At 42.7% G+C, this 60,948-nt stretch overlaps 4 protein-coding genes across 4 annotated transcripts in view; 2 read left to right on the plus strand and 2 right to left on the minus strand.

Moving 5' to 3' along the window:
- Window positions 1-616, minus strand: part of aldh5a1 (aldehyde dehydrogenase 5 family, member A1 (succinate-semialdehyde dehydrogenase)) — a 14,240-nt gene extending 13,624 nt beyond the window's left edge. Inside the window, exon 1 of the mRNA XM_038281172.1 lies at window positions 211-616. Coding sequence (XP_038137100.1) covers window positions 211-498 — 288 coding nt within the window. The 5' untranslated portion in view covers window positions 499-616. The remainder of the gene's footprint in view (window positions 1-210) is intronic.
- Window positions 617-9,097: 8,481 nt separating this feature from the next.
- aste1a (asteroid homolog 1a) lies at window positions 9,098-19,962 on the plus strand. Its single transcript, XM_038281171.1, has 6 exons — window positions 9,098-9,323; window positions 13,181-13,998; window positions 14,267-14,572; window positions 14,688-14,892; window positions 17,202-17,340; window positions 19,152-19,962. Exons 1-6 carry the CDS (start codon window positions 9,197-9,199, stop codon window positions 19,594-19,596), a joined length of 2,040 nt encoding a protein of 679 aa, XP_038137099.1. The 5' UTR covers window positions 9,098-9,196; the 3' UTR covers window positions 19,597-19,962.
- Window positions 19,963-29,958: 9,996 nt separating this feature from the next.
- LOC119780943 (protein asteroid homolog 1-like) lies at window positions 29,959-50,047 on the plus strand. The gene is made up of 8 exons (XM_038281198.1): window positions 29,959-30,085; window positions 33,632-34,428; window positions 34,650-34,745; window positions 41,908-41,991; window positions 44,506-44,703; window positions 44,813-45,017; window positions 47,556-47,691; window positions 49,459-50,047. Exons 1-8 carry the CDS (start codon window positions 29,959-29,961, stop codon window positions 49,847-49,849), a joined length of 2,034 nt encoding a protein of 677 aa, XP_038137126.1. The 3' UTR covers window positions 49,850-50,047.
- Window positions 50,048-50,256: 209 nt separating this feature from the next.
- Window positions 50,257-60,117, minus strand: selenbp1 (selenium binding protein 1). Its single transcript, XM_038281173.1, has 12 exons — window positions 59,977-60,117; window positions 54,798-54,851; window positions 54,332-54,444; window positions 53,916-54,101; window positions 52,775-52,895; window positions 52,506-52,688; window positions 52,108-52,289; window positions 51,882-51,960; window positions 51,688-51,809; window positions 51,510-51,602; window positions 50,574-50,692; window positions 50,257-50,476 (listed from the first exon to the last, which is right to left on the minus strand). The coding sequence occupies exons 1-12, from the start codon at window positions 59,978-59,980 to the stop codon at window positions 50,314-50,316; spliced, it is 1,419 nt and encodes a 472-aa protein (XP_038137101.1). The 5' UTR covers window positions 59,981-60,117; the 3' UTR covers window positions 50,257-50,313.
- Between the last annotated feature and the right edge of the window lie 831 nt (window positions 60,118-60,948).

Here is a 60,948-nt window from a genome sequence, read left to right on the forward strand (position 1 = left end):
TTTGGGGAGAAACTGCTGATCAAAGCTAAATTTTAAATCAAAAAGACGTTTGTGGTCAAATATGTGGAAGCCGAATTAAAGAGTGTTTAATAATAAACCAGAGGCCAGATGCACAGGTGGTTCTGTGCCTTTATTTGCTAAATATCCTGAATTATTTTAAAAACTGTATATTTTAAAAGGAATTCTGCAGAGCAGCCAGGAGCCTCCTACCTTGGCGGTGGTCTGCTTCCAGGACTGAAACGCCTCATAGGCGGCATCCACCGCCTGTTTGGCCTCTGCTGGGCCGCAGTCAGAAACCTGGGCCAGCTCCTTTCCGGTGGCTGGGTCCAGGACCGGGAACACCGAGGCTGCAGAGACCCAGCGGCCGCCAAAGTAGCCCTGAGTCCGGAGCAGCGCAGCGGGGACGTCCAAGCTGTAGTGTCTACGCAGGGAGGCCGGGAGGCCGGAGGGAAGCTGCCGGAGGAGCCGGCGGCTCCTCAGGACTCTGACAGCGGACATTCTGGAGAGCAGGAGGCGCAGAAGGAGCTCCGAGGTGGACGGCAGAGGAGGTTATCCTGCGGAGCTGCAGCTGGAGATCAGAGCGTGCTGCGCTTCTTCTTCTTGAGAGTTTTTATCGCGGTTGGCAAACTAGTGAGAAGTGCATTACCGCCACCAACTGGTAAGGAGTAAAGCATGGAAACAGGAAACGAAACAGAAGAAAAAAAACTGTAACTTAACCCAACCTAATAAATACTTAATAAAATTTGCCCTCATAATTTTAATTTATCTTTAAGTCATTGTCACTCTGCCAGTTTCTGGTGGTCCTATTTGTTTTCCCATCATATTTTCCACCAATTCCCAGTTGAAATCTTTAAAGCTACAGTGTGTAATTTTCAGCGACATCTAGCGGTCAGACTGCAGACTGCAGCAACATGAACGTCTCCCCCCCACCGCTTCTCCCCCCCAACAGTACGGCGAGCGTTACGGGACAAAATGTCTTCCACGACGTCCGCATCACCTACCTTCTCAAGTGATGAGGTTTGTTTACATAGATAATTTTACAGATAGTATTTCATTAGTCTGTGTAGGGTATAGATTTCATGTAGACTTAAGATAATAAATATACCCGTTATTTTTTCTACGTCGTTGTGACGTTTTGGTGAGCTGCTTTGCATGGTGATATAAACAGACGAAGTAATTGTAGTCATTAGTTTAACAGCGAGATTGTGTTCGCTGGAAGAATATATATTCCCCGTTTACAGAGTCCAAGTCTTGTTTGTGGCACGGGGGTTACAAGGCAAGGAAGAGGGAAAGGAAGAGGGCAGAGAGGCCGGGGTGAGCGTGCAGCTGGGGCCAGGCGAGAGAGGGGAGCCAGCGGGGTGAGAGCAGAGGAGGAAAGGCTTGAAGATCTCCAAAGGAGCCGGAGAGAAGTAACCGAGGTATATATCCAGAAAATTATTTTACAGAAAATTACTGAATCATTACCTGTGAAATGTCAGGGACGTTGCTGAATAAGTGTACTGGAGAGTAACAGCATCATCACGCAGCATGTTATTGTTTTAGACAGGTCTGAGCATCCTGTACTCCAAAAACTGCAGTGATATTAGACAATTGTGTGTGTAGGATTAATTACCTGTCCATGAGAAAACTGGCAACTTGAGCGTCACTTTGAAAACCTTTTTCCTCCATCAGTGACTTCCATCGTGTAAATGCCGTGCCAATGTTGATCCGTGTTTTTTGTCGTTTCTTGTCACTCTTGCGTTTATTCTCGTCGTGTTTCCGCTTCTTAGATGACGGGGGTTCGGTGTCCGCCGCTTTTCGTTGTGATACAGAGTAGGCATGATCCTCCATTCGTCTGATGTTTGGCCACACAGTGCCAAACAGTTTGCAAAGTCACTCACGCCTGCCGCCTTGTTCACCTTTCTTGTTACTGAAGCGCCGTATACCTGCTTCTTCTTCTTCTTTGGTTTCAGGCAGACTAAACGCTTCTCAGGCATAATACTGCCATCTACTGTTCAGTACCGTCTCAGTTCATCTCTCTCAACTTGCCGTAGTTATTTTCGAGCGTCATGGGAGATCTCGCAATCGCTAGTTTGTTGCCTCTGCGCTGCCGTAGCGCAAAGATGTCAGCCTCCATGGCTGCGAGACCCGCTCCTATGTAATTATAAATAACGAATTCTAAGGCAACGCAAATATTATGGTTAAAAGGCTGAGCTCATAGGTGATGATAAATAACATAGTTATGTATAATATATTAAATTTCTGAATTTATATGCCTGTAATTATTACACACTGTAGCTTTAACTTCCAGATATTTTTCTGCAGCTTTCACTATTATTTAGATTTTTTCGGTTTTTCTTGTCGTCTGTGCACTACAGTTGATCACTTCCACCATGAAAAGAACAAAATCTTTCTTTTTAACAATTAGTGAGTCTTCTTCAATGATGAGACATTTCTCCAGAGGTTTGAGTTTGCCATGTGCTGAACTGTTGGTTTGTTTTTTTCTAACTGAGATGGGAACCTTTTTGCAGCTTCAGCAGAAGTTATTTTTTTATTTCTTTAGACCTTTTGCTAACTACACAGCCGCAATAAGCAGCAGTATGTTCTCCACCACAATTACAGCATTTGATTTGAGCTTCTTTTCCACATTTTCCGTACTCATGCTCTCCTGCGCACCTTCCACATCTCTGTTTTCCTTTACTAACTGCTGCTATGTCTCAGAATTTTTGGCATTTAAAGCATCTCAAAGGTGGAGGATTGTAGATTTTAACATTATAGCTCATGTAACCAATGAAAACTTTAATGGGTTAATGCCCTTCTTCAAATTTAATTAATACAGATAAACTGTCAGATCTTTCTCCGATTCCAGTTTGCGGGGTTAGTTTTCCTTTACAGTTCCACCGTTTGTCCACCAGAGGGTGCCATCTAGTTACTTTGTCTTGGAGGGCTTGCTGACACGTTTCAACTCCTGCAAAGAATCATCATTGCCTCAGAGGAGCATATGAGCAGCTGACTGTCATCATCTCTTCGCCAGATTTTTGCCTGTTTTGGGAAACCTTCAGACCCTCTGGGATTTTTTGAGTCATCCCAGCCCTGGAAGAAATCCTCTCGAGATGCAGAGAGTTCCACAACTCCTCTCCTCTGAGCACCGGCCTCATCAAAGTCTCCAGTTGACAGTCTGCTCCGCTGCTCCTCTGTGCTACCATAAACTTACCTGTCCGCCTTCCAGCGTCTCGTCCACCTTCAACCAGCCAACCCCCCCACAAACTGGAACCACGTACCACCCTCCAATTCTGGCAGCTATTCAAGTAAGAACAGAGCATCATTCTTCTGCATTTCCCCACCAACTGTCATCTCACCTTTTCCCTCTGTATGTGAAGTCGCACCTGGATTCCTGGCCGCAGGTCCCACCAAGCTGTGTTGGCCTGGTTTCTGTTTTTACTTAACTGTAAATAAACATTCTAACTTTTAAAATCTCTCTGAGTGTCTGCAGGTGGGCAAAAAATATTAGGCCCATCATGACATAAGCGTTCTGGTGGCATTTTAATGAAAGGGTTTTAATCAAAAACATAAATAATGTGCACAAATAAGTAATAGCTGTAATAATAACCATGAATGTAAAAGGAGATTTAAGGCCTTATAGGCAACTGCCTAGTTTTGCCTAATGGTTCTGTTCTCATCTGGTTCTGTTCTCATCTGGTTCTGTTCTCACCTGGTTCTGTTCTCACCTGGTTCTGATCTCACCTGGTTCTGATCTCATCTGGTTCTGTTCTCACCTGGTTCTGTTCTCATCTGGTTCTGATCTCACCTGGTTCTGTTCTCATCTGGTTCTGTTCTCACCTGGTTCTGTTCTCACCTGGTTCTGTTCTTACCTGGTTCTGTTCTCACCTGGTTCTGTTCTCACCTGGTTCTGTTCTTACCTGGTTCTGTTCTCATCTGGTTCTGTTCTTACCTGGTTCTGTTTTCATCTGGTTCTGTTCTCACCAGGTTCTGTTCTCATCTGGTTCTGTTCTTACCTGGTTCTGTTCTCATCTGGTTCTGTTCTTACCTGATTCTGTTCTCACCTGGTTCTGTTCTCACCTGGTTCTGTTCTCACCTGGTTCTGTTCTCACCAGGTTCTGTTCTCATCTGGTTCTGTTCTTACCTGGTTCTGTTTTCATCTGGTTCTGTTCTCACCAGGTTCTGTTCTCATCTGGTTCTGTTCTTACCTGGTTCTGTTCTCATCTGGTTCTGATCTCACCTGGTTCTGTTCTTACCTGATTCTGTTCTCACCTGGTTCTGTTCTCACCTGGTTCTGTTCTTACCTGATTCTGTTCTCACCTGGTTCTGTTCTCACCTGGTTCTGTTTTCATCTGGTTCTGTTCTCACCAGGTTCTGTTCTCATCTGGTTCTGTTCTCATCTGGTTCTGATCTCACCTGGTTCTGTTCTCATCTGGGTCTGATCTCACCTGGTTCTGTTTTCATCTGGTTCTGTTCTCACCAGGTTCTGTTCTCATCTGGTTCTGTTCTCACCTGGTTCTGTTCTTACCTGATTCTGTTCTCACCTGGTTCTGTTCTCACCTGGTTCTGTTCTTACCTGATTCTGTTCTCACCTGGTTCTGTTCTCACCTGGTTCTGTTTTCATCTGGTTCTGTTCTCACCAGGTTCTGTTCTCATCTGGTTCTGATCTCACCTGGTTCTGTTCTCATCTGGGTCTGATCTCACCTGGTTCTGTTTTCATCTGGTTCTGTTCTCACCAGGTTCTGTTCTCATCTGGTTCTGTTCTCATCTGGTTCTGATCTCACCTGGTTCTGTTCTCATCTGGTTCTGTTCTTACCTGGTTCTGTTCTCATCTGGTTCTGATCTCACCTGGTTCTGTTCTCATCTGGGTCTGATCTCACCTGGTTCTGTTCTCACCTGGTTCTGTTCTCACCTGGTTCTGTGCTATCTGGTTCTGTTCTCACCTGGTTCTGTTCTCATCTGGTTCTGTTCTCACCTGGTTCTGTTCTCATCTGGTTCTGATCTCACCTGGTTCTGTTCTCACCTGGTTCTGTGCTATCTGGTTCTGTTCTCACCTGGTTCTGTTCTCATCTGGTTCTGTTCTCATCTGGTTCTGTTCTCACCTGGTTCTGTGCTATCTGGTTCTGTTCTCACCTGGTTCTGTTCTCATCTGGTTCTGTTCTCATCTGGTTCTGATCTCACCTGGTTCTGTTCTCACCTGGTTCTGATCTCACCTGGTTCTGTTCTCATCTGGTTCTGTTCTCATCTGGTTCTGATCTCACCTGGTTCTGATCTCACCTGGTTCTGTTCTCATCTGGTTCTGTTCTCACCTGGTTCTGTTCTCACCTGGTTCTGTTCTCATCTGGTTCTGTTCTCACCTGGTTCTGTTCTCATCTGGTTCTGTTCTCACCTGGTTCTGTGCTATCTGGTTCTGTTCTCACCTGGTTCTGTTCTCACCTGGTTCTGTTCTCATCTGGTTCTGTTCTCATCTGGTTCTGATCTCACCTGGTTCTGTTCTCACCTGGTTCTGATCTCACCTGGTTCTGTTCTCACCTGGTTCTGTTCTCACCTGGTTCTGTTCTCACCTGGTTCTGTGCTATCTGGTTCTGTTCTCACCTGGTTCTGTTCTTACCTGATTCTGTTCTCACCTGGTTCTGTTCTCACCTGGTTCTGTTTTCATCTGGTTCTGTTCTCATCTGGTTCTGTTCTCACCTGGTTCTGTTCTCATCTGGTTCTGTTCTCACCTGGTTCTGTGCTATCTGGTTCTGTTCTCACCTGGTTCTGTTCTCATCTGGTTCTGTTCTCACCTGGTTCTGTTCTCACCTGGTTCTGTTCTCATCTGGTTCTGTTCTCACCTGGTTCTGTTCTCACCTGGTTCTGTTCTCATCTGGTTCTGTTCTCACCTGGTTCTGTTCTCACCTGGTTCTGTTCTCATCTGGTTCTGTTCTCACCTGGTTCTGTTCTCATCTGGTTCTGTTCTCACCTGGTTCTGTTCTCATCTGGTTCTGTTCTCACCTGGTTCTGTTCTCACCTGGTTCTGTTCTCATCTGGTTCTGTTCTCATCTGGTTCTGATCTCACCTGGTTCTGTTCTCACCTGGTTCTGATCTCACCTGGTTCTGTTCTCACCTGGTTCTGTTCTCACCTGGTTCTGTTCTTACCTGATTCTGTTCTCACCTGGTTCTGTTCTCATCTGGTTCTGTTCTCATCTGGTTCTGTTCTCACCTGGTTCTGTTCTCATCTGGTTCTGATCTCATCTGGTTCTGTTCTCACCTGGTTCTGTTCTCATCTGGTTCTGTTCTCACCTGGTTCTGTTCTCATCTGGTTCTGTTCTCACCTGGTTCTGTTCTCATCTGGTTCTGTTCTCATCTGGTTCTGATCTCACCTGGTTCTGTTCTCACCTGGTTCTGATCTCACCTGGTTCTGTTCTCATCTGGTTCTGTTCTCACCTGGTTCTGTTCTCATCTGGTTCTGATCTCACCTGGTTCTGTTCTCATCTGGTTCTGTTCTCACCTGGTTCTGTTCTCATCTGGTTCTGTTCTCACCTGGTTCTGTTCTCACCTGGTTCTGTTCTCATCTGGTTCTGATCTCACCTGGTTCTGTTCTCACCTGGTTCTGTTCTCACCTGGTTCTGTTCTCACCTGGTTCTGTGCTATCTGGTTCTGTTCTCACCTGGTTCTGTTCTTACCTGATTCTGTTCTCACCTGGTTCTGTTCTCACCTGGTTCTGTTTTCATCTGGTTCTGTTCTCATCTGGTTCTGTTCTCACCTGGTTCTGTTCTCATCTGGTTCTGTTCTCACCTGGTTCTGTGCTATCTGGTTCTGTTCTCACCTGGTTCTGTTCTCACCTGGTTCTGTTCTCATCTGGTTCTGTTCTCATCTGGTTCTGATCTCACCTGGTTCTGTTCTCACCTGGTTCTGATCTCACCTGGTTCTGTTCTCACCTGGTTCTGTTCTCACCTGGTTCTGTTCTCACCTGATTCTGTTCTCACCTGGTTCTGTTCTCACCTGGTTCTGTTCTCATCTGGTTCTGTTCTCATCTGGTTCTGTTCTCACCTGGTTCTGTGCTATCTGGTTCTGTTCTCACCTGGTTCTGTTCTCACCTGGTTCTGTTCTCATCTGGTTCTGTTCTCATCTGGTTCTGATCTCACCTGGTTCTGTTCTCACCTGGTTCTGATCTCACCTGGTTCTGTTCTCACCTGGTTCTGTTCTCACCTGGTTCTGTTCTCACCTGGTTCTGTGCTATCTGGTTCTGTTCTCACCTGGTTCTGTTCTTACCTGGTTCTGTTCTCACCTGGTTCTGTTTTCATCTGGTTCTGTTCTCACCAGGTTCTGTTCTCATCTGGTTCTGTTCTTACCTGGTTCTGTTCTCATCTGGTTCTGTTCTCACCTGGTTCTGTTCTCATCTGGTTCTGATCTCACCTGGTTCTGTTCTCACCTGGTTCTGTTCTCACCAGGTTCTCTTCTCACCTGGTTCTGTGCTATCTGGTTCTGTTCTCACCTGGTTCTGTTCTCATCTGGTTCTGATCTCACCTGGTTCTGTTCTCATCTGGTTCTGATCTCACCTGGTTCTGTTCTCATCTGGTTCTGTTCTCATCTGGTTCTGTTCTCACCTGGTTCTGTTCTCATCTGGTTCTGTTCTCACCTGGTTCTGTTCTCATCTGGTTCTGTTCTCATCTGGTTCTGTTTTCTGCTTTCTTTCCAGCTCATTGTTTCCTTAAGTTTCACTTTCCATTTCCAGACCAACCAGATTTTCTCTTTCTCTTGTTCCAGCCTCACTGGGAAGGATTTACGGAACCGAAACCTGAACTGGATAAAAACATGGCATGAAACGCAATACAGCCCCACCCCCATCCTTACATTCTGATGCCTCTAAATCTGAATCCAACTGCTGCTGCTTCTGGCCTCAGAGGCTATTAGCAGGAGGAGAACGGTCAGAACCACAAAGACTAAGGAACCCAGTAAAGAAAGTTCTGGTTCAATTTAAAGGAGGATCAGGTTATTTGAAAATCTGCAATCTGAGTTTACAAGTTAGATTTACAGACTGGGAGGAAATTAATCCTAGAAGCAGCCAAGAGGAACCCTAAAAAAAATAAAAAATACAAAAGTAACAAGTAAGTCCATTTATCTTAAAATAAGTGGATTTCCCCTTAACTTGAGCAGGTGAGTAAGACAATTTGCCTTTGGAAAAAGATGATCAATGTTTACAGTAAACACAAAAAACCCTTATTATTATAAGTGCACAATATGTAACTTGTTCAAATTAAGGAAAAATACACTTATTTTAGGAAAATAACTTATTTTTAGATCAATTGTTTACATTGAACTTCTCGACTTTATGCTGCTAATGACAACAGAAAATACTGACGTAAAATATCTTTTGTTAAAACAAAAATTTGCCCTGTAAAATTAAAATAATTCAATTCTATTCAGTTTATTTCTATAGCTCCAATTCACATCATGTCATCTCAGGTCACTTTCCAGTTCACCAGATCATCCAGTCAGATTGATTCAAAGTTTTCTATCTAAGGAAAACCAGCTGATTGCATCGACTCATTGACTCTTCAGCAATCCCTCACACTAAGCATGCTTGTAGCGACAGTGGAGAGGAAAAACTCCCTTTGAACAGGAAGAAACCTCCAGCAGAACCAGGCTCAGTGTGAGCGGCCATCTGCTGAGGCCCACTGGGGTTCAAGGAGACAGAAGTAGACATAGAAAAAGAAGCATAGATACAAAAGGCAACTGTCAACCAGCTCCACAGGCGGCCCCGTCCAGGAAACACACAGCCAGGCAGACGAGCTCCGAGCCAGCTCCCATGTCAGAGAATGAAGAGAGCACATCCAGTTAGTCACAGTCAGAGAAACAGGACTACACTGAAAAACAGGCTGATCTCCAACATCTATAAACAAAGGTGTTGATGGCAGCAGCACAGCTGATATTTCTCTCCAGGATGGAGTCACAGCCAAACAATACATGCAACTATGTAAGGAAACGACAAATATTAGATCTCAACCAGACATTCAGGTCCACAGAGAAATGATCCTGCCTTTATTGACCTTTTTTGTTGTGATCATAAACAAATAGGCGGTTTATAGGCGGTCACAGTCCAGCTGATGTTATTTTTAACCCAGCAGCAGTCAGTGTGTGACTCTGTTATGATGTTGGGAAAATGAAACCTAATGAAACAGAGGCGGAGTTGCTATATAAAGGCTGACTGAGACATCAGCAGCACAGAGTGAAGATGGGCGTCCAGGGCTTGGCTTCTTTCGTGGAAAAACACCCGAAGGTTTACCGTGAGGTCCAGTTCAACAGGAGCCGGCTGGTGATTGACGGCTGCAACCTGAACTACCTGCTGTACTTTGGCTCAGGTGAGACTCGCCTCTCTGAGCTGCAGATGAGTCTTTTTATTTTAATTTTTAAAGATGTTTAAATCTTGAGATTTTTAGTGAGTTTACACATCCGGACAAAACTTGAAGTTATTAATTTATCCATCTCATAACTCACTGTGTTTTGATGTTTATTCCAACCAGGATCAGACTGGTGATCTGTGATAGGTCCGGTCTTACTTTAAGCGTGCGAGGGTCGGCTCTCCTTAAATCGTAGCGGCCCAAACACGTCCTCTCCACCCGAGGCTCCTGCCTGTGACAGTAAATAACTCAAGGAGCTCAAGAAGTAATCCAATGTTAACTACCTTAGTGATACATGCAGTATATAAAGCCCTTCCTTGTTATGCTCATCTTTGTGACGGTTGGCATTTGGTGTAATTTTCTATTTCTTCAAACTGTAAAATCCTATTTCTTGCAACAAACTAAATTATAATGAAACTAAAATGCTTTTTTTAAACCAAGCTACGATTTTCCTCTTATATTTGGCGAATTTATGTTCAAATATTTTGCTTAAATATGTTTGTCGGGTTCATAAAATGTAGGTTTTTTGCTTAAGAAGAACTGAAATACACAATTTCTGGATAAAATTTCTGCAGGAAGGAGAGACAGTTGAACCCCAACAGAACATGACGCATGGTTACAAACAGAGTATTGTTCTGACAGAACAATTGATCAGTTCCTAAAGACAGGATGCTCCATCAGAATGACAAGGCAGGTTGGTCTCCTGACTGAATCATGAGACAGGAGTGGAGCATCCCCTTGCACAAATGTTTTATAAGCACACATTAATTTTATAATCATCATTGAATAAACCTAACAATGTTGCAGTGCATGATGGGGTTGTGCATCTAAAGGCTAACGTTTCCCGTCTTACGTGCATTGTTGCCAGGTTGGGATGTTTCCCGATCTGGCAGTTTAGGATGGCCGTCTATGGGTAGAAAATGTTTTTCTTTAGATTTATGGCCTAAGAGATCAATAGCCTTCGGTTCAAATTGGGCCTTATTTGTATATCCATATTCGTATGAAAATTTTTTTGGGCTGGAAAACGTGAGTCAGTGACATCTGGCAACCCTGCTGATGTGGTGAGTATGTGTGAGTGGCTGTCTGGCTGTCTGGCAGCAGCACTCACTGTCTCGTTTTCGGGGGGTGGGGGGTTGTCCATGTGTGGTAGATGGAAAAATGCCAGGGCTGAAAATCGTTCCCAGTCTGAGTCTGATTCTAACTCTTTATGCGGCTGGTTCTTCTTATTCGTTCAAGACTGAAAAACTAGAGGCGGTCATAGTATAAATATCTAATCAAAGAGTAATAATCAGGTATAGACTTTGACTAAGTCCCTCTAAAAACCATAAAGAGGTGCTCTAACTGCTTGCCTTTTGATCCAGGGGAGCTAGAAGGCCAACAGGCTCTAATTTACTCTAAAATCCAGCATCATATGAGGGATATTGAGAGGAAATAATAATAATAATTGAACTTTATTGATCTCAAATTGGAGAAATGTACCTCTGCATTTAACCCATTCCCTTGGAGAGCAGTTCGGGGTTAAAGGTCTTGCTCAGGGACCCAGAGTGGCAGTCCGTGGGAGCGGGGCTTAAACTCAGAACCTCAAGATTCCAAACTCTATGCCCTAACTACGAGTCGGCCACTCCCCACAACTGTCCCAAATGACTAGTTGAATCGGTTGAATCCTATCAAAGCATAGAGAATATAAAACATGGTTAATGATTACTGCGAGCATTGAGTTTAGAAAAAGTAAATGATTCCCCAACAATGAGGCCAACATCATTAAAATCATTATTCTGAAGCCTAGTAATAAAAACACAAATTGTTTTGAGATTATTTATATACATCTATCTTCAGTGGCTTCTCAGCCAGAGTTTAGGGCGGTAGGGGCCAATGTCCAGCAGTGAATTATGAATTTATTTCTAAGTGTAATTGGAGGTTAAAGTTAAGTGATTCAGTCAATCACAATCAAGGGGTAAGCAATAACGTGAATGTTGGTGAATGGATTATGTAGGATCCATAATAATAGGTGTGTTTGCATCACATGGGGTGTAGTTGCTGTGGTGACAGACATGGTGACAGCCGAGTGCTTTAAATAGGCCTGTTTACCTTTTGTTTTCTGTCTTACTTTGCTGATTAATCCAGGTGTGCCTGACCTCGGTAACCATGGCTGGGCACACCTGGATTGATCAGTTCATCCAGTTCATCCAGTAAGTTCAGGAAGTAGTGGAGTTGTGCATCAAGCCCATTGGCCGAAACTCGATACCATACTCAATACATTTAATATACTGTCAGAACTGTCAGAACTACAGGTGAGCGGGTTTCCTGCTATGCTACGTTCAGATTGAATGCTAGCCTAGTAACTAGCCCCACCCGCCGGCGGCCAAAATCATTCTTGCCTGCGAGTGGTCTAGCCTAGAACTGGCGGGCCAATCACAGCGCAGAGATGTGTTTTGAATTTTTGGATGCAAGGCGGGCGGGGTTTTGAGGGCGGGACAACAAAGCCATGCCACGCTGGAGAAAGTACAACGAGGAAGATGGTAACAACTATTGAAGAGTTCTTGTCTGACTCAGCTTTGGAATCAGTTTTGGAAGGATTAGACATTGGGTTTTCATTGAAATGTCAGCAGGAAGAGGATCTACGCTCATTCATTTTTAAGGACGTATTCGCCGTTTTACCGACGGGCTGTGTGTTTACACTCCCCCACCAGCTTTCTGTTGTGCTGACTATGTCACAGTCAGTTGCGCTCATTGGTCAGAGCGTTGGCCAATAGGCACAGACATGGTTTGAAAGACAACGGGTTGTTCTCATCAACAATCTTCCGACGTCTCATTCCTCGGGGCCAGACTAAACTACACATTTATCTCACATTCAGTCTTGGTTATCAGGATAACCGCAAGCAGCAGGAGCAGCAAAAACGCGCATGCTTCTTTTTTGATGCTTTTACAAGTTTAATTCTGACGCGCGGCTGAAGCATCTTTGGTGCTCTGGCTGCACCGTCGAAAAGTGGGTTTGATGCAAATTGGGCGGAGCTATCCTCTCCTTTCTTTGCCTTTAACAATGGCAGCTATATTTGCTGTGATCAGTGGGTAAAAAGTAGGTTTGATATATTTTTAAATGAGAAAGTCCAGTTCATCCAGATTACCATCCTGCCTTCAAATACCATTTCTCTGTGGGAGCCGCTCAGACCCTCAAATACAGGTGTAGGTACCAGATCTGCTTGGGGCCCTGCCCCTTCTTATGAGGTCAACAAATGACACTTTGACAAAAGGTATTGCACCCATATCTTAAGATCAAATCTTAGACTTAGACAGACTTTATTGTCATTTTGTACACACAGAGTGTATAGAAAAAGAAATTTCGTTCAGTTCAGCTCTCAAGGCATTTTGCTTTTTTTAAAGTGCAGCAGTGATAAATGTAAACATATGACTGTATATGTTTCGCTTCCCATCCAGGAAGCTTTTTTCAATTCAAAATCCCAGGAATAGCGTTGAGTTCCAGGCTTTATATATTAGCAAGCATTCAAGTCAAAAAAAGAAACGAAAACACGTACTGTTAGTAGCAGTAAAAGTGGAACTGATCACTCTATTTTGGAGACAGACAGAATTAACCAATGAGAGACAAGACCAGGCGGATCATCCATAGGAGATGATGAAATGTCCAGCAGCAGTCCTTCTAATTCCCCCCAACCCCAGAATGGACCTGCATGGCCATAGCCCTGGACTCCTGGTTCTGATGATCAGTTTGTCACCAGAGTACTGGTTCTATTTATTGAGAAAGCCAGGCTCTGGTCCTGGTCAGCAGCCTAATCTCTCTGTTCTTGGGTTATTCCATCCAGGTCTGGACCAGAATCATGGTGGAGAGTATGCCGCCTATGAGAACCTGATTGAGAGATTCATCACAGCTCTCAGAACCTGTGAAATCTCTCCATATGTGGTTCTAGATGGAGGTTCTGATGTAACTGATAAAAAGGTGGAGACAGTGGCGAAGAGGACTGAGGACCGGGTGATAAGGGGACACATAGCAGCAGTCAGTGGCAGACAGATGAGCGTCCTCCCTCGAATGGCGGACCTGGTCTTCAGACAAACATTGGCCCGACTACAGGTTCCGGTGGCCCAGTGTTTTGAAGAGGCTGACCGGGAGATAGCTGCCCTGGCAGCAGAATGGCGGTGCCCGGTTCTGTCCAATGACAGCGACTTCTACATCTTTGACTTACCAGGTGGACTTTTGCCTTATACTCATTTCCATTGGAAGAAGGTGAAACAGAGCGGTTCTCTGAGCTTCATCTCCTGTAGGAGGTACTACTCCTCCAGCTTCTGCATCTTCTTTGGACTCCAGCCTCAGCTCCTGCCTACCTTTGCTGCCTTGGCTGGTAACGACTATGTGAAGCTGAAAGTGGTCAAATGGGATGACTTTGCCCCACCTGGCACAGAGACCCCCAGCCGTCTGGAGGGGCTGCTCTGCTGGTTGAAGAACTTTGAGGAGACCCAGGAAGCCTTTGAGGCAGCTCTGGTCCTGATGGGAGTACTGAACGAGAACAAAAGGGAGGTCCTCCAAAGACTACATCTAGGGATGGAGGACTATCAGCTGCGACCGAGCTCTCTGAACAGGTTCTTCCTTCATGGAGTGCCGCCTGAGTTTCCAGCACTGGATGAGGTGATGAAATACTTATTTCTAAGCCCTGTTTACATCAGAACACCTGTACCTAGAACCTGAATGACCCAAAAACACAGAGCTTGTTAGGACTGATTTAGATCTATACCTAAATGCCAGTTGTACACTCTAAGTAAAGACCTAATGTTAGAATATTCGACAAGTAAGATCATTCTAGAAGTTCTAGATCTGAGTAGAAGTCAGAAGTAATTATGCTAACATTGACCAGAAACCAATTTTTAGATTGATTTTCAAGCGTTCTGTTCTCTAGGAAGCTGACCTTGTCCCAAATTGGATGCTGCTGCCTCTGACTCAAGCCCGGCTATCTCCGCATATCCTGGATGTGCTGCGGCTCCATAAGATGGGTCTTGGTTTTTCCATTGAGGATGAAACGCTGCCTAGCGCCAACCTGATCTCCAGGCCAGTCCGACAGGTGCTGTATGGGCTGCTGCTGGGCAGGAGGAAGCCCAACCTAGTGGACGAAATCGACAGAGATGGTCTGGAGGTGACATCCATAGAAGTCAAACCAATATTGACCAGAACCAGCAAGAAGCTTGTACTAAGCTCACTGCACAAGGTGATTTCATTCAACTGAAGGCATCAAGTCTGCCATTTGTTTTCAGATATTTCCCTCACTAGAGATTCCATTGAGTAACCATACGAATGGTCTTTCTCCTTTACCATATCCGTAGGCAGAGCTCTCAGACCGTCTGCAGGTCTTACTGGAAGCTCTGGAAGTGACTGAGGAGTCTCTGAGCCTTCTGCCACCTGAGCTGAAACTCCCAGCAGCCGTGACCTGCTACTGGCTGCAGAAAGCTCAGCCTACTCCAGACCGTACAATGCTAAAGGCGCTGCTGCTGGGAATGTGCAACAGGAGCACATTAAAGTTCACAGCAGGTAACTGTGACCAGGTTATTGATTGATTGATTGATTGATTGATTGATCAGCCTGTGGAGAAATGTACTCATTCCATCAGCTCAAATAGTCAAAGAAGAAGAATGTGCATGGGGTTATATAACAGCATGTTTTAAGAGAAAAATAAGGGTTTATTTTGTTCGAAGTCATTTTTTCATTTATAAACATCTTTGTTATATTAATATTTAGTTTGGAGCTAAATATTTAGCTCCAAACTAAATATTTAGTTTTTCAAATTTACGACAGAGTATTAGGCCAGACTAGAGATTTTTTTTCTATTTCGAGAATAAAATCATAACATTACGTGAATAAAGTTGTAAAATTACAAGAAATAATGTCATAATTTACAAGAAAAAAAGTCACAAGATTAAAGTCATAAAATTAAGAGAATAAAGTTATAACATTACGTGAATAAAGTTGTAAAATTACAAGAAATAAAGTCGTAATTTACAAGAAAAAAGTCACGAGATTAAAATCATAAAATTAAGAGAATAAAATCATAACATTACGTGAATAAAGTTGTAAAATTACAAGAAATAATGTCATAATTTACAAGAAAAAAAGTCACAACAAGATTAAAGTCATAAAATTAAGAGAATAAAGTTATAACATTACGTGAATAAAGTTGTAAAATTACAAGAAATAAAGTCGTAATTTACAAGAAAAAAGTCACGAGATTAAAATCATAAAATTAAGAGAATAAAGTCATAACATTACGTGAATAAAGTTGTAAAATTACAAGAAATAAAGTCGTAATTTACAAGAAAAAAGTCACGAGATTAAAATCATAAAATTAAGAGAATAAAGTCATAACATTACGAGAATAAAGTTGTAAAATTACAAGAAATAAACTTGTAATTTTCAAGAAAAAAGTCACAACGAGATTAAAGTCATAAAACTAAGAGAATAAAGTCATAAAATTAAGAGAATAAAGTTGTAATATTACAAGAAATAAAGTAATTTACAAGAAGAAAGTCACAACGAGAATAAAGTTGTATTTTGACAACTCCAACAGGAAGCACTTTCTTCCCTAAAATAAGGAATGTCAAGCATTATGTGACGTTATGCTTTGACATCGGTTTGACAAATAAGGAAATCCTCCACTGAGTCCAGAGTGCAGCCCAGGACAGAAGGGTTCAGCCTCTTTCTGTTCCGCTCCTTCCTCAGGTAGGGGTCCCTGGAGCATCCAAAACAGGTGTTAGAGCCACCTCAGCTAACTCTTCTTCCTTTTAAGGAAAAGCAGCAACTTTACCCTGAGCCTCCCCCTAAAGGCTAAGGTCTCCATCCATCCATCCATCCATCCATCCATCCATCCATGGACCCCAGTCTGCTTGAACCCCAGTCGGCCTCAGCAGATGGCCGCTCACACTGAGCCTGGTTCTGCTGGAGGTTTCTTCCTGTTCAAAGGGAGTTTTTCCTCTCCACTGTCGCTACAAGCATGCTTAGTGTGAGGGATTGCTGAAGAGTCAATGAGTCGATGCAATCAGCTGGTTTTCCTTAGATAGAAACCTTTGAATCAATCTGACTGGATGATCTGGTGAACTGGAAAGTGACCTGAGATGACATGATGTGAATTGGAGCTATAGAAATAAACTGAATAGAATTGAATTATATAACAAGCTAAAGTAAATGTAGTCCAGTGACATGCATGTTGGGTCTCCTGTTCAACAACAGTCATTTTATGTAGTTGTTGATTCTGAACTTAGAAGTGTTTTTTTTTTAAGTTCTTATTTTTCATGTGAACAGGTTCGCATAGGGCTAGTTACCATTTTTGATCACTTGCATCCACCTTACAAATGGAGTCCCACCCCCGTCCCTCAGTGAGATCTAGAAGCACAACATCTATATCCAGCCATTCAGCAAAGATACTGCTACATGACTGTACGTCTTCTTTTGGCATTTGACCAATTAAACGAGCCTTTGAATGATATATAAATCAAGAAAAGTAAAAAGCTAATTGAAAAGTTAAAAAGTAAAGTTCCGAGGTTAATAAGCCTTCTTAACAATTATATTCAGCTTATGTTTGACCAAAATTAAAAATGTGCTTCTATCAATCTCAGAGTGTTTTTCACGTGTTTATTTTTCTTAATATATTTCAGGAAAGTTGGTGTTTCTTATTATTACATTGACATTAATGTTAGCCATCAAAATATCCATATTTTTTGAATGTTACAAAGGTAATAAGGTATTGTCCTGGAACCCAGTGACACTATTGGCTTCAAATTTAGATTTTCAAAGTATTTTACTGATTGCCCTATAAAGGGTTAACCGTTTGTATGTCTTTGTTGCAGCTTTGCATAAAAACAGCAGCAAACAGAGGATGGACATAAGTGCAGCTTACGTCTTCAACCAGTGGCAGGTGTCTCTGAAGCACAGCATCCATCTCAACCAGCTGCTGGGCTTCCCTCTGCCAGACCCACGTGTTGCAGAGTGAGTTTCCCAAATTCTTCCTGAATCATCTGGAGGTTATTTTGGTAGAAATACTGATGGAGTTTTTTTTTTGTTTTTTATTGTGCTTCCTTGATGCTTGCCATGTTCGGATTAAGGTGTCTAACCCACATGCAGAAGAAAAGTTCAAAGATTTATTTACAATAAATGTACAAAGTTTGATCTGATCCAGGAGGGGACTTGACTGGTCACGAGTGGGTTCACTGCTGAGGAGGACAGAGAGATCAGTGGAGGTCCGGGTGTTTTGCAGGTTGAGAGTGTTCAGGTCTGTACCTGTTCAGGAGTGGAGCAGAGCTGCAGAGGGGGGGAACCTTGAGGGTCCAGAGGTTGTTGGCAGGCTGAGGGCAGAGGCGGAGGCAGAGCTTACAGAGTGCAGGCAGATCACACATTAAGTTTCCTTCCAGTAATCTGCTGAGAGTGGGCAGGCAGATACTTGACAGAGGCTGCTCTCCAGAGTTCTACTGAGAACGAGCAGACAGATCACCGGCAGAGAAACTCTCCAGAGTTTCAGGTATTCAGGCAGGATCAACCTGGGAAGCAGAGAGGAGAAAAACGGGATCAGGTTTGGTTCACAAAAGTCAGAGATCACAGACAGGCAGGTTGGCTCAGGCTTGCTAACCGTTACTGGCAAACACTGGCACTGGAGTGAAGCCCTCCGCCTCCTTAAGCACAGATCTCCTGATGAGCAGATGGGAGACAGGTGGTGTGGTCGGCTCAGGCTCCAGGAGATCTCGTACGCCCTCTGGTGGAGAAAGTGGACAGACCTCCAGATCCCAACAATGCTTTCATTTCTTTTTTTTTCTTTTTTTTGGGTGGGTTTTTTTTTTACGTACTTTCTCTCGTTTTCACTGTTGTACGGCTCTTTGGCCAACCCCTTGTTTTTAATCAGTATGCAGATAAATGTGGTGTTCTGCTCTGATGTTTTTACGAAACAAACTGCATCCTCTGTTAGAGCCATTTCTTATGTTTTGCAGAATTTGAGTTAATTCAAGAAAGTGAGAACTAAATTATTCATATTTAGTAATAAAGAAATGTATTTAAGTATATATAGATGTTTATTTAGATACTGCGGTGCATTTTGATGGGCTGCTGGTTTGGAGTGGGACTGTCAGGATACACAAACACCATCACAACAGGAGCTGGGAGCCTTAGGAGCATCCAGGGGGGGGTTTACCATTAGGCAATACTAGGCATTTGCCTGGGGCCCCAAGTTCCTGGGGGCCCCATAAAACTCTGTTTACATGTATGGTTAATAAAACTATTCCTTATTTGTGCACATTAATTATGTTTTTGATAAAAATCCTTTGGCTAAAATGCCATCAGAACGCTGATAATAGAAAGGAAAAAGGGACAAGAAGAGAGGGACAAAACCTAGAACAGATAATGGATGTCTATTCTATTAACATTTCTGTAGAATGGGTCTGTTTTATGTGTTTTCTTCCCCTGCCTGTCTTTGCCTAGGGCCCCAAATTTCCTAAACCCGCCCCTGGGAGCATCACAGCCTTTTGACCGTCACATAGGAATTTTATTTAGATAAGAAGTTAAGAATTAATCCTTTGATTTTACATTTCTTAATTTCACTAAAGAAATAGATCAAACTCAAGTTGCAGAATCAAGACTTTTTATTTCTATTATGTTTCGCATCTGAAAGAACTCTGAGGTTCAAAGCTAGTGAGTCGCCTACCGTCACATCCTCCATGTGTTACTGCAGTCAGCTCTGAACTTAATGCTTCTTTAACTGATTAGAATGAAGGTTCTGAAGGTTTGTGATCTAAGTCCATGTTTTGCATCAGGTTGTACCAGGGGACGTTGGTCCACAAGCTGCTCCACAAGATGAGGTCCGGTGAAAAACTGAAGCCCTTCCTGAAGAGTGACAAGTCCAGTGAGAAGATGTACCGCTCCCTGCTCTCTGTGGTCCTCCAGCACCAGGCTCAGAACTTGGTGTTGGCCTCAGACGACCATCAGAGAGTGACAGCCAGTCAGCAGCAGAGATCGACGCAGCAGCAAAAGCATTTTCTGAAGGACCTGAGCATCGACATGCAGCAGCTGTTCCTGCAGCACCAGGACGAGGAGACAGAAAAAGAAATCAAGGCAGCCATGGAGGTGCAGCAGGAGCTGCGACTGGAGGAGGAGCAGCTTCTGGTGAGAACCCGGTACAGAACCAAGGAGAGGAGCAACAGGTGTAGGAATCCAGAACTGGCCCGTAAAGAGGACTGTCGGGGCTGGGACCTCCTCTGATGGACACTACTTCCCTCTGAACGTTACTGAGATCTTTTCCAGAACCTTTCACTCTGCTGAAGGTTGTACTAGGGGATCGGATGGGTTCTGATGGATTTATTCCCCATCAAGTGTGACTGAATCGGACACCCGGGCTTGTATTTGTAGTCTGAGTGGATCTCTCAAGTAGCAACAAAGGGTTCCATGCAGAAAGTTTGGGAATTGAACCTTCTTGCTGCAAGGCAAGGATTCAAGGATTTACCTAACCTCACACTGAACCTGGTTCTGCTGGAGGTTTCTTCCTGTTCAAAGGGAGTTTTTCCTCTCCACTGTCGCTACAAGCATGCTTAGTGTGAGGGATTGCTGAAGAGTCAATGAGTCGATGCAATCAGCTGGTTTTCCTTAGATAGAAAACTTTGAATCAATCTGACTGGATGATCTGGTGAACTGGAAAGTGACCTGAGATGACATGATGTGAATTGGAGCTATAGAAATAAACTGAATAGAATTGAATTAATCTGCAATAATCCTATGAACTGAGAAAAACATTTCTTCTGGTTTTGGTTTCTAAAGTATGAAGCAGCTGATGAGCTGAAGGGAGAAGTTATATTTTTAGCATATTTATAGATGATTGTGAATGATAACGCACATAAAGGCATGGGGCTTTTAATAATAGATAAATAATCAGAGTTTTAATGTATATTTTATGTTTTTTGAACCAGTTTTTAATCTCGTTTATTTCCCACCTTGTTAAACACTTGAATTTATTTTTTCTGCTGTTAATTAAAGTGTGCATATTTAAAAGCTAAACTGAACATGTATGTCGTGGTTTTGGTTCTGTTTAAATTTTCTCTTTGAGTTTTCATTGGTTTTATTTCCATTTTGTTATCTAGTTATTTTTTGGTTGTATTTGAGTTCTTATGTATTTCTTGTTTACCCTCTGTTGCCCTCTTGTGTCAGTCTCTACCAACTAGCTCCCTCCTAGATTCTTCTTTCCACACCTGCTACTCATCTGCCAATTAGTCCTCCCATTGTTTCTGTCTCCCATATGTACTCCTCCTGGTCAGTCTGGTTCCTTGTCATTTCTTTGCCCTTCATGTGAGTTTTTCCTGAACTTCATGATTTTATTTGTAGACTTCAGAGTTGGACTGGGAGAGTTTTTCAAGCCAGGAGTCAATCATGTGACCAGGCCGCCCTGGTCTTTGAGAAGGAAAGCATACATTTATAAAAATGAAATGCTCAAATTAAAAGATGACGTTAAATAGTCTTTATTTCATTTACTGTACGTTCCACTTTTGGATATCAATACCTTTCCAGAATCCTCTGTTCACACCTGCTCCCAGTCAGCTCATTAGTCCCGTCTTTGTTCAGTCAGCCATATATACTCTCCCAGTTAGGGATGGGAATCGAAAAGTGGTTCCTGTTCAGAACCGGTTCCATGTGTTCCAATTCCATGGCACCGTTTGGCAGCTCGCTTCATGATTCTCTTAACGATTCCAGCAGCACCAGAGCCTAGCGCTGGGCAGGACGACTTACGTCATGTTTTTTACGCAAGTTACGCACACGGCATTCAGTAAGCAAGTACGATGTGACCAGGCGTAAGTCTCGAAAAGCAAAAAGTTTAGCTTCATTTTAAGGAAGAGAAAGCAACAAGGCGATTTGCAATCATTGCAAAGTGGCGATAACATCTGCGGGAGGAAATACGTCCAACATGCAGAAACACCTGTGCACACAACATGGCATACATTTTAATGAATGCCGTGTTTTTGATGCTTCTGGACAGAAGCTAAAGTCACGACCAGCATGGAAGGCAACTCTGGTGGTTAGTAGCTAGTTTAGGTCACTGGCTGTGCTTAATGTGGTTCCTAGTAAATCCGATGCCATTTCTGGAAATAAACCCATTTTCTTCCTCTCTTTGGGTTATTAAACATGCTACGAAGTTGCTCCGCAGTTCAGGGAGCGAGAAAAAGGTGACGCTCGTTTATTTCAATCAGGGGGAGATGAGTTTATTGCCCGAAATTGTACAGTAATTCTTTTTTAATAAACTGATTCCTTCTCCATTAGATCTAGATGACTATAAGGAGATGGGTAGCCTGGCTGGACCAGAGGCTGAAGCTCCCGCTCACTGCCTTGTTTTCACCGAGGCAGGCAGAGATAGAACGTCCCAGAAGAAGGTAGACGAATGTCACCGTGCAGTTACCAAGTTCATTGTTAACAGAATCGATTAGAGAATCGATAAGAATCGAATCATAAAAATCTTATCAATACCCAACCCAACTCCCTGTGCAGTTCGTCAGTGCTGGTTCTTTGTCTTTTCCTGGCTCCTCATGTTTGTTTTATCTAAAGTCTCCAAGGTTCTGGTTTTTCTGTATTTTTGTTATGTTGGATTTTTGGATTCCTGCCTCAGTTTCCTGTGAGTGCTCAATTAAATCTTCAAGAACTGACCTCTCCATTTGGGTCCTCAAAACCTCAACCAAACCCTGACAATAACTTTACTGCAAAAATAAATCTGTTTGGCTGCATGCTCCTTCTCCAGCGCCTTCTTTTTTTGTCTCTCTGCTCTCTGCATCACCTTTCCTCTTCCTTTAACCACGTTTGTAGACAGAGTCCATTGCTTCTTAAGGCCTGGTTATCCTCCCACAGCAGTTTGTGGCAGTGAGCGTGTCGCAGATATTTTGATTTATGCCCAATATTGAAGCATGGTCTGTGCTATGTTATTCCACACCACAACGCAAGAGGGCCAATCAGGAATTAGCTGTGGGTCTAGATACGGCCGAGGCGGTGAGGAAGTGGAAAAACACAAGGAAAAGCAGAGTACTTTTCAATGAAGATAACTTTAAACTAGTCTTAACTTTAAAGAAATACACTCTATACATTGCTAATGTGGTAAATGACTATTCTAGCTGCAAATGTCTGGTTTTAGGTGCAATATCTACATAGGTGTATAGAGGCCCATTTCCAGCAACTATCACTCCAGTGTTCTAATGGTACAATGTGTTGCTCATTGGCTCAGAAGGCTAATTGATGATTAGGAAACCCTTGTGCAATCATGTTTACACATCTGAAAACAGTTTAGCTCGTTACAGAAGCTACAAAACTGACCTTCCTTTGAGCAGATTGAGTTTCTGGAGCATCACATTTGTGGGGTCAATTAAAAGCTCAAAATGGCCAGAAAAAGAGAACTTTCATCTGAAACTCAACAGTCTATTCTTGTTCTTAGAAATGAAGCCTATTCCATGCGAGAAATTGCTAAGAAATTGAAGATTTCCTACAACGGTGTGTACTACTCCCTTCAGAGGACAGCACAAACAGGCTCTAACCAGAGTAGAAATAGAAGTGGGAGGCCGCGTTGCACAACTGAGCAAGATGATAGGAACATTAGAGTCCCCCACCCCTGCAGTTATTCTACGGGGGGGTGCTTCAATCGTTACACAAGAAGTTTTAAATTGTTTCTCAATCGTTTTCCACATACATTGTTTGTTCCCAAGTAAAGATATTTGTTCAGAAAATAAGGCTCTGAGCTTTTCTACAGTGGCATGAAAGGTAAATTCTAACAATATTACATTGACATTTTTGTTCCTATGTTATTGTCGCTTCAGCGTATTCTAGGTCAATAGATTCCTATAAAACCATCGAAGCAGAAAGCAACAGAAAATAGTCACAGGATGATTCAGTTCAGGGTGTCATTAGTGAACAAGTTAGTTTGGCCAAGCCTGAAATTACAAAGGTAGAGAGTTGGAAATGTGAATAATATGCAGTAGCTAACCTCTCTTTTTGAAATAATTTTACTTATTGAAGTACATTTATGGTATGTCTTTGTACTGCGTGTTAACTTTAGTGAAATTGCCTATTATCTTGTTTTTAAAACTTAAAATTTAAAAGTACATTTTTATCAAGCAATTAAAATATCAGCTATCAAAGTGAAGTGGAAGGCTGCTGCTGGGCTGCTGAGTGGACTGGTCCTCCATCCCCCAGGGCCTCTGAATAAAAAAGGGTGGCATTTTGATAACTTTAAACTAGTGCTGTCAATCGATTAAATTTTTTTAATCGCGATTAATCGCATCAATGCCTAAGTTAACTCGCGATTAATCGCATTTTAATCGCACATTTTTTTTCTGATTGAAAATCCTTTAAATAGTCTTGATGACATACAAAAAATACATACAGGCTTGGTTTGTGCCAATGTTCTTTTTTTAAATGAAAACAGGTCACAGACACTGATTTATGCCATAGAAACATGGCGAGAAGATGGGAAGCATGTAGCGAAAAATAAGAAATATGTAGCCAAAAAAAAAGGCCCTGAAAACAGGCTGATGTAAAAGACAGTCTTTACGGTCAATACAGTCTTTTGAACAAAGACAAGCATTTTACCCTACTGCTATAAAATGTAGTAGAGTTAACATTAGATGTTAATTAACCAAGATAATAATGAACAATTTTCAATCAATACATCAAAATCAATAGACCGACATCACTAGATGGAGGTAGTCTATGCTCTAGAAAGTTACTTTTCAGCCTCTTAACAAAAATGAGAACACACACACACACACACACACACACACACACACACACACTCACACGATACTGACCTTTGCGTACACAGACAGCAAGAGTGCCGTAGCAGATTCCATTTCACCTCAGTAATCTGTTTTCTCAGCATATTTCAGGTTGCTACTAGGCACCAGACACTCAACTTGTTTGTTGGTGGTGGGGCTTAAAGAAAAGGCACTAGCGCCACCCAGTGTATGAGCGTCTTTTTCCCTTGAGGAGCTCCGCTCTCGAAGCCTATGGAAAATGCATAGACTGGGGGGAAATGGCCCCGCCTTCCCGCAGGCTGCAGCGGGCTGTACTTGGAAAATTGTACCATAAAACCACATAGCGTTAATCTCACGTTAAAAAAAATTATGAGCGGGTTCCCAGATGTATGTGAGTGGAGCTGGGCGGAGCGAGACATGCATCTGGCTGTTGTCAGGTTACTATTACGCCCCCTAGTGTCGGAAAAATTGTTCGGTTGGATGAGCCGCGATTGAAAACCACGGTGATCCAGACACTATATACCATCTAAAGCACTTTCAATTCTGCCAATGTGAGCACACGTTTATTCACAGGACAGAGGCGGGTCCCTTGGGGTTATTTTAAAGTTTTAAGCCTATAAATTTACCTCCCCCCCCCCCCCCCACCCCATTATAATCCTTCCTAATTAATGCCTGAAGTAAATAAGATTAAAAAAAGATTCGCCGAAATCTAAACATTTTGGAGCTATTGATAATGAAAGGACAACCTTTCAGTAATTTCTAATAAGCACAAAAAAATCTAGTTCCATTTTTTCTAATGGCAAAGGGGAACAGGCATCAAAGACCAACGACAAGGACCAACGGCTGAGAGCAAAGGCATTAACCGATGCAGCGTCTACATATGCAACATAGACATATGCAACATAGACATATGCAACATAGACATATGCAACATAGACATATGCAGCACCTATGCAGCATCTACAGATGCAACATAGACATATGCAACATAGAAATATGCAACACCTATGCAGCATCTACAGATGCAACATAGACATATGCAACATAGACATATGCAACATAGACATATGCAACATAGACATATGCAACATAGACATATGCAACATAGACATATGCAACATAGACATATGCAACATAGACATATGCATTGTAGACATATGCAGCATCTATGCAGCATCTACAGATGCAACATAGACATATGCAACATAGACATATGCAACATAGACATATGCAACATAGACATATGCAACATAGACATATGCAACATAGACATATGCAGCACCTATGCAGCATCTACAGATGCAACATAGACATATGCAACATAGAAATATGCAGCACCTATGCAGCATCTACAGATGCAACATAGACATATGCAACATAGACATATGCAACATAGACATATGCAACATAGACATATGCAACATAGACATATGCAACATAGACATATGCAACATAGACATATGCAACATAGACATATGCAACATAGACATATGCAACATAGACATATGCATTGTAGACATATGCAGCATCTATGCAGCATCTACAGATGCAACATAGACATATGCAACATAGACATATGCATTGTAGACATATGCAGCATCTATGCAGCATCTACAGATGCAACATAGACATATGCAACATAGACATATGCAGCATCTATGCAGCATCTACAGATGCAACATAGACATATGCAACATAGACATATGCATTGTAGACATACAATGCATATGTCAGCATCTACATATGCAGCATAGACATATGCATTATAGACATATGCATTATAGACATATGCAGCATAGACATATGCAGCATAGACATATGCAGCATAGACATATGCAGCATCTACAGATGCAACATAGACATATGCAACATAGACATATGCAGCACCTATGCAGCATCTACAGATGCAACATAGACATATGCAACATAGACATATGCAACATAGACATATGCAACATAGACATATGCAACATAGACATATGCAACATAGACATATGCAACATAGACATATGCAACATAGACATATGCAACATAGACATATGCAACATAGACATATGCAACATAGACATATGCAGCACCTATGCAGCATCTACAGATGCAACATAGACATATGCAACATAGACATATGCAACATAGACATATGCAGCACCTATGCAGCATCTACAGATGCAACATAGACATATGCAGCATCTACATATGCATTATAGACATATGCAGCATCTACATATGCAGCATCTACATATGCAACATAGACATATGCATTATAGACATATGCAGCATCTACATATGCAACATAGACATATGCATTATAGACATATGCAGCATCTACATATGCAACATAGACATATGCATTATAGACATATGCAGCATCTACATATGCAACATAGACATATGCATTATAGACATATGCAGCATAGACATATGCATTATAGACATATGCAGCATCTACATATGCAACATAGACATATGCATTATAGACATATGCAACATCTACATATGCAACATAGACATATGCATTGTAGACATATGCAGCATCTATGCAGCATCTACAGATGCAACATAGACATATGCAACATAGACATATGCAACATAGACATATGCATTGTAGACATATGCAGCATCTATGCAGCATCTACATATGCAGCATCTACATATGCAGCATAGACATATGCATTATAGACATATGCAGCATCTACATATGCAACATAGACATATGCATTATAGACATATGCAGCATAGACATATGCATTATAGACATATGCAGCATCTACATATGCAACATAGACATATGCATTATAGACATATGCAGCATCTACATATGCAACATAGACATATGCATTATAGACATATGCAGCATCTACATATGCAACATAGACATATGCAGCATCTACATATGCATTATAGACATATGCAGCATCTACATATGCAGCATCTACATATGCAACATAGACATATGCATTATAGACATATGCAGCATCTACATATGCAACATAGACATATGCATTATAGACATATGCAGCATCTACATATGCAACATAGACATATGCATTATAGACATATGCAGCATCTACATATGCAACATAGACATATGCATTATAGACATATGCAGCATAGACATATGCATTATAGACATATGCAGCATCTACATATGCAACATAGACATATGCATTATAGACATATGCAGCATCTACATATGCAACATAGACATATGCATTGTAGACATATGCAGCATCTATGCAGCATCTACAGATGCAACATAGACATATGCAACATAGACATATGCAACATAGACATATGCAACATAGACATATGCATTGTAGACATACAATGCATATGTCAGCATCTACATATGCAGCATAGACATATGCATTATAGACATATACAGCATAGACATATGCATTATAGACATATGCAGCATCTACATATGCAACATAGACATACAGTATGCATTATAGACATATGCAGCATCTACATAAGCAGTACATATGCAACATAGACATATGCATTGTAGACATATGCAGCATCTATGCAGCATCTACATATGCAGCATCTACATATGCAGCATAGACATATGCATTATAGACATATGCAGCATCTACATATGCAACATAGACATATGCATTATAGACATATGCAGCATAGACATATGCATTATAGACATATGCAGCATCTACATATGCAACATAGACATATGCATTATAGACATATGCAGCATCTACATATGCAACATAGACATATGCATTATAGACATATGCAGCATCTACATATGCAACATAGACATATGCAGCATCTACATATGCATTATAGACATATGCAGCATCTACATATGCAGCATCTACATATGCAACATAGACATATGCATTATAGACATATGCAGCATCTACATATGCAACATAGACATATGCATTATAGACATATGCAGCATCTACATATGCAACATAGACATATGCATTATAGACATATGCAGCATCTACATATGCAACATAGACATATGCATTATAGACATATGCAGCATAGACATATGCATTATAGACATATGCAGCATCTACATATGCAACATAGACATATGCATTATAGACATATGCAGCATCTACATATGCAACATAGACATATGCATTATAGACATATGCAGCATCTACATATGCAACATAGACATATGCAGCATCTACATATGCATTATAGACATATGCAGCATCTACATATGCAGCATCTACATATGCAACATAGACATATGCATTATAGACATATGCATTATAGACATATGCATTATAGACATATGCAGCATCTACATATGCAACATAGACATATGCAGCATCTACATATGCAACATAGACATATGCAGCATCTACATATGCAACATAGACATATGCAGCATCTACATATGCAACATAGACATATGCAGCATCTACATATGCAACATAGACATATGCAGCATCTACATATGCAACATAGACATATGCAGCATCTACATATGCAACATAGACATATGCAGCATCTACATATGCAACATAGACATATGCATTATAGACATATGCAGCATCTACATATGCATTATAGACATATGCAGCATCTACATATGCATTATAGACATATGCAGCATCTACATATGCAGCATCTACATATGCAACATAGACATATGCAGCATCTACATATGCAACATAGACATATGCAGCATCTACATATGCAACATAGACATATGCAGCATCTACATATGCAACATAGACATATGCATTATAGACATATGCAACATAGACATATGCATTATAGACATATGCAACATAGACATATGCATTATAGACATATGCAACATAGACATATGCATTATAGACATATGCAGCATCTACATATGCAACATAGACATATGCATTATAGACATATGCAGCATCTACATATGCAACATAGACATATGCATTATAGACATATGCAGCATCTACATATGCAACATAGACATATGCAGCATAGACATATGCATTATAGACATATGCAGCATCTACATATGCAACATAGACATATGCATTATAGACATATGCAGCATCTACATATGCAACATAGACATATGCATTATAGACATATGCATTATAGACATATGCATTATAGACATATGCAGCATCTACATATGCATTATAGACATATGCAGCATCTACATATGCAACATAGACATATGCAGCATCTACATATGCAACATAGACATATGCAGCATCTACATATGCAACATAGACATATGCAGCATCTACATATGCAACATAGACATATGCAGCATCTACATATGCAACATAGACATATGCAGCATCTACATATGCAACATAGACATATGCATTATAGACATATGCAGCATCTACATATGCATTATAGACATATGCAGCATCTACATATGCATTATAGACATATGCAGCATCTACATATGCAGCATCTACATATGCAACATAGACATATGCAGCATCTACATATGCAACATAGACATATGCAGCATCTACATATGCAACATAGACATATGCATTATAGACATATGCAACATAGACATATGCATTATAGACATATGCAACATAGACATATGCATTATAGACATATGCAACATAGACATATGCATTAAAGACATATGCAACATAGACATATGCATTATAGACATATGCAGCATCTACATATGCAACATAGACATATGCAGCATCTATATATGCAACAACAGCACAACATCTAGACATTTTACATCTGCTTATTTTTGACACAAATGGAACAACCCCATAACAGTCAGCAGTCTAATGGGTGTAAAAAAAAAAAAAAAAAATGATGTCAGGAAAGTGAAACTAGAGCAGCTTGTTGTGCTGCTTGATGTTTCAAACACAAACTGAAGATGGGGGTTAGAGGCTTGGACTCCTTCTTAAAAAGTCAGGATGGGATTTATGAAAATCTCCAGTTTAGAAGCAGCCGACTGGTGATCGATGGCTGCAGCCTGACCTACCAGCTGTACTTCAGCTCAGGTGAGACAAAAGAAAATAACTTCACGTTGGTTATCATAGCTCAGGATTTATAGTTGCATTGCACTTACAATACCATCTCTCATCATATGACTCTACAGTGCTGCAAGGCAAGTTTATTTGTATATCACAATTCCCTGCCAAGAGAATTCAAAGTAGTAGTAAACAAAGTTTCTGTTTCTGTGGAATCAGAAATGTTTCGATTCTAATGCAAAATGCAATGAGAAAGTTTTTCATTTCATTAAGTATGAACAGGTCTGGGCACCAACCAATTATCAAGAAATAATAACCAAGCAGGTTTCACCTTCTCTTGTTTTTCTAATGGCTTGTTGAGTCGTGCCATCATAGAGCAATAGATGACTGGATTTATCTACCAGTATTCCCAAACAGCAACCTGCACAGAACAAACACAAAGGACTTGCAAAATACAATAACTTATAAACAATATACTTCTACTTTCTGTTAAAATGCATCAGTCAAGCTTTTTAACTAAGCTCATCAAAGTCCAATTAAAGGCTTAATAAGAAAACGAGTAATCTACATGTAACATACCTATACACAGTGTCTAGAAATAAGTAAAAATGTCTTAAATTGTGTATAATTACCATTAACTTGAGTCAGTAAATTAGATAGTTTGCCAATGGAGTGAGTATTTTTACTCTTAGAATAAGATGAGATAATATGCACTTGAAATAAGACAATGCAATCATGTTTTCTTATTTTAAGTGTAAATTGTCTTATTCCATTGGCAAAATGTATCTTTTACCTCCTCATCCAAGAACAAATGCACTTATTTTAAGAAAAAATTACTTATCTAGTTTTCGTTTTTTCCAGTGCAGATAGGGGCTCCAGAGTTATTTTTAACCCAATAGGTAATAATCCAATGTAAATACTCTGAGAATCATATATTAACTTAATTACTAACTGCTGAAGGATCCTATAACATGTCATTATTCACTACTCTAGCATTAAAGGTATTGATACAATAAAATGGAGAAATAAACACTCTAAAATGAATTGAACAACTTAGGATTTACTGGGCTAGAAAATTCTCCTTTAAATAAATCCACATAAAGCTTGCCATTCATTTTCAATATCAACAATGCATTCGTCAGACCTTAAGTAAGTGGGCCCACTCACCCCCAGTCACGCCCTTAAGTCCCCTTACTTTAACTTAAAAGTCACTGTTGCAGGCCTGAGTGTTGCTTTGGAGCAGAAAGACCACAAACTTATCGGTCGCTTCACACAAAGAGCAACAAAAATCAATTTAAGATGGTACCTTTTTTCTTAGTTTAGAGATGGAGAAAGAGAGCATAACGTTAGAGATTGAACTAACAAACACTGCAGAATGTGAGAACAGAGATAGAATGAAGCAGAACGTCCCTATTTCCTCCAGCAGCCTAAGCCTATAGCAGCATAACAAGTAATGAGAGCAATACTTGATTCTTGCTACCAAAAATGTTTTTACTCACTTTCCCATTAATTAAAATAGGATGATAATTTTATAGATAATGTAATAATAAAAGCTATTTATTAAATTCAATACAGATAATATTGTTGATAGCTAGTTTTTAGTTTTAGTTTTAAACCTGTAGCCTTAATGTAGACAAAATCTGTGGCCAATTCAGGGGCTATAAATGGCTTAACCTCCGCATATCCATCTGGAAACCTTCCGTTGAAGTAATTTTGGGAAGGGGCAAAAATACTGGTTAGCTGATTGGCCTATGTTGGTGATAGACGGGCCAAATAAACCAATCAGATCAACGTAGGATATGACGTTGCCTACTAACAGAGCGACGATGAAGAGGAGCCAATTGATAGATCAAACTCTTGCTGAAACCAGTCGGGAGAAGAGCAAAAACATCTTTTCCTCTGAGAAAAGCCTCCAGAGCAGTGTTTTGCTCTTCTTTCAGTGAAGTAATACTCTGTAATTCCCATAAAACTTGCTCGATAGCCACGCTAACGCTAGTTTCATCGGCTGAAGCCGCCATGTTCTTTAGACCGAACTGTCACGCTTCTCGTTGCGTCACACCTCAACCCGCCTCAAAGCCAACGCTGATTGGACATTCGTTTGGTGAACGGCTCCAAATTTTCTTTAACGGAGAGTCTCCAGACTGATCTGCGGGTGAAACCTTGAAAGCTCGCGAGATCAGGATGGTCTCACGAGGCTAATAAATGTCACCAGCCACGTTAATAGGCTAGTGAGGTCACACTGAGTTGACCAAATTCAGAAGGTCAAATACAACCAATAAATGCTCCCAGTCTTCCCCAGATTTTCAGGATGGCTCCACACTGGGCTTTATGAGCTATCCTATCCTTAATTACCTGTCAAATAGAAGAATAATGGGGGATAAGAGCGGCAAATACCGTGATAAATGCTTAATAGATTTAACTTTCTGATAAAATATTAACTTTTAAGATGTTAAATCTCCAGTGTGTAATAATTCCAGGCATTTAGGGATGGAAATGTAATATATCATCCATAAATATGCTATTTTCGTCTACGAACTGAAAGTCTAAATCTTCATGTTTGTGTTGCTTTAGAAATTGTAATTTATGAATAACACAGGGGCGGATCTTGCATTTATGGAGCCAGACATCTTTGAGCTACGGCAGCTCAGAGCTGCCAAACTACTGACTGTAGAGATCATCATTACGCTCCTATGTGACTGTGGCAAGTTAGACCAATATAAAATCTATATCCTACACAGACGTATAAGATCATTTTTAGAAAAATATCTATGTAAAAAGACTTTGTCATCACTTGACAAGATATGTCATACGGATGTTGTACCATGAGGGCCTTGGTATTGTTGGAGGGGGAGAACTGGTGACTGTTGCAGCAGTCAGCGTTCTGACCCTTAGATGTCATTGAAACGTACAAACTATAGCTTTAAATACAAAAATATAACCATGTCTGACTCTAGTTATTGTTGGACAGGTGTACCTAATAAAGTGGCCGGTGAGTGTATACCTAAAACTAATACGTTTGCAGTGACTTAATGGATTTAGCGTTAATCAGTAGTGTGGGAGTGGCCATTTTCCCCCAAATATGGTAGCCCCTCCCTCCTGCCATCTTCCGGCAGTGACGTCACGGTGCGGTAACCCGTAATATGTAGCCAACATTTGGAAGAAGAATGTTTTCAAGATGACTTGGATAATAGCGCGTTGTGACAAACACCAGATACAGCACTGGGACTTGATCAACAGCCGATACCGCACCGTGACGTCACAAACCAGTAGGTGGCAGTAGTGTTCTTTGACTAACATGCCTCCAGTAAAGCACATTCACATGAAAATATTCTCAATTAAAAACACTGATCATTTATTAAATAAAATGTAAAAATTTCATATTTAAAGTACTTTCAGAAGTTTGAATTCTCTTAGCATTAGCAGGTGTCATGGAGGCACAATATAGCATATTTATAAAGACTATGTGAAAACATTTAATGCTTGTTAAGCTAAAGAAGCCTGTTGGGACAACAGACAGAGTTCTGGTCCTGGTGAGTCAGCAGTCTAATCTTTTTGTTCTTGGGTTATTCCATCCAGGTCTGGACCAGAATCATGGTGGGGAGTATGCCGCCTATGAGAACCTGATTGAGAGATTCATCACAGCTCTCAGAACCTGTAAAATCTCTCCGTTTGTGGTTCTAGATGGAGGTTCTGTTATTTCGAAGGCGAAAACTGCAGTAAAGAGAGCCAAAAACCGAATCCACAAAAGCAACAGAGCAAGCATGAGTGGGGAACACAAAGACATCCTCCCCAAGCTGGCAGACATAGTCTTCAGACAGAAGTTGGCCCAACTACAGGTTCCGGTGGCCCAGTCCATCAGCGAGTCTGACCAGGAGATAGCTGCCCTGGCAGCGGAATGGGAGTGCCCAGCGCTGTCTAATGACAGTGACTTCTATATTGTTGACTTACCAAAGGGATTCCTGCCTTTCTCTGATTTCCAGTGGAAACAGAACGGTTCTCTGAGCTTCATCCCCTGTAGGAGGTACAAGTCCTCCACGTTCTGTCGCTTGTTTAGACTCCAGCCCCAGTTCCTGCCTACCTTTGCTGCCTTGGCTGGTAACGACTACATAGAGTGGGAAGAGATCAACTGGGATCAATTTGTCCCACCTGGCACAGAGCCCCACGGTCGTCTCAGAGGGCTGCTTCACTGGCTGAAGAGGTACCAGGAACCAGAGGAAGCCTTGGAGGCAGCTCTGGACCTGATGGGAGAACCGAACGAGAAAAAAGAGGAGGTCCTCCAAAGACTACATCTGGGGATGAAGGCCTATCAGCTGCGACCGAGTGCTCTGAGCAGGTTCTTCCTTCATAAAGAGCTGCCTGAGTTTCCAGCACAGGTGATGAAATCCTTATTTCTAAACCCTGTTCTAGAACACCTGTAGCAAAACCTAAATGACCCAAAAACCAAAAGCTTGTTAGGACTCCAGGCCAGGAGGCTATGTTTTTAGGAGAGTTTGTGTGAGTGTATCAGATTTGATCTGATCTAGACCACAGACCGATGAATGGTTTTCAGTGAATCTTCTTCTCAATGATCTCTAAGCCAATCTCTCTTCTGCAGGTAGCGCATCGCGTTCCAAAATGGATGCTACTCGCCCTGGCCCAAGTCTGTCTCAGTCGATTTATTCTGGACAAAATGCTCAAGACATTTGGAGAGGTAAAAAGTACTTAAATGAGTTCCACAATTTATTTACAAACAAAAAAAAACATCGGGACCAATAAAAAAAAATAAAAATAAAATGAGGATTAAAGGATAATGAAAAGTTGAAAATGTCCCCCAGTCTTTTATGCTGGTTTGGAGAGAAGGTGCGAAGCAATTGAAATGTTGCCTGCTAATAGAGATTATACCATCAGGAGCAATAATCAGGGTCTCTGTATGTGAAGAATGAGCTTTTCACTTACCACTGAGCTCTATGTAGTGCCTCTGGCAAGGAGAAGAATCAGGCAGCTTGTATGGGACACCTGCATATATATCAGTAAAACTGAGCTACGGTTAGGCTAACAGAATTAGAGTATAAAATAACTCTTACCACAAGAAGGCTTGATCAGCGTTTAGTTTAAAGCGCATCATTCAAGCGCGCATCCGTATGCAGCTGGCGTGCTGTGCCAGCACACACCGAGGTCTGAACCGGAAGGACAACATGATGACCAGGTGAGGGAGGGCCCTTTATATACAGACAGCGCCACGACCAATTGGATCGGCACTTGTATGGTGCGTTCAAAGCCCGCAGGGCATACTGCCACATTTAGTTACCAGAGGTTGTTTTTAAGCCGTTGTTTATTGTTTGATTTCTTTTCAACACTGGCTGAGGTCAGATTATTTATAATGATTGGAGGCTCTAAAACAACAATGCAGCTGTATATCATCAGCATGGATGATAAAATAGATTATCTTAACCAGTGGTCTTGTAAAAAAAAATAAAAATAGGGGGCATGCTGGACTTTGTTGTTTTTTTTTTTGTAGCATACATAACCTAATTAATATTGTCTATTGACCTAAAGCAATATGCATGGTCTGGTTGTTACATGTCAGGTACGGTCATTGACTTTGACCAGGGCACCTTAAAGTAGAACTTCATAATTAGCGCTGGCTATCAGTGCCCCTACATAGTTAGCATGGCTATCAGTGCCCCTACATAGTTAGCATGGCTATCACTGCCCCTACATAGTTAGCATGGCTACCACTGCCCCTACATAGTTAGCATGGCTATCTCTGCCCCTACATAATTAGTGCTGGCTACCAGTGCCCCTACATAGTTAGCATGGCTATCACTGTCCCTACATAATAAGCACTGGCTATCACTGGCCCTACATAGTTAGCATGGCTATCACTGCCCCTACATAGTTAGCATGGCTATCTCTGTCCCTACATAGTTAGCGCTGGCTATCAGTGCCCCTACATAGTTAGCATAGCTATCACTGCCCCTACATAGTTAGCATGGCTATCACTGCCCCACATAGTTAGCATGGCTGTCACTGCCCCTACATAGTTAGCGTGCCTATCACTGCCCCTACATAGTTAGCATGGCTAGCACTGCCCCTACATAGTTAGCATGGCTGTAACTGCCCCTACATAGTTAGCATGGCTGTAACTGCCCCTACATAGTTAGCATGGCTATCAGTGCCCCTACATAGTTAGCATGGCTATCTCTGTCCCTACATAGTTAGCATTGCTATCAGTGCCCCTGAATAGTTAGTATGGCTACAGTGCTCCTACATAGTTAGCATGGCTTTTACTGCCCCTACATAGTTAGCATGGCTACCACTGCCCCTACATAATTAGCGCTGGCTACCAGTGCCCCTACATAGTTAGCATGGCTATCACTGCCCCTACATAATAAGCGCTGGCTATCACTGCCCCTACATATTTAGCATGGCTATCAGTGCCCCTACATAGTTAGCATGGCTATCACTGCCCCTACATAGTTAGCATGGCTACCACTGCCCCTACATAGTTAGCATGGCTATCTCTGTCCCTACATAGTTAGCGCTGTCTATCAGTGCGCCTACATAGTTAGCATGGCTATCAGTGCCCCTACATAGTTAGCATGGCTATCTCTGTCCCTACATAGTTAGCATTGCTATCAGTGCCCCTGAATAGTTAGCATGGCTACCAGTGCCCCTACATAGTTAGCATGGCTTTTACTGCCCCTACATAGTTAGCATGGCTACCACTGCCCCTACATAATTAGTGCTGGCTACCAGTGCCCCTACATAGTTAGCATGGCTATCACTGTCCCTACATAATAAGCACTGGCTATCACTGGCCCTACATAGTTAGCATGGCTATCACTGCCCCTACATAGTTAGCATGGCTATCTCTGTCCCTACATAGTTAGCGCTGGCTATCAGTGCCCCTACATAGTTAGCATAGCTATCACTGCCCCTACATAGTTAGCATGGCTATCACTGCCCCACATAGTTAGCATGGCTGTCACTGCCCCTACATAGTTAGCGTGCCTATCACTGCCCCTACATAGTTAGCATGGCTAGCACTGCCCCTACATAGTTAGCATGGCTGTAACTGCCCCTACATAGTTAGCATGGCTGTAACTGCCCCTACATAGTTAGCATGGCTATCAGTGCCCCTACATAGTTAGCATGGCTATCTCTGTCCCTACATAGTTAGCATTGCTATCAGTGCCCCTGAATAGTTAGTATGGCTACAGTGCTCCTACATAGTTAGCATGGCTTTTACTGCCCCTACATAGTTAGCATGGCTACCACTGCCCCTACATAATTAGCGCTGGCTACCAGTGCCCCTACATAGTTAGCATGGCTATCACTGCCCCTACATAATAAGCGCTGGCTATCACTGCCCCTACATATTTAGCATGGCTATCACTGCCCCTACATAGTTAGCATGGCTATCTCTGTCCCCACATAGTTAGCGCTGGCTATCAGTGCCCCTACATAGTTAGCATAGCTATCACTGCCCCTACATAGTTAGCATGGCTATCACTGCCCTACATAGTTAGCATGGCTGTCACTACCCCTACATAGTTAGCGTTCCTATCACTGCCCCAACATAGTTAGCATGGCTAGTACTGCCCCTACATAGTTAGCATGGCTGTAACTGCCCCTACATAGTTAGCATGGCTATCAGTGCCCCTACATAGTTAGCATGGCTACCACTGCCCCTACATAATAAGCACTGGCTATCACTGGCCCTACATAGTTAGCATGGATATCACTGCCCTTACATAGTTAGCATGGCTATCTCTGTCCCTACATAGTTAGCGCTGGCTATCAGTGCCCCTACATAGTTAGCATAGCTATCACTGCCCCTACATAGTTAGCATGGCTGTCACTGCCCCTACATAGTTAGCATGCCTATCACTGCCCCTACATAGTTAGCATGGCTAGCACTGCCCCTACATAGTTAGCATGGCTGTAACTGCCCCTACATAGTTAGCATGGTTATCGCTGCCCCTACATAGTTAGCATGGCTATCCCTGCCCCTACATAGTTAGCATGGCTATCACTGCCCCTACATAGTTAGCATGGTTACCACTGCCCCTACATAGTTAGCATGGCTAGCACTGCCCCTACATAGTTAGCATGGCTATCACTGCCCCTACATAGTTAGCATGGTTACCACTGCCCCTACATAGTTAGCATGGCTACCACTGCCCCTACAGAGTTAGCATGGCTATCACTGCCCTACATAGTTAGCATGGCTGTCACTGCCCCTACATAGTTAGCATGCCTATCACTGCCCCTACATAGTTAGCATGGCTATCACTGCCCCTACATAGTTAGCATGGCTGTAACTGCCCCTACATAGTTAGCATGGCTATCGCTGCCCCTACATAGTTAGCATGGCTATCCCTGCCCCTACATAGTTAGCATGGCTGTAACTGCCCCTACATAGTTAGCATGGCTATCGCTGCCCCTACATAGTTAGCATGGCTATCCCTGCCCCTACATAGTTAGCATGGCTATCACTGACCCTACATAGTTAGCATGGCTAACACTGCCCCTACATAGTTAGCATGGCTATCACTGGATGAGCTTAACCTGCCAATCTGCCCTGGAGAGCCAAACCTGAAGATTCCTATGTGGATTCCCCTGCTGCTGTTAGTTAAGAGCTGGAAACTCTGATCAAGGTCTGCCATTAAAGTCAGAAGCTAGACACTGCAGCTGCTCTGGAACTCTGCTGAACAAACAGTCTCTGGACCCAACAGTTCCCTCTCTCTCAAAGAGAAGCCCGGATTCAGTCAAGGTATAATTCTGAATTATCAAAGACTCATTCTCATCAGCCTGCCTTCTAATCAAACCATCTTCTCAGCAGACTTCTGTGAACCAGCCCGGACCAGCCCCTGACCCAGTACATTGTCTCTTTATTGTGAAACATTCAATAAACCTTGTTTAACTTTTACCCAGCCTCCGTTGTGTTCTGCATATGGGCTAAGAACCTAAACCCATCATGACAGAACACTGCGGCCAAACACAAAGCCCAGCAGATCACCTCCGTAGGAGGCTTGAGGAACAGGACGCTCAGATCCTTGGACATGCGCATATCCTCCGTGAGTTGCATACTAAGCTTGAACATCAGAATCAAATACTACAAACATTTGCCAGCTACATGGGTAATGCTAACGCCACGCCAGCGGTACGCCAGTTCCGGATTCACTTCCGCCTCCAAGGTCACCGGCAGTGACGTCACTTCCTGAGTTCCGTCCCAGTCCGCCTGAAAGATTTTCAGGTAATCAAAAAGATTGTAAGGGATTTTTATTCCAATGTCGATTACTTTTTGAACATTCTCCTGGCAGTTTTCCGAATGATAGAAAGAAAATATCATTTATTCTTTCTCAACTCACTGGACATGCCCTTGAATGGGCAGAGGCAAGGTTCTCCTCAGAATCCAGTTTCACTTGTACTTTTTCTGAGTTCATTTCAGAGTTTTCCCAAGTATTTAATCACGACACAGATAAGACCATTGACTCTCGAGCCCTGCTGAATTTAAGACAGGGAAATTCCACAGTGGCTGAGTTCTCCATCGACTTCCGGGTCAAAGCCCCAGCCTCTGGTTGGAACGAATGTGCTCTCAAAAGTGCATATTTTAAATGATAACATCAAGGATGAACTAGCCACAATCGACGAACCGAATAGTTTGGAGGAATTAATCCGTTTAACCATCAGATTGGATAACAGGCTCCGAACTAGAAACAACACTAGACAAAGAAGTCTGAATTTTTCTGTGTCAGCCCCTGCATTAAATAATGCTTCTGTTTTTTCTGGATCCACTGAACCTGTTTCCAAGCCAAAGTCTAAAAACCAGACTCTTTCTGTGCCTGTCCAAGTCTCTCACTCAGATGGAGCGGAGGCCGAACCCATGCAGATTGGACACATAAGGCTAACCCCTGAGGAAAGACAACGACGATTTAGGGGCAATCTGTGTCTATACTGTGGTGAGACTGGCAATTTCATAGCTTCATGTCCGGCTAAGTCAAAAGCCAGGGCCCGTCAGAGGAATTGAGGAGTCTGACGGGCCATTTGAAAACTGAAAAAGCTCCTCATCTGATGTTACCTGCTACACTTTTTTTTTCTAACCAGAACCTCACCTTGTCTGCTTTCATTGACTCCGGATGTGAGAGTAATCTCATTGATTCTAACCTGGTCCAGCAATTACAGATTGAAACCGTTCCGTTATCCAAGCCTCTCAGAGTATCTGCTATTGATGGAAAGAAACTCCATCAAGTCACTCATCAAACACAACCTCTAGAACTGTTGATCTCTGGAAATCATCGTGAGACATTAACCTTTTTTGTTTTCCCTTCTGCATGCTCCCCTTTGGTGCTTGGATTCGAGTGGCTGGAACAACATAACCCCCATATCAACTGGGCTGAACGCCCCATTGAGTCTTGGTCCACGTCCTGCAGCCCCTGCTGTTCAGTTCCCTAGAGGTAGGGGGGAGATGGACTCTCCTGTCCTTACTTCTGTTCCTCCCGAGTATCACGATCTGGCACCAGTCTTCAGTAAGGTCAGTGCGACGTCTCTTCCACCTCACAGACCATATGACTGCGCCATAGAATTATTACCAGGAGCTCCCCTGCCCAGCAGTAGACTTTATAACATCTCTAAGCCTGAACGTGAGACCATGGAGAAATATATTAATGAGTCTCTGGCTGCTGGGATAATCCGTCCATCTTCTTCTCCTCTTGGTGCTGGTTTCTTTTTTGTGGGTAAGAAGGATGGTTCCCTACGACCCTGTATAGATTACAGAGGCCTAAATCAGATAACGTCAAAAATAAGTACCCACTACCATTACTGGCATCAGCATTTGAACCTGTTCAGGGTGCAACAGTTTTCACCAAGCTCGATTTGAGAAATGCTTATCACCTCCTTAGGATAAGAGAAGGAGACGAATGGAAGACAGCCTTTAAGACCCCCTTAGGCCAATTTGAGTATCTGGTCATGCCTTTTGGTCTCACAAACGCTCCTGCCTGTTTGCAGGCTCTAGTCAATGACGTCCTCAGAGATTTTTTGAATGTGTTCGTTTTTGTGTACATAGATGATATTTTGATCTACTCCAAGAACCTATCAGAGCATAAGAAACATGTCCGTCTGGTTCTTCAGAGACTTTTGGAAAACAAGCTCTTTGTGAAGGCAGAGAAGTGCGAATTTCACCAATCATCTGTTACTTTTTTTGGGGTTTGTGCTCGAGGGCGGGCAGGTTAAGCCATCCGAAGACAAGATAAAGGCAGTTCTGGACTGGCCGACACCTGAAAACCGCAAACAGCTTCAGAGATTCCTTGGTTTTGCAAACTCAGGATTCAGTCAAGGTATAATTCTGAATTATCAAAGACTCATTCTCATCAGCCTGCCTTCTAATCAAACTATCTTCTCAGCAGACTTCTGTGAACCAGCCCCTGACCCAGTACATTGTCTCTTTATTTTGAAACATTCAATAAACCTTGTTTAACTTTTACCCAGCCTCCTTTGTGTTCTGCATATGGGCTAAGAACCTAAACCCATCATGACACATACCTCTCCCATCAAATCAAACACATAAAACAAAATCTTAGATATTTTAACCATTCATTCCAGATGTTACTAATGTTGATCATTTCTCTCGGAGAAGAGAACTTTTTAAATGATTTTGTGTATGGAAAGATTTAATAATCTCTGGAAGAAAGAGATTAATTTCTAAAACACATAAGATTATATTTGCTCATAATAAAGGAATTAAGAAATGAATTATAAAATCAATTATGTATTACTTTTTATTCTTAACCTTTAAATATCCTTTTCTACAAGGTTCTTAGTGTTTTTCAGTGTGCTGGAACATTCTATTGTTGTTAATCCTTCTACAGGCTGTAAAACAAGCTATGATGGAACCGGGTGGAACCAGCAACCCTGATTGTCGTTCCCAAGAACCGCCTCTTCCTTCTGCTCAGGTAATGTTTAAATATTCCCTAATATCCCAGAATGAGTAAAGCAACCAGTGTTTCTTTTTCTTTAGCTCAAATTTTGACGAATTCAGATTTCAAATTCAGCCCAACAGGAACCAGAGCCGTCCACAAAGGGTGGAACCTGAGTTTAGTAAAGTAAAGTTTTCATCTGATCAGACCTCTTCAGTCACGGAGAACTGTATTTTTTTCATGTTATAAAAAAAGGCTCAAATGGTCCAACAGCAGAATATTAATAAAAACTATATTTCGTGTCCAAATAGATTAGAATAGAAGAGAACAGACTAAAATAGAAAACAGAATAGAATACAACTAAAAAAAGAATAGCATAGAATAGAATGGATCAGAATATAGAACGCGTACACAATCAAACAAGACTAAAATACACAAAGTAGAACACCAAAAATAGAAGCTAGTTTAGAAAGTAAATAAAAAAACACGACTGTTGTAAAAACAAAGAGAGTAAGTTTCAAAAGAAAAAGTAAAAACAGCCCATCTACAAAAAAATGGAGTAACTGCACATAAAGATTGAAACTGTGCAAACAGCATGGTTGAAAACACTCACTTGGCCGGTTTGGACGAGACATGGTCCTGAAGTCTAACGGCAGCTGGGAGGAAGGATCTATATCAATGTACGTTAGTGCACCTGGTGGGTAGCGGTCTATCAGTTGTGCAACAGTTGGTGCCTTCAAGTCGTTGCCCATAGGAAGACGTTACTGGATATAACCTAACGGAATATCTTCAGAACGGCTCCAAATGACACTAAACTCATATGGGTGAATAGAACATGATGGAATAACCTAAAATCAAGGGCCCAATGGAAAAATACCGAAGTTCCCCTTTAAGTACACTTTTTAGGTATATATACTTACTCTATTACTTATTTTTCCTCCTACTTCTACTCATTACATTTTCACACATGTATCTGTACTTTCTATTCCTTACATTTTTAAAACAAATGTTCCTCGTTACTCATGACTTCGGTTTAATGCAGAGGTCAGGGATTAGTGGACAGCGGTCCGGTGTTATGCCCAAAAGTGCGTCCCTGCCGAGATATGCATCCCCAGTCGTGGGAACGTGCCTCGCTCTGTACAACTGCGACTATCGACGAGGAAAATAGATTAAAATATGACCAATGGAGCTAGTTGTTGTTATAATAATGATATAAAAAAGTTTAAATATTCCTCTCATGGAAAAGAAATTGTGGTTATTTGGCAGATTCATTTACAAAAGTATGGGTGTTATGAACAACATTCAATCCAAAGATTTTGTCCGAGGTACGGCTGATTTATTTGTTGCAGTCTCTCGTTATTCACACACAACAATAAACAGTGATGCCGACGTCGGTTTTAAAACTGCAAAGCTTTGTCTGAAGCGGAAAATCAAACGTGCATCTACACAGCACAGCATTTACAGACCAGTGTGATGCATTCACGAGCATCCGATAACTATGGTGCATTCAGGAGCATGGGACATTTCACACCTACAAGGAAAGAGACATAAACGGAACAGAACTTAACTCATACAATAATGGATTTAAACAGTGTGGGCTTTCTTACTATACTGAATTCTCTATAATTGTATTTCTTTTTGTTCTGATTATGCGCATCTGCTAGCTTTTTATTCTAAATAATATATAATATTACAGCAGCAAATTATTTACGTTTTTCAAAAGCCTGTTTACAAGCTCCAAATGAGGCTTCAGATCAGACAGTGATAATTACGCTGTCATTGTTTTACAGGCAGAATTAGCATTTGCTGATTCTTGTCCTTTAACTACTGATGGATATACAGTGTGAACTCCTCTGAGATAGCACGGGATGCCATTTTTGGCAATTTCAATTTTTTTAAATGAAAAATTCAGTGTATAACTGAATGCATAAATACCTCACTTAATTTCAGTGTTAAATTCTGTTTAAAGTAACAGATCATTAAAAATGTTGATGATTTTCTTTATTCTGACCCTGCTGATTTTTAATTGGTTACCCCTGGTTTAATTGTTTGAAATAATTTTAAACTGAAAATCTGAAAGGAACCCCTGCAGAACCGTGAAGTCGGTCCATTTTAACCCGTCCCAGTCCTGACTCTTATGTGGTTGACTTTTGTTTTTCTTTCTTGTGTAGATTCTCTTCTTTTGCTGCTGACATTGTTGTTTAAATCTTAAGTCAACCACTGTTGGATATTTCTATTAAATTATACTTTATTAATCCCTGAAGGGAAATTCATTTTCTGGTTAGGTCATTATTTTGTGTTTGTTTTTTTTATGCATCATTAGATATATTTCTGTGTAAGTTGGACTTCCTCCTTCAGCTGTTCTTGCCTTTCTTTCTCTGCCTGAGCTGCGGCTCATTTCTCCCGATTACTTCCATGCCTCAGAATATAAGCGCTTCGTTCTCGTTGTCCTCTACTGATCCTTCCGTTATCACACAACTTTTTTCTTACTCCACGTTTTGTTTTTCATTATGAAATGTCCTCCCTTAACTCTACCTATCTCACGCGCAGGCAGTGGACCGTGGTGCTGGTGTGAATGAGATCTCCAGACCGATCCGACAGGTGATGTACGGGCTTCTGTTCGGGGGAAAGAAGTTAGTTCACGTGGAGGAGTTTGACAAAAACGAAGACAATGAGCTGATATCCATCGAAGTAAAACCAGAATTCACCAAAACCAGTAAAAGGCTCCACCTTGAAACCTTGCCCGAGGTGATGCTGCATTTATGCAATTCCTGTTTTAAATGTTTTCATCTGTGGCTGTCAATCAGTAGATTAAAAAAAACGTACTTATGGTCTATCTCGTGCACCGTCACACCAGGCAGAGCTCTCGGACCGTCTGCAGGTCTTACTGGAAACTCTGGGAGTGACCGAGGAGTCTCTGAGCCTTCTGCCACCTGAGCTGAAGCTCCAAGCAGCCGTCACCTGTTACTGGTTTCGGAAAGCTCAGCCTACTCCAGACTTCACAGAGCTAGATGCGCTACTGCTGGGAATGTGCATCAAGAACACACCTACATCCACAGCAGGTAACTGGAACCAGTCTGCCAGTTCTGAAGTTGGGTCGAGCCGCAGGTTGGCTCCAATCATTCAGAGGTTAGACTGTTTGGGGAGTGTGGAGTTAGGAAGCTGAGGCGGAGGCATTTATTGCAAGATATAACGCTCAAATGTATTTAACGACCTCGGACAGAGAGATAGAGCTCTCTGACGGAGGCATTTCAGTACATACATTTGGGAAAGAGTACCTTACAAAATCACACACACTCCTGGGGAACCAACCCACACCCTGCATAAAGAACTTTCTCACATCTGAACATTTGGTTATTCCCAAGAAAAAAAAAAAAACACTTCAATTCATCAAGGACGTAAGTTTTAGCCAGATAAACACTCAGCACAGGTCTCTCGTTCACGTCATGAAGGAGACTAGAGTAGGGAGGCAACTGCTTTCTGTCATCCCCACTCTTTATTTCCATAACTTGACTCCAGCTTACAGACTGGCAGTGTTGTGCCTGAACGCGTTCATTGAACGAAAGTTCATGAACTCGTTCATATTTTGGGCGAACGTGAACTGAACTACTGTATTACTGCCTGATGAACGTTATTGTGAACTCGTTCATTCTGGTGTCTGTGAACGGCACGCTCTCTCAGTTCAGCTCCGTTCAATAGGGTGCCAGATTTCTATAGAGCCCTCCAGGCGAAACCCCGGCTAAATCACACCGTAAACAGGCCTTAATATGTAGCGGGAAAAACACCCAATCTGGCAACACCAGCTACCAGCGTCGTAGCCTACAGCCGCGTGCGTCATCAAAACAAAATGCAGCGTTGAAGCTGCAGCAGCATGGAGGCGACCGTGGAGGCGACAAAGCAGCAGTATGATCACTTAAAACAGTTTTATGACCAGGTGGTCGGTGAGGATGATGGCAACAATCTTACATCTCTCTGCAAACTTTGCCCGCCGGCTTTCAGTAAAAAAATCCGCACTTCAGTAACCTTAAATTCCTACCTCAGCCTGGTCCCTCAGTTTGTTTTAGTAAAATGTTCTTGAGGGTTTTACTATTAATGTAAACCTGCCTGGTATAATTTTCCAGGATTCCTTTTTAGTATGTACTGAAATGGGATTTCAAATTGAAAAAATTATTAAAATTAAAAACAAACATTTGCACCTTAAAGACTACTTTCCTGTTTTTCTTTTAATAATTCCTCATAAAAAAGACCATTCAAGCAGCACATTTTTCCTGATGTTTTTGAGAATATACTGTAGGGGTGAAAGCTGCAGCTGCTACTAGTGTGAAGTGAATCGACAGCAACAAAGCGTTAAAGCAGCAATGGGGAAATGCTGTCCCCTCTGTCAGGACTCAGCCGACAGGGCCGTGCAGTTTCTGCCGGTTCTGCTTCTTTCTGCTTTCTCCGCAGGTGTTTGCAGTTGACGGGTGAGCAGGGCGCACGCACCTGTGGCTGGTTGAGCTGCGTCTGATCGCACTATAAGAGCAGCATCCAGACAGCAGGAGGACGCCAGAGTGTTAACCGTAGTGGTTACTTCACGATCGCCTTTCAGAGGGTCCCACTCGTGCTTACTCCAGGTTCTGAGTTCCCACAGGGTCCTCCCTTTCTCCTGGCTCCAAGCAAGGTGCTTCGAGCCACTCTGGTTTCTCCTGCTGCCCCGGATCATTGTTAAGTAAGCGCAGCTCTGTCACCCTCAAGCCCGAGCCCCACCTGTCACTGAGACACCCGCCACCAGCTCCATCGATCAGAGCCTGAGTCCGCTCCGTCCTCCCCCGGTTAGGTTGCTGCGTCCGGTGGTAAGCTCACGTTCCTCTGTTCATTTTTTGCCTGATCGCCCTTTCCGGCTAATCACCTTCTTCTCCTTTCAGAAGTCGAACGGGTCCCGGTGCTGTGGCTTCCCCGTCGACTCCGTTGCTTCCATTTTCTCTCTCTCAATAAACAGTTAACTGATCCCTGTTGCCGTGTGTGTTCTGCATGTGGGCTAAATACGTTCAGCCGAACATGACACCCTCAATGCTAATGTAAACCCTGGTTGGATAAGGATTCAAAACTGGATATGAAGATGAAATCTGACGCACAGTTTCAGAGTAACAACTGATAAAATAATTGCTGTCTGTGGTTCTACAGTAGGCTATGATGTAATTGAGCAATATATGAAAAAAAAAGAACTATGAACTAGTTCATTTTTTGGAACTGTGAACTTAGTTCAAAATTTTGAATTATGAACTGAACTAGTTCATTTTAAAATGTGTGAACTGAACTTTGAACTAGTTCATGTAGAAAGAGAACTTTCCCAACACTGCAGACTGGTAAAAGACTTCTAAACAATCATCCCTATTTAGGCAGAGGAAAGGCGCACTCAAAATATTTGATCTCAGAAATAGGCCAAGGAAAAGCAATGGTCTACTTCCTGTGGTTCTTTGATCAGGAAATCTAAGGATTTTCTGCCCTCTAGTGGTAAATCTGCAGATTGCAACCCAGGTTTGTTTCAGCTCTGCTTCTTTAATGTTTCTGGTTTCATTCTTTAGCTTGGTAACAACTTTTTTTTTTTACCTCTCTTGCAGCCTTGAAAACAGAAAAGAGCCAGAAACTGGAGCAGAATGTGGTTCCCGCCTTCAAGCAATGGCAGACTTGTCTGCAGGACAGCATCCATCTGAACCAGCTGCTGTGCTTCCCTCTGGATGAACCAGATGTTGCACGGTGAGAAGTTTCCCACAATCTGAACCGGTTTCCTGAGGTTTCAATATTTCTGTAAAATGTTTTTTTTTTTTTTCTGAAGATCCTGCAGAGATTCAGTCCTTGGGCATTAACTTCAGTTCTTGTGTTAAGTTAAACATGTATTCATCACGTAAAAGGTCTTTTTGAACGATTTAAGATGCACCTTCAGACGGAATTTCATCCTTTTAGGTCACGTTCAGAATGCAGGCCTTGATGCTCAAATCCGATTTTTTTGTGAAATCCGATTTTTTTTTTTTTTTCGCGTTGCCATTCACATTTCCAAATATATACGACTTCTATGTGATCTCTTGTGTGAACTGCAGTCATACAATGCAAGTGTCCCGCATGCGCAGTAGAGGACGCAATGACATCACAGGCCAGCGTGCTCTGTGTTTACGGAAGTTGGAGCACATCTAGCGATCTTTCCTAACCATAAAAACGCAAACTTTTCAAGATGGTTAAACATAAATACTGCTCTCCACATCATCATCCGCCACGGTTGACGTTTTTCTTGCCGCTTCTTCATAGCAAGACCAAGAATAGTGACCTTTGTCGGGTATTAATGGCGTTCAGGTCGGATGATGCGACCTAGCCCGTTCAGACACAGGTCGCATTTGAAAAGATCGGATTTGTATCGGATTCAGGACCACAGAGCCAAGTGGCCTGGGTCGATTTTGAAAAAATCGCTTCTGTGGTGCTCAGACTGCCATGAAAAGATCAGATCCAGATCAAATATGGGCCAAAAAAATCGGATTTGGGTCACTTCAGGCTACATCATCTGCTGCTGGAAAGCAGAAAACCCAGATTGATTTATTTATGCTGAAATTAAATCTGAGAATGCAGGAAGAACCAACAGTTCTCTTGTTCGGAGAACAGATCAAGATGCAGGGATCACGGTGGGCGATGCACCTCCTCTTACCTGCTGAGACGTATCAGAACCCTGCAGGAAAGTCAAGGAGAGGTTTATCAATCGCTGGGATTTGAATCCACTTAGTTGCCCTGATGGAAAATAAATTTCATTTCATTACTGTTTCAAAAAGCATGTTTTGTAAATGGAAGTTCAAAGAAAGAAAAAATGCAATCCAAAAGTAAAACTTTAAAACACTTTTTCAGAGGTCCTTTACTGTTTTCCTTTTTTTCCTAATAAATTTTTCATATTTAATTTTGTTAATTTTTTTTATTTTTTTCAAATGCTTACCTTTTCACAGATTATTTGTTATTTTAGTTTGGTTTAAATCAAGTTTTAGGAATTAAATTATTTTAAGTTTGGATTTTCCATTTTTCTCTGGCATGTGGAGCATTTCCTCTGGTATATAATGATATCAACCTTTTTAAATCTCATTTAGAACAAAACACATCCTGTCTTTAAACACATTTATTGAAGGTGTTGGTCTGAACTTATTTTTGCTGAATTCTGACTTTAATCTCAGAATTCTGACTTTTTTTATTGTCAGAATTCAGTCTGAATTCTGAGAAAAAAGTCAGAATTCTGACTTTTTTTCCTATGTTAAACTGAAATAAAATGTAAAAATCAGTTAATTTTTTTTTTTTCAGTGGCCCTAATCCTTTTCCGTATTGTGCAGCTCTTTGACCGTCTGTCATTTTTAAAGTTATATGCAGATAAACGCGGTGCGCTGTGATGCTTCTCATCCTCCATATATGACTGCAATCAGCTCTGAACTTAATTATTTAACTGATTAGAATGAAGGTTCTGAAGGTTTGTGATCTAAGCTGGTGTTTTTGCATCAGGTTGTACCAGGGGAAACTGGTCCACCAGCTGCTCCACAGCATGAGGTCCGGTGGAAAACCGAAGACCTTCCTGAAGGGTGACGGGTCCAGTGAGAAGCTGTACTGCTCCATGCTCTCCATGGTCCTCCAGCACCAGGGTCAGAAGGGCCAAGGTGCGGCGACCCGTCAGCAGCAGAGTCTGAAGGACCTGAGCACCAACGTCCAGCTGCTGTCCCTGCAGGACGACGAGACGGAAAAAGAAGTTCAAGCAGCCGCTGCAGCAGCGCAGCGGGAGCTGGATGAGCAGCAGCTTCAGCTGAGACCCCGACACAGAACCAAGGAGAGGAGCAACAGGTGTAAGAATCCAGAACTGGCCCGTAAAAAGGACTGTCGGGGCTGGGACCTCCTCTGATGGATGCTGCTTCCATCTGAACGTTGCTGAGATCTTTGCCAGAACCTTTCATTCTGCTGAAGGTTCTACAGGGGGATCGGATGGGTTCTCATAAATGTTCAGAGTTCTGAGGGCTGATAGCTTCTCCTGCTCATGTCTTCTTCTGTTGAGATTTCATCAGTTTTTGGCTTCATTCAATCTGAATAAAAGTTTTTTATCAGCTTCAGATATTTTGTCTTTATTAAAATCCTCTTTCTGCTACAGTTGGTTGTTCTTTTATTCTAAGGTAGAACCTGAAACTTTAGGGGGTTCTGTCTGACTGGAAAATAATTCCCTGAGATCTAAGAGGAGATGGTCCAGAACTGGTCCAGACCTCCTGGGATTTAATTGTTACTCAAATGTGTGAAAATCATCAGAAGATAAAAAAATTCTGAGAGACAAAAGCTTTTATTTTGGTCAGAAACAGAGCAGATCCAGTCGGAGCTTCAGATCCAGATGTCGGAGGTGCAGTCTCCTCCCGGGTACCGGAGCTCATGGGCCAGCGCCGGACCGTCGGGCTCCTTCCCAAAGTCCACCAGGAAGTTCTCGTTCACAGACAGACTGCCTTTATCAGTGTCCACATCGATCTGCATCATCACAGAGCCCTCGCTGAAAGACAAAGCAGGACTGGGGTCAGGTTCTGGGCTCCTCCCAGCTGTGCTGGACTCACCAGACACCAACTTCTGCTGGGACGGGGGGTCGGTACCTCAGCATGTCGGGGTAAAAATGTTTGTCCCAGCCGCTGAACAGGGACGTCGTCACATAAAGTCTCCGTCCATCCAGACTGAGCTGCAGCATCTGAGGACCTCCAGGGATACGCTTTCCCTGAGAGACAGATGGGAGGGACAGAGACAGAGGGAGACACATGGGAGGGACAGAGACAGAAGGGAGGGACAGACACAAGGGATGGAGACAGACGGGAGAGACAGAATGAGACAAGGGACAGAGACATACGGGAGGGACAGAGACAGACGTTAGGGATGGAGAAAGGCGGGAAGGACGGAGACAGAAGGTAGGGACAGAGACAGACGGGAGAGAAAGAATGATACAAGGGACAGAGACATACGGGAGGGACAAAATGACACAAGGGACAGAGACATACGGGAGGGACAGAGACAGAGGGAGACAGAAGGGAGGGACAGACACAAGGGACAGAGACAAATGTAAGGGATGGAGAAAGGCGGGAGGGACAGAGACAGAAGGGAGGGACAGAGACAGACATTAGGGATGGAGAAAGGCGAGAAGGACGGAGACAGAGGGAGACAGAAGGTAGGGACAGAGACAGACGGGAGAGAAAGAATGATACAAGGGACAGAGACATACGGGAGGGACAAAATGACACAAGGGACAGAGACATACGGGAGGGACAGAGACAGAGGGAGACAGAAGGGAGGGACAGACACAAGGGACAGAGACAAATGTAAGGGATGGAGAAAGGCGGGAGGGACAGAGACAGAAGGGAGGGACAGAGACAGACATTAGGGATGGAGAAAGGCGAGAAGGACGGAGACAGAGGGAGACAGAAGGTAGGGACAGACACAAGGGACAGAGATAGACGTAAGGGACAGAGACAGACGGGAGACAGAGTCAGCTGGGAGTGAGACTGGGGGCTCAAACCATCGCTGGTAGCACCTCTGTATACCTTGATGAAGCGTGGGGGGGGCTGCTCCTGTTTTTCTTGGTCCTCCAGAACTTTGACCGGTCTGTCTCTGATGATGCTTCCTCCCAGGAACACCTGGAACAGACAGACAGGTAAGCGTCCTCTTTCTGAGGTCTCACCTCTTCGCCATCAGCAGCAGACAGCTGTGATGTCATCCGACCTGGCCAACCAATCGCGGATTCCTGCGGTCTGTGATGTCATACTGTCTTATGTCACCGTGCAGCCAATTACTGAAGTAGAGGAAGCGGTCGTCCAGAGAGAGCAGGATGTCGGTGATGAGGCCTGCAGACAGACAGGTGAGGTATAGCTTCGCAGACAAACAGGAAACAACCTCAGGTGGACCTTCAGACCCACTTGGCATCTCAGGCATCATCCATCCCTCCACCTTCTTGCTGGGAACGCTGATCACCTTCTCTGCCGCCCAGTCTCCTTTCTGAGGAAACAAGAGAATCATCAGCAAATAAACAGACACAACAGAATCAGTTAGTTCTGCTGAGACATTTGGACATGACCAGAGGAGCAAGGACTCCCATGGAGACAACTCAACCCAAACTACAGTCAACCCTCGTTTGGTTCTGACCGGGGTCCTGAAGAACCTGAAGACGCATCCCCGGAGGGCGCATCCCACGTAGCCCTCAGTGGCGTTTGGATCATGGAGGAATCGGACCTCCAGAGGAATGCCACCATCCTCTCCCAGTTCCAGAGTCTGCAGCTTCCTGTGGGTGGTCCAGTCCCAGACATGGAGGGCCGAGCCGTAGTGACCTGGAACACACAATCAGAGGACATGACAGCTCTAGTCAGTGGTCAGGTTCTTACTGTGGTCTCATAGGAAGTTTAGGAGCCTGGTTCTGCCCAAACTGGACTCAAAGTGGGAGACAAAAACAACTAAAGTTCTAAGAAGGACTCTTCTGGTCTGTTTTCCCAGTCTGGATCCTACTGGGAGCACTAGGTGGACACCAGGAAGTGGCGAGCACTGACCTTCCTTTACATGAGCGGGGTTGAAGCCGTTGACCAGAGCTTTAGGCGCTCCCCACTCGGTGCTGATCATCACATTGTGGCGTGGCTGGTACCAGAAGTCATAGCCGAATGGGGCCGCCTCGCCTGGATGCTCCCAGTTACCGATCACCTCAAACGTCTCACCGTCCAGCAGAATGAACCCACCTGCAGCAGCAGCAGTCATGTTCTCAGCCCAGCAGAAACAGTCTGGGTCTCTCTGGTTCTGACCCGCCTACTGATCCAGTTCTTACCTTTACCGCCCCCTGCTGGCTCTCCCATGCAGCTGATCATGATCTGACCGCTGCCCAGGCAGTGACTGGTGTGGGGGTTGGCCAGGCCGCACTTCCAGTACAGATCAACGGGCTCCACCATCTGAGGACAGGAAGCACACAGGAACACGTCAGTCTGCTCTAAACATCTAGGAACCTCCTCAGTAGAACCCAGTATCTCTGAACCTCCATGGTACCACAGACTCTGGGAGCCTCCTCCAAAGGTTCTGCTGTGTTTGTACCTGGCAGAGGTTCAGATTAGGTCCGATAAGAAAAGAATGTTGATCCTCTTTGAACAATAATCTCTAAGTCAATGTTTTATCAACAACATCTCAGCTGCCTCTGGTTCTGCATGTCTGTGGCGGTCTGGCCAGATTTACCCTGAACTATGTTTAGGCAAGTCTATCTATGTAGCACATTTCTGCAACACAACGATTTAAAGCGCCAATGAAAAGAAAGTGGCATAAAGGCAACACAAATACTTAAAGGGAAGAAAATCAAATCATCTCCATGTTCCCTGCTCGCTATCTCCATGTTCCCTGCTCGCCATCTCCATGTTCCCTGCTCGCTATCTCCATGTTCCCTGCTCGCTATCTCCATGTTCCCTGCTCGCTATCTCCATGTTCCCTGCTCGCTATCTCCATGTTCCCTGCTCGCCATCTCCATGTTCCCTGCTCGCCATCTCCATGTTCCCTGCTCGCCATCTCCATGTTCCCTGCTCGCCATCTCCATGTTCCCTGCTCGCCATCTCCATGTTCCCTGCTCGCCATCTCCATGTTCCCTGCTCGCCATCTCCATGTTCCCTGCTTGTTATCTCCTTGTTCTCTGCTCGCTATCTCCAAGTTCTCTGCTCGCTATCTCCATGTTCCCTGCTCGCTATCTCCATGTTCCCTGCTCGCCATCTCCATGTTCCCTGCTCGCCATCTCCATGTTCCCTGCTCGCTATCTCCATGTTCCCTGCTCGCCATCTCCATGTTCCCTGCTCGCTATCTCCATGTTCCCTGCTTGTTATCTCCTTGTTCTCTGCTCGCTATCTCCAAGTTCTCTGCTCGCTATCTCCAAGTTCTCTGCTCGCTATCTCCATGTTCCCTGCTCGCTATCTCCATGTTGGATAGATGCAGACCTTATGGATCTTTGGGGCTCTGGGATCGGTTCCGATGTCGATCACGTAAATCCTGGAGGATATCAGAGACGGCAGGATCAGGCGGTTTCGGGTCTTGGAGGGATCGCCAAAGCAGCTGCTGCAGGCGTTCCAGCCGGAGTGATGCAGTTCGTCGTTCAGGTTGGGCATCGGCAGCCGGTGGATCACCTGCACAGATGGAACTCATTAAGGAATTCAGGAACATGTTCCCAGAGCTCTGGAACTGATAAAAGAACCAACAGGAACCTGGGAGAGTGTGAAGGAGGTGAGGAAGAGTTGGTGAGACATCTGAGAAGGAAACTGAAGCAACAGAGAGCTGAGAGGAAAACAAAGGCTGAATTTAGAAAGATGGAACACAGAAACAGGTCCAGCAGAACTTGATCCAGGGTTTGTTCTACCTGACAGTAGGTGGAGGACTTAGGGTTGACGTCGACTGTGGCCAGATAGTCGGGTTTCTGGATGTCGGTGGTGCGGTAGATGCAGGGCAGATAGACGATCTCCTCTCGTGGACCTTCAGTCAGAAAATATATGGATACAGATATATGTTTGTTTTATTGTGAAATCCTGTGGCAGAGGGTGCCCATCCTGATGGCTGGTAACTTTTATTTTGAAATCCCCACCATCTTTCTTCCTGAAGGTTAATTTTAGGACAAAACTATTGTCACAGTTTTATGCAAATGATCAAACTTGGTGTTTCCCTGCTTCTCTAATCCACACAGTGGACCAGACCCAAGGTTCTGCTTAGGGAATGTGTTCCCATGGAGCCGGATCCAGAAGCTTCTCATGAACTCTGTCTCTGTTAGGGTTCTGGACCTGAATCTACAAGCTGCTGAAGCTGCTGGACCTCTGTGGGGTCGGACTCACCCTTCATGGCGTCCAGCGGGGTGCGGTATCCTGGTCCACATCCCGAACACTTGGCTGAAAAAACGAACAGATCCAGAGTCAGCGCAGTCGCATCAGGAGGGAAACCATTGGAATGCTTCTCGTTTCTCTCCACTTTGTGAATTCAACAAGTTCATACAGTCAATTTGACCAGCTGATTGCATCGACTCATTGACTCTTCAGCAATCCCTCACACTAAACATGCTTGTAGCGACAGTGGAGAGGAAAAACTCCCTTTGAACAGGAAGAAACCTCCAGCAGAACCAGGCTCAGTTCTGCCAAGATTCACCAGGATAACCTGAGGCGTTCTGCAAGGCTCTGTTTCAGGGCTTCCGTTTTTTTTATTTTGGTTAATAAATCTTTTCATAAACTATCATCTGTTATAAAGCCGAAGTATTTTCTATCATCTGTTTTATGCGACAGAAGCCCGCTCTGGTTGCATGTGAGTTTTTTTCTGTTAGTTAACACATCCTGCTAGAGCATTATTTGTCATTTTTGTTTTATGCTTTTTTGCGTTTTTGATCAGTTTTTAGTAAACAAATCCATTACGATACTGAGCATGTGCAAATGAGCTAAGCTAGTTAGCGACTCCTAGCAAAGTTGTGAAAAAAATGCAAAAAAAGTCTAAGATCCGGTTTAAAAAAAATACAAGAGAATATTTGATTCCAAAGATCAGACTTGAAAAGGGGCGGAGCTAAAGCTGCAAAGGCGTTAAGATACTACGTTGATGGATATTTGAATAAACATCTTTAGTGATGCTGATACTAGTGATAAAAAATATTATTCTCAGTCTTAACAGTCAACATGGAGGCAGTATTATAAATAGATGGGATGATAGAGTGATTCATATAAATAAACAGGTGGGGGAGGGGAAATTTCCTTAGATCATCAGATCAAACCAACACATTTAAATGCATTAGATTTGCTTTAATTTCATTGAAATATTTCCAACCTTAATGCTGTTTTCTCTTTCTCCTTTATGCTCAGATAGGAGGCTTTAGGGAAGACTCTGTTGCTGTAGATTGTTTTTTTTTATTAATATCAGTTGGTGTTTTAACCAGGCCATTTTCTGTTGGTTTTTGGTTTATTATTCCTTCATTTTTACAGGTGGGTCATTAAGAACAAGTTCTTATTCACAATGGCGGCCTGACAAATGCAGTAACCACTTAGGAAAAGGGAAGTAGGGCTAAATTAAATACAATAGATTAGTAACACATTCAGAAAATACTATTAAAACACAACAAACAACCAAAAAATGAATGTAGGGAAGCAGCTGCAAGTGTCTGTGAGCAAGGATTATATAATTGTTTTGAAGAATGAAATTGAAATGAGTCTATCCAGTTTAAGAATATTTTGCAGAGTCTTCCAGTCACGAGCGGCAGCAGATTGAAAAGAAAAAAAACCAAAAGTAGTGCTGGTTTGGGGAATAAGTAATTATAAATGAAGTGAGGAGCAGGTGTGTGAAGTGACGGGTTTGGCTGCAGCAGGTGATCTAAATCAGAGATGGCTAAAGTACTCACTTTCCGTACTTGAGTAAAAGTACAGATACTTGTGTTAAAAAATACTCTGGTAAAAGTGGAAGTACTGATTAAACTTCTTTACTCAAGTAAAAGTAACAAAGTACAAGCTTGTAAATTTACTTAAAGTCTAAAAGTAAAAGTAGAAACCACTTTTTTCATGCCGTTGCCTACATTTTAAATGGATGTCTGCCAATAGGACTAGATCTCCGTTGTGTTCATTTTCAATCATCTCGTCGTCCATGCTACTATGCTAACGCCGCCGCCACCAAGCTGCAATGATTTGCCGCCAATGAATACCGCCGAATCTGTCGATTCATCTTGTAGTGGTGCGTCAAATGCAACGTAGATTCCCATCCAATTAGATTGAATTTGGTATTGATGACGTGAAAAATAATAACGGTAACTCCATTGAAATGATTCAAAACTAAAGTAACGAGCCAATTTTTTAAAATGTAAGGAGTAGAAAGTACAGATATTTGTGTAAAAATGTAAGGAGTAGAAGTAAAAAGTCGCCATAAAAATAAGTAGTAAAGTAAAAATATCAGAAAAATCTACTTGAGTACAGTAACGAAGTATTTGTACTTCGTTACTTCCCATCTCTGATCTAAATAAGGTGGTGAACGGCAGAGAAGGGCTCGTAAATAAAGATGAACAAATGAACTTTGCATCGATTGTGAAGGGAGGCCAGTTGACAGATGAATACAGAGCGCAGTGGTGCTGATGGCGGAATGGTAAAGACTTGTAAGCAACCCTATATAGTGTCTCCATAGTATAAAATGGTCTTTTTAGGATGGTCAAATAACACAACTGTGCATCTTTAACCCGACTCATCTCTATTACATCTGAACCAAACCTTCATATTCTGAGCCCTGCTGCTCAGGATTTACTTTTCCTTCTTTTCATTTTTATTTTCACAGAAGTGTGTCCATCTGGTCGTGCAGGTATGGCACTGGTTAGAGCGCACGATTCATGTACAGAGGCCTTCAGTCCTTGACGTGGCCGACCCAGGTTCGAATCCGGCCTGTGGTCCTTTGCCGCATGTCTCTCCTCCTCTCTCATATCCCCTTTCCTGTCGACCTAATGTCGAAAAAATGAGCCACTAGTGCTGTAAAAACCAAAAAGAAAAAAAGTGTATCCATCTGAACTTAACTTCTGTTAAATAAAGAGCAACAAATTATTAGCTTGCTACAAAAGATCAACCAGAACAAGAGTCTGACGCCACAACTGGCTTTTTGGACCCTCCATCATGGCTCCTAATGGTTTTAAATGGGATGATAACATAAGCCTGTTTTGGAAGTTTAGCAGGTTTTTAAAAGAATATGAGTTAAACTTTTACCAACAGTGATAAAAAGAACAAATAAAATGTTATTTGTTAGATCTATTGTAAATATTTTATTCATTCTAGATGAAAAACATTGTATTCGTCCTAGAAGAAATACAATATGGAGCCTAGAAACTGATTGCTTTCCTTAACCACCTGTGAAACAGCCAATCAGCTTTGAACCATCAAAAGTTCATCTTAAAAGGCCTCCGATCTGCACCGTCTGCTCCTGTGCGCGGCGGCGATGCGCTGTGACGTCATTCAGATGACAGCGTTTCCTCCCCCCTCCAGCCCCTCCTCCACCATCGTAGCTAAAGCTTCATCAGAGCGTCATTCCTCCCAGACTCTTACTGCGTTCCCTGTCTCCTCTAAACCGGTCCGGCAGAAGACCGCCATGTTGAGCCTGGTTCTGCCAGAGGTTTCTTCCCAACAGGGAGTTTTTTTCTCTCCACTGTCGCTTCATGCTTGCTCATGATGGACAGGTTCTCTCAACCTGTGTTATCCAACTGGACTTCCATCTTCCAGGTCCCTGAGTGAAGCTCTAGTATCAGCTCACGCAGTCCACTGGATCTCCCCATAAAGCTCAGCAGACCGTCTCTCCAACCAGCAGTCTACAGACTGACCAACTCCATCTATCTCCACTCCACCAGCAGTTTCAGACCAGGGCAGACCTGTTCTTTACTCCTGTTCATGCAAATCTATCAAAATTCAGCGCCATGTTTCCTGCCGAGGTCTGATTCTACCAATAAATTTCTCCTAATTGTCTTTTCTCTTCATGTGAATTTCTCAGATTAAAGTATTTTATGCTCTTTTTCCCTCATTTCTAAACCTTAAAATATGAATAAATAGCAACAGATTTCCTTTTGCAGATATTTCACCACATCCAGAAGTCTTTCTCAATTCTGTTGGCTCGCACCAGAGATAACTAGTTGGAGCGCTGATGTTTCTAAACAAAATGGATGCGTTAAGGTGTTAAACAGGGCCGCCTGTGGAGCTGGTTGACAGTTGCCTTTTGTATCTATGCTTCTTTTTCTATGTCTGCTTCTGTCTCCTTGAACCCCAGTGGGCCTCAGCAGATGGCCGCTCACACTGAGCCTGGTTCTGCTGGAGGTTTCTTCCTGTTCAAAGGGAGTTTTTCCTCTCCACTGTCGCTACAAGCATGCTTAGTGTGAGTGATTGCTGAAGAGTCAATGAAGTCAACTGTTTTTCCTTAAAAAGAAAACTTTGAATCAATGATTGGATGATCTGTAAAGTGCCTTTAGATGACCTGTGTTGTGAATCGGCGCTATAGAAATAAACTGATTTGAAACACAATAATAAGTTTTATCATTTAAAATTTGGTGCTAAGAACGTTGGCTTCTATCAGGACTACATGAGTTTTGGGGTTTAAAGGTTAAAGACCCCTAAACTAAAACTTCCTCTAAAGGTTTCTCATTGTCCAAAGGTAGTAATCTCCAGAGAGCTGCTTGGGATAAGAACCCGTCTCCACTGGCTGGTAGAACCACATGAGAAATCATGTGGTTTTAACTTAATAATAATAATAATAATAATAATAATAGATTTGATTTAAAACTGCCTCTCAAGTCACAAAGGGACTCTTGAAAAAGGAAAGAAATGAGACTAAACAAAATTCAAAATGCAATAAATGACCTCAGGATTAGTCCCTATCAGTTTGGCCCCCAGGCGCCGCAGCTGAAACCACCTAAGGTGTTACTAAACAACCAGCGGCAGATCCCAGTCCAGATCAGACCAGAACCAGAACCAGTTTCTGCAGGACTCAGCTGACCTGACCTTGACAGAGAGGTTTATATAACACCCCCCCCCAGCCCGGTTTGTCTTTATGGAATCCGTCCAAAGTCCACACAGAGCCAGGCATTCCTTGGCCCTGCACAGAAACTGGAAAAATCCTCCAAACTCTCTGTTGCTGCTCTGAATCCCAGAGCAGGGAGGACCACGCACACACCCACCTGCTGCCAATCAAAGCTGATACACCTCCTGTTTTTACAACAGCTCAACTCAACCAGAACAATGAACCCAGGAATGTTTATAATCAGTAAACGCTGAGAAATCCGGTTTAATCTCTGCTCCTGTTCAGTGCAGATCAGAGATTCCTTCTTCCACATGCAGATATTTGACAGCTGGAGGGCTCCTGATTAAATGAGCAGCAGTTTTTGTTTAACTGAGTCAGGAGATCTGGGTAAAAGAATCAGGAGAAATTGGCCCTCAGAGTGACAGCTGTCAGCAGGTTGGAGCTGCAGGATGCAGCAGGCAGGGAGAAGAGAGCGACGCACGGCTGCACAGCAAACAAAGACTCACTTACCCATGTTGGAGCTGCAGGGTCAGTCTGAAGCTGCTGTCCTGGATTCAGCGAAGTTTGGGTCCATAATGAAGGGCCCGCAGGAGGGGGGGTCCTATAGTGTATCAGGAAACAGCCAATCAGAGGACAGAGGTGGGGCAAAGAGGCTGTTAACCCTCCAGCTTTCTGTTAGTTCACACTGGAGATTCTTTTAAACCAAGCTGCTGCAGCATCAGGCCCTCAGGGGCCACAGGCTTGGTGGCTCCAACTATCAGACATTAAATGACTTTAGGTCTACAAGAATATAGAGAACATGTCGGAACTTGCAGTCAGAGATCTGGTATTTCTGTTTTCTGCAGCAGCTTCATATAAAGGCCTTTAGGGCCTAAACTCGGTCCTCCTGGATCTATAAGTGCTTCATCATCCTGACTCGGCACCGGGGCTCCGCCCCCCCGACTGCATACAGGGCATCAAGTGTGGGGAGGGGGCAAAACTAAACAGGCTTGATAAAAAAAACTTAAGGGGTTTTTTGTTGATAAGAAAAAAGTTTTTTTCCCCCCCAAATAAATAAGCAAATAAAGCAAAAAAGGGAGACTTTTCTCCCTTGGTGCCCCCCCCCCCCCTCCCCCACTTCCCAGTGGTCTGTTCAAACTCTCACGTTTTTGGAAAAAGGCATCAAGATTCTATGGCCGTAAAAAGAAGAAAGAGACGGTGTGACGATGCTCAGAGATATAAAAATGCTTTTAGGGTTTTTTTCAGGACCTCATCTGTACTTTTTCCCCCCGTGATATTTGGGGGTTGGGGCTCCTTCACTCTGGCTGGCCTCCTGTCCAGCTGGGCGCGGCTGAGGGAACAGAACAGAATGAACCTTTGGGTTCTTTACTACCGTAGAGGAATGAGGCATTACCTCACATGCAGTCATTGCAGCTGAAGCAGCTTTAGACTAAAAAGCAGAAGCAACAAATAGGATAAAAGTTTAATGTTCTCAGAAATGAT

This window comes from Cyprinodon tularosa, unplaced genomic scaffold (genome assembly GCF_016077235.1).
Source record: "Cyprinodon tularosa strain WSP-4 unplaced genomic scaffold, ASM1607723v1 ctg168, whole genome shotgun sequence".
NCBI lineage: Eukaryota > Metazoa > Chordata > Actinopteri > Cyprinodontiformes > Cyprinodontidae > Cyprinodon > Cyprinodon tularosa.

Excerpts from the sequence above, each read along its gene's own strand:
- selenbp1 (XM_038281173.1), bottom strand. Across the intron at positions 52,896-53,915 it reads GAGCCCCAAAGATCCATAAG|ATGGTGGAGCCCGTTGATCT; the intron begins GTCTGCATCTAT and ends TCCTGTCCTCAG. Across the intron at positions 52,290-52,505 it reads CCCCGCTCATGTAAAGGAAG|GTCACTACGGCTCGGCCCTC; the intron begins GTCAGTGCTCGC and ends TGTGTGTTCCAG.
- aste1a (XM_038281171.1), top strand. The coding sequence starts at position 9,197 with ATGGGCGTCCAGGGCTTGGCTTCTTTCGTGGAAAAACACCCGAAGGTT. Across the intron at positions 9,324-13,180 it reads CCTGCTGTACTTTGGCTCAG|GTCTGGACCAGAATCATGGT; the intron begins GTGAGACTCGCC and ends TATTCCATCCAG. Across the intron at positions 13,999-14,266 it reads AGTTTCCAGCACTGGATGAG|GAAGCTGACCTTGTCCCAAA; the intron begins GTGATGAAATAC and ends TCTGTTCTCTAG.
- LOC119780943 (XM_038281198.1), top strand. The coding sequence starts at position 29,959 with ATGGGGGTTAGAGGCTTGGACTCCTTCTTAAAAAGTCAGGATGGGATT. Across the intron at positions 30,086-33,631 it reads CCAGCTGTACTTCAGCTCAG|GTCTGGACCAGAATCATGGT; the intron begins GTGAGACAAAAG and ends TATTCCATCCAG. Across the intron at positions 34,746-41,907 it reads TGCTCAAGACATTTGGAGAG|GCTGTAAAACAAGCTATGAT; the intron begins GTAAAAAGTACT and ends ATCCTTCTACAG.